The following is a 72,089-nucleotide window of genomic DNA, read 5'->3' as shown; positions in this document are numbered from 1 at the left end:
TTTTAAAACCCTTTATTAAAGTGTAAAATGGGGATGTTAGATAATTTTTGCAATTTTCATTTCTGTATCTTAAAACATGACCAGCTTTTTTTTTTTAAGATTTTGAATCTTCATTTCATAATTACATTTTATGCAAATTTTTTTTTTTTGCTTAGCATTTTTTGTCTCATTAAATATCTATAAGCATTTCTTGCATTTCTAAATTATGAATCTAAATTCAAAGTAGAAATATTAATAATTAACACTGTGAATAAAGATATAGTTTTAAGGCAAGGTACACAAATAGGATGTTTTCAGGTGTGTACAAAACCCATTAAGATTTTAAATGAGAGTAGTGAGGAGGTAGAATTACAAATTCCATCAATCTGTTCAGTTCAAGAAGAAATAGATTTAAGAAAAAAATACAAAGATCTATTAGAGCCTGCAAATTGCCCTGAGTTGGATGAAAGTTTACTTGCTTTGCTTGTGAAGCACAATAAAGCAATTGCTTTGCCAGGGAATGCCTTAGGCAAAACAACTGTTTTAAAACATCAGATTAAATTAAAACCAGGAACACAACCTATTTACATACCCGCCTACAGAGTTTCTCACTCAAAATTAGCAATAATGTTATCGCAGGATATTATTGAACATAGTAATAGTGAATGGAACTTTCCTTTGATTTTAGTGCCAAAATCAGATATTACTATGCGCCCAGTATTGATTTTAGGGAATTGAATAAGCACACCATTCGTGACAGGTTACCATTACTAGTAATCGGTGACATTTTGAGAAGTTTGAGAACTGAGAATAGGTATTCCATCACAATAGATATCAAATCTGCTCTTTTGCAAATAGAGTTGCATGAAGACTCAAGAGAGTTTACAGCATTTTCTACTCCAACGGGACATTATGAGTTCAAGCGAATGCCATTTGGGTTATGTAATAGTCCATTAACTTACATGAGATTAATGAATACAATTGTAGATGGATTGTTAGGAAACACTGCCAGTGTATTTCTAGATGATATTTTAATAGTTTCTCAGACAGCAGTTGAGCACTTTAAGAAATTAGATTTGATATTCTCAAGACTAGTTGAAGCAGGATTAAAAGTGAAACTTGAAAAATGTAAGTTCTTGCAAGACAGTGTTATTTATTTGGGACATAAGATAGATAGACATGGATAATCTGTAATTTCACTACACCTAAGATCTTAGTTTCGGATAATGGAACTGAATTCAATAACAAAATCTTGGAAAAATTATGTAGTTTATTTAAGATCAAGAAAGTCAATATCTTAGTGAATCATTCACAAAGTAATGGAGTTGTAGAAAGGTTGAATAAGAAAATAATTACATGTTTTAAAAGTATGGTAAGTCCTCATAGTATAACCTGGGATACTTGGATTCCTTGTGTTAAGTGTACTCTGAACAACCAAATTAATATAGCAACAAGGGATACACCTCATTTTATAATTTTTGGGGAAGACAAAACTCTTCCATATGAACTTTTGACTGTAGATCAGAAACCTGTGTATAATATAGATGATTATATATCAAACAGAATAAATACTTTTCAAAATATTCACCAAAAAGTTAGGGAACATATGCAGGAGTATTCACAAGAGATGAAAAAGCAACAACACAAAATAACACATAAACTAGAATTGAAAATAGGAGATTTAGTCATGGTCAAACTACATTCACCCTATAATAAACTTTCACTCAGGTACTCAGGTCCATATAGGGTAATTGATTCTGAAGGTGGAAACAAATATAAAGTCGTCGATTTAGAAACAAGGGAAGAATTGATAGGCCATTTGGATGATATGAAAAAAAGTTAGGTTGCAGATCTATTGGAGATGATTGTTGTGATACCCTATGTATCAATTTTAATGAACTAGAAGAGTTCAATAATATTCTTTGTGTTGTGAATATTAATCTTGATGCATCTTACAGATGAAGGCTGCAATATTAACTTTTCTATGCTTGGTGAGTGCCCTGGACTGGAATCCAATTCGTCCTGGAGCATTGATACATCAAGGTAACCTAATATTGGTTGACAAGCTTATAAGGGTAGTTCTTGATTACAAGAATGTAACAATAATTAAAGATAATGTTGAGTCCTTGATAGTGAAGTTGAAATTGTTAAAAGAGATCATTTCCAGTAAGAATGTTCAAAAGAAACTTGAAAATAAGATAGAGGACGTAGAACATAAACTTGATGTCATAGATTCAAATTTCAAAAGAAATTGTAGACAAAAGAGAAGTATGTTAGTAGTGGCTTTTGGAGCTCTTGCTGGATTGGGAATATTCAATTTTTCCTTCCTTGCTGATTTAAAAATTTCTATGAATAAATTGAATGAGAAGGTTGCAAAAATTGATGATTTACAAACAAGTATAAAAAACATTGAGGAAATGAGCTCTAAAATTTCAGATAACTTAGAGAATCTCAGTTTAAAACAAAGTGAACAGGAGAATACAATGCAACTTTTCTTATTACTCAATACTATGCATTTGAAATTATCTGAGATACAGAGTTAAACCCCATTAATCATGTATCTGCTTGAATTATTTTTGTGCATTTTGGAGGGCTGCTTATTTCTTTAATGTACTATGCATTTTACCAGTTTATGTAAGGGTAGATTAGCTTCTTATACTAGCAAGCCCTGTAAGAGGGTAACAGAAATCATTGGTCGGGACGACCAAAGGTAGCTGCCGAGCCCTGTAAGAGGCCGGTAGATAGAGGTAGGCATTTAAGGTAGATCGAAGTAGATCAAGGGGTAGGAGGAAAGGAAGAAAAACATTTCATTTGGTTGTTATGATACAGTGGCCGACCTCGCCGACTGCGGGTGCTGAGTTGCAGAGTGACGGAGAGTGCGTCTGGTATTGATAAACAGAGGTGACTGAGTGTAAATAACGCTGATGTAGCAAAAAATTGTAAGCTTACAAGCCATTTCCGTTGCGACATAATGCTTACGTAGTAATATCGTTTGAAACAGCATAACAGGCTCTCTGATTGGAGAAAACGGTGGAGGAGGAGAAAAATTATTGGCGCAGGGAGGTAAAGTCGCGCTCTTAAGGAGTGGCACTTGTTTGAGAAGTAAAAGGATATTGGATGAATGAAATAGTGACGTCAGAACGAAGGTGGCTTGATGTATTGTAGAGAGATCTCAACGGGACTCTCTGGGTGTAGATCACAAGACTAGCAGAATGAAAAGATAAAAAATCACCCTCATTTAATTCACCCTTCAAGCTTGAGAGAAGAATAGGCATGGGGCCTTAAGAACTATTTTACCACAAGAACAACTCCAGAGAATTACTGCAACGGGCGGTGACAGGGGTGACAGTAACGGATAGCGAGGTATGAACAGAAGAGACTGGAGATAGTGCACACTACAACCGAAGAGACTGGAGATAGTGCACACCACAACCGAAGAGACTGGAAATAGTGCGCACCACAACCACGGAGCAAGAACCGAAGAGACTGGAGATAGTGTGCACCACAACCACGGAGCAACTACAACCTTCAAGGTGATCTTCAAGACGAGAGACGACGAGGCTGATGAGCGACGAGGCTGATGAACGTCGTCGACACTGACGAGAGACAACTTCAAGATTGACGTACGCAAGGAAGATTACGTGGAGACAGTCAAGTCAAATCAACTACTGAAGGTATGAATAACAATCCCATACTTAGGCATGAGGTTCACACCTCTAATATTAATATTCCCAAATTCACAGGGGAAGTAAACACTTTAGGAGTTAATAAGTTCCTTGTGAGCAAAAATATAACAGATGAAAAAAGGAAAATAGAAATTTTAAAGGAAAATATAGATCCTGAGAAGGGTAGAGCTAGGTTTATCATCAATTTCCAGCAAATGGAAGACATCAATATACAGTATATGAAGTTTACAAAAAAGCATTTATTAAACATTTTATGTCTAAATGTGACCAGGATCCTATCAAGTCTTTGGTAAAAACGATCAAAGAAGTTATAACAAGTGAATCAGTCTCGTCAGATTCTCATCAACCGTTATGAGTTCGTTTGGGTGGAAACGACTTCGGTTACATTTTTTTTTTTTTTTTTTTTTATCTTCAAATGCCAATTTGGCTTTGCGTCTCGTATTGAGACACCGAATGGCGAAATGAAAGGAGCTAAACCTTTTTCAAATGTTAGACAGATTGTTGAAATGTTCTTAAGGAAGTCTAGAATGTTGCAAAGTCTTCTTCCAGCTACTCGAATTCACAGCATTTGACGAGAATCGGCCCTGACTCGCTCGGTGGAAACGCAACCTAAGGGTCGAAACGTCAAGTATTAAAATTCCCCTACTAACTCAATATATACATATATATATATATATATATATATGTATATATATATATATATAAATATATATACACACACACACACACACACACACATATATATATATATATATATATATATATATATATATATATATATATATATATATCACAACTTTGGGTTGTGACACAAGGCCTATTATTTCTTCTCGTTTTCTTGCGACTGCTTTCAAACCACAGTTACCAAATACTTTCGCTCAAGGGATGCTCCGACACCGGAGGCTTCACAATTTTTCGTCTCCTTTCAGCCCTTTTCGGTTATCAATTTCCTCTACTCAATGGAATCGCCGGAGCTCTCAAGTCCTCTAGCAACTATTTTTTGATATTTTCCCATTTTCCTTATCTCCATTAACTGTTGTGCCAAATTGGCAGTCAACTGCAGTGCCTTAAAGACTTTGAGAATCTTCTATTTTGCTCAGGAATTCCCCTTCCTTTTTTTCGTTCAAGGTGTCTACGTATGCCTACGAGCGAAAATATTTCTTTGTCGCGGCTCGTGCCGCTTAAATTGTTTTTATCGGCTTAAAAAACCGCACAGTGAAGCTATAGCGATAATCCCATACCACACTCCTGGTCATATGGCCACTTCCCGAAGGGTGAGTGTGGTTTGGATATTCCGCAAGAATCATGAGAAATTCAAAATTCCCGGCTCTGTGCAGGCATGCGCATTGACGACCCCCCCTCCCCCTCCCTACCCCTCACTTCTTGGCAGGCCAGCCACCCGTTACGTACGCTCACATCAATGAGAAATGAAGGCTTCGCCTGTGGTAGGAGGGAGGGACCCTAAATCTGTGCAGATTTCTTAAGTCGATAAAAACAATTCAAGCGGCACGAGCCGCGACAAAGAAATATTATCGGCTGAAAGAAACCTGCACAGTGAAGCTATGCCTGAGACGAGGACAGGTGGGAGGAGAAGGTGAAGCCTGATTTAGTCGAGGACCAGGACTCAAGCCGTTATTACGTGTGTTTCTCCTATGGGAGACTTATTCATTTTATCACTCTGTAGAGGGGAGAAAAGAAACGTCAAATATTTATACCGAAGAATGTGATATGTACAATATTGTACTGTTTACATAATGAGTAAATTATAAAAAAAATTGTATCCTGTTCAGCGGTTCCTGGGCCTTTCCTTACTTCTCGGTCGCCCTTTGCCCCCTCCACTTTTTTTTTTTTTTTTTTTTTCTTTAAGATGAGAGGGCTGGAGCCGTTTCCATGGCGACACATGGGACAGGGGTGACCGACTGGTAGAGATACCGCGTCCTTAAGGAAGTCGTCGATGTCCAGCCTCCTAGGTCCTGCACCCGCTCCACAGAGTGGGTGCGGAGAAACGCTAGCGATGCCGCGAGGCCCCTCATGCTGTGGGCGTGTGGGGCATGGCCTGGGTCGGCTTCCTCTATAATGCGGCAAAGCAGGTGCGCCCGGGCCCTCGGGGTTAGGGGGTTCTTAGATTTCGAGTTGTGGAAGAGATGATCCTCAGAAATCTCTTCCGTGCGCTCCACGTAGTCTTTGAACGCACGGATCGGGCACAGCGGGTGTGGGTGTCTTCCCTCCAGGAAGAATTGTATTCTGAGAGGGCCAATCATGTCGTCCGCCTGCTTATTCTTGGCTAGGAATGTTGGTGGTGGAGAGAGGGTTAGGGCCGAGCAGTCCTCCTCCAGTTTGGAGAAGGACGGGTGGCGGGTGATTGCCGCCAGCTGTGAAGCCCTGTAGTCCGTAGCCAAGGCGAGCAGAAAGACGGCACGTTGAAGGAAGTGTTCCTCCTCCATAATGGCCCTTTCGAACGCCACGTACTGTATAACATGATGCAAGGACCAGGCTAGGACCGGCTGACGTCTCGGCTCTCTCGAGGCGCTGACCCCCTTCATTAGGAGGGTTCGCGCCCTCTGTGGCACTCGGATGTTCATGCCAAAGCGGAGCGGATCAGCGAGGGCTGTATAGTGAGCCGAGATCGTCGCCGGTGCCCTGTTGGTGGAGTCAGCTAGCCAAGTCAGGAAGTCCAGAACTGTGCTGGCGGAGATGGTCACTATCGCGTGTCTCCGAAGGTAGTTCTGGAATCTCCGCCAGCAGGATTCATATTGCTGCACTGAGGACGGAGGGTGAGCTCTGAACATCTTGTCTGCTGCCTCTGTAGAGAAGAGTTGGCTGAGAGCTCCCCGTAGAAACTCCAAGTGAGAAGTTGAAGTGACGCTTGGAGAGGTGCGGTAAGGCTGCTGGCTAGGCAGGCTGACCCCAGTAGAAGGGGAGAAGGGCACCATCTCATTAGCTCCCCGAACCACGGCTGGGTTGGCCAGTAGGGAGCTATCAGGAGGACCCGACTCTTGAAGGACCTGAGGGTCTGCATCACCTTCAGGAAGACCGGTATCGCTGGAGGATGAAATATGTATACGTACTTCCAGCGGTTCCAGTCCTCCGTGAAGGCGTCCGGACCTCCTGCGCGTGTCCTTTGGTTGTAGGTGAGGTAGAGGGGGAGCTGGGTCGTGTTCGGGGAGGCAAACAGGTCCACCTCCGGGGTGCCGTAACGGAGGGAGAGCGACTTGAACATTTGTGGGCGTAGTTACCACTCCAAGGAGGTCTCCCGAAACCTGGATAGAGCGTCCGTCCAGTCGTTCTCCCGGCCCGGAACATATTTCGCCGAGAATGATATGGCCCTGCGTGCTGCCTCGGGGAAGATGTCTTCCGACAGGGCTAGGAGTGGACCTGATCGGGCCGTACCTTGCCTCTGCACGCACTGTACTGCCGTCACTGTCTATGTCGAAGCGGACGCTCATGCAGGAGATTTCGGGGTGCCACTCGAGTCATTCTTTCACCACTATCAGCTCCCGAAGGTTGATGTGTAGTGACCCTCTATCTTCCCCCGTAAGCTTGATGTCTCCAGCTCGACTGGAAGCCCCACCCCATGTCCGAGGCGTCCGCCGCCCCTGTCAATCGAGGTGGGGACGGGGACTATGGGACCGACCGGCGCAGGGCCCCCGACCGAAGCCAGGGACGCAACAAGCTGTGGGGTGCTGAGGGTACCGGCCCGGGTAGATCGCGCGGGAGGAGCGGTATGCTCCTTTCGACCTCCCGTGCCAGCCGTCGGCGCCCCAAGCGGTCCAGTGGAAGTGGCCGGGGTCGCGAAGTTGAGGCAACCCAACAGCCCCCCCCCCCTCACATACACACACACCGACGGCGGGAGAACGTGTGAGAGAAGCACGCTCTCTTGACGCAGTGGAGCGCCCGAGGAGCGCTGACTGTGTCCCACTCAATCCCGAGCCAACAAAGCCTCTGGGTGGGAGCAAGGGAAGAGCTGTCCTAGTCCACCCCGAACTCTACGTCCGCCAACACTCTCAGAGCCACCGAGATGTCGGCCGATGCACCCTCCCCAGTGGGCGAAAGCATCAACCAGCCGTCTAGGTACATGAGTGTGGAGACGCTCGCTTCCGCCTAGCGTGCGCCTACCACTCTCACTAGTTTTGTGAAGATCCTCGGGGTAAGTGAGAGTCCAAAAGGGAGTATGGTAAAATGATATGTCTCCCTCCTTACCTGGAACATCAGGAAACGGCGATATCGGGGGTGGATTGGGACATGCCAATCTGCGTCCTGAAGGTCCAGGGACGACCCAACTCCCTCCCGGAGTACTGACCGGACCTGAGCCACCGACACCATCTTGAATCGTAGGGATTTCAAGAATTTGTTCAGTGCGCTCAGGTTCATAAGCAGTCTCGTTTTTCCTGGGCCTTTGGTATGGTAAAGAGAATCGAATTAGTAGGGCAAGGTGGACTCCGATCCCCGGAGGCTGTAGTGAAGTCACAAAAATCGATTGTAGAACGTATAACAACATACATGTGAGGCTAAGGTCGTTTCCGAGCGACCTCGTCCGTGGGCGCTAGTCAAGAGGCTTCGTCCTGGGTGAAGACGTTCCCTGAGCGTCTCCCGCTAAGACGGGCCTGGACCCTCGGTATGTATCCAACTCACCTCAACTCTTCCCGCGGGGTGTCCTCGAAGTTCGTGGCGAGCGTCCTCATCCAATAGTGCAATTTGTGACGTCTCATCACCCACAAGCTGACTTCCATACGTTTAATACATAGTGACATCATGTGATTATACTGTGACATCACCCCATCTCATTATGACGTCACAGGATAACATTATGACGTCACAGGGCCACAAATTGACGTCATTGGACTACATCGTGACGTCATATTATCACATAATTACGTCATCTTATCACATCGTGACATCACTTTATCACATATTGACGTTACCTGATCACATTATGAACTATTACCACATCGTGACATCATGTAACTATATCGTGAAGACACAAACAAAATGACGTCACAGGACCCCATCGTGACGTCATACGTATTCATTGTAATTTCACTGGACCATACAGTAACGTTACAGAATTAGTGATGTCACGTGGTCACATCGTGATGCCACAAGGTTACATCACGACGTCACAGGATCACATTGTGATGTCACAGAATCAGGTGACGTCAAAGGATCACATCACGACATCACAGGATCACATCGTGACGTCACAGAAATACATTGTGACGTCAAAGGATCATATCGTGATTCAAAGGATCACTGACGTCACAGGATCACATTGTGACGTTAAAGGATTACATTGTGATATAGCAAGGTGCCATTTCCTGGGTGCCTGGACAGCCTAGTAGGGCGGAGTCCAGGTCGTTGCGAAGTCAAATGATGCCATTCAGGTGATGAGAGGACCCCGTACTAAAGAGCGTTCTCACCAGGCGAGACCCCATCTTTGCTGAATAAAATCCCTCGCCGCTACACAAGGGGGATGCAGGCAAGGTCATACCATGAGAAGAGGCAGAACTCGTAAGAGTCCGTTGTGGTAGGAGGATAAGGTAAAGAAGAACGGAGGTGGTCCTCCTCCCCGTCCCCCAACCCGATGGTCGTCTGATTAGGGGGGTTCATCATGAGAGGGGCCTTCCAGTCCTATACCCGCCGCCGGTGCGGAGGGGCGGAGGGAAGGGCCAGGAGGGAGTGTGGGAGAGGGGGCCAGAGCCGGAGGCTCATTAGAAGGCTGCTCTGAAGGGGGGGATGCTCTGGTCTGCGCGGCCTGAAACCTAGGCCTCTTGGGTGAGATAGACCTCTTTCTCCAGCGGGACTTCCTGCTGGGTTCACGAGAGTCGCCCCGGAAGGAAGACGAGTTCATGGACTTGCCTGAAAAGGCAAGCCGTAATGTGTTAGAGGACCACTTATGGTCGGAGGTATGGGGCTGCCGAGGGGCCTGTTGACCCCAGGGGCGCCCTCCTCCGCACCATCAGACTCGTCCCCCTGTCCTCCGAGAGGCCCGGGTTGTTCACCTACGGACGGTTCGGGGACGCAAGAGGACGTATTGGAAGAGTGGAAGAGGTCCAACTCCACGCCTAGGTCCCGACTAAGCAAGCCGTGAGGTGTTAGAGGACCATTAATGGTCGGAGATATGGGGCTGCCGAGAGGCCAGTTGACCCTCAGGGGTGCCACCCTCCGCACCATCAGACTCGTGCCCCTGTCCTCCGAGAGGCCCGGTTTGTTTACCTACGGACGGCTCGGAGACGCAGGAGGACGGATTGCGAGCGGATGAGGTCAAAGTCTACGTCTAGGACCTGATGAAGCAAGCCGTGAGACGTTAGAGGACCATTGATGGTCGGAGATATGGGGCTGCCGAGAGGCCTGTTGACCCTCATGGGCGCCACCCTCCGTGCCGTGAGACACGTCCCCCTGTCCTCCGAGAGGCCCGGGTTGTTCACCTACGGACGGCTCGGAGACGCAGGAGGACGGATTGCGAGCGGATGAGGTCCAACTCCACGCCTAAGGCCTGACGAAGCAAGCCGTGAGGTGTTAGAGAACCATTGATGGTCGGAGGTATGGGGCTGCAGAAAGGCCAGTTGACCCTCAGGGGTGTCATCCTCCGCACCATCAGACTCGTCCACCTGTCCTCCGAGAGGCCCGGGTTGTTCACCTACGGACGGCTCGGAGACGCAGGAGGATGGATTACTAGAGCGGATAAGGTCCAACTCCACGCCTAAGGCCTGATGAAGCAATGCGTGAGGTGTTAGAGGACCATTGATGGTCAGAGGTATGGGGCTGCCGAGAGGCCTGTTGACCCTCAGGGGCACCACCCTCCGTACCATCAGACACGTCCCCCTGTCCTCCGAGAGGCTCGGGTTGTTCACCTACGGACGGCTCGGAGACGCAGGAGGACGGATTGCGAGCGGATGAGGTCAAAGTCTACGCCTAGGGCCTGACGAAGCAAGCCGTGAGGCGTTAGAGGACCATTGATGGTCGGAGATATGGGGCTGCCGAGAGGCCTGTTGATCCTCAGGGATGCCACCCTCTGCACCATCAGACTCGTCCCCCTGTCCTCCGAGAGGCTCGGGTTCACCTACGGACGGCTCGGAGACGCAGGAGGACGGATTGCGAGCGGATGAGGTCAAAGTCTACGCCTAGGGCCTGACGAAGCAAGCCGTGAGGCGTTAGAGGACCATTTATGGTCGGGGGCATGGGCCTGCCGAGAGGCTTGTTGATCCTCAGGGGTACCATCCTCCGCATCATCAGACTCGTGCCCCTGTCCTCCGAGAGGCCCGGGTTGTTCATCTACGGACGGCTCGGAGACGCAGGAGGGTGTAGTGAAGTCACAAAACCTTCTGCCATGCCCCATGAAGAAGTTCAAGGGCAGTGAGCTTGCAAACAAGGTCATCATAATAATACAACTGGGCAGGACTCGCAGTAATGGGTATAATGTGGATAAGTTTAGATTTAAGAAGGAAATAGGCAAGAATTGGTTTACTAATAGGGTGGTCGATGAAAGGAATAAACTTAATAACCATGTAGAAAGCGCTGAAACTATCAGTTGCTTTAAAAAACGATTAGACAACTTTATGGAAGGTGGTGACAGGTGGTGATGGATACTGAGCCGCCTAGTGTAGGCCCCATGGTCCCCCGCAGTCTCCTTCATTCTTATGTTCTTATGTTCTACACTTCACAGACCGAGCAGGCTAGAGGGTTAAAGCCAGCTTGCGTTTAGTCTGAAAAAGGGATTGCCCCAACGATGCCTGGGCACAACACCGAAGGGAAATATCTTCAGGAGAACAGGGAGGGCTCCCTACGGGAACACAAGTAGGAAACAGACTCACCGGCATGAACATAAGGCGGGCAGTGGGGTGATCGAGCAGTCTGATTCCGGGGAAAAAAAGTGAGCGTACGTAACGGGTGGCTGGCCTGCCAAGAAGTGAGGGGTAGGGAGGGGGAGGTGGGGTCGTCAATGCTCATGCCTGAACAGAGCCGGGAATTTTGAATTTCTGATGATTCTTGCGGAATATCCAAACCACACTCATCCTTCGGGAAGTGGCCATATGGCCAGGAGTGTGGTATTGGATTATCGCTATAGCTTCACTGTGCAGGTTTCTTTCAGCCGATAACACAAATGTTTTAATATTAAGAGTGGGATACCACAACCTCTTAGTTTTGCTGTTTCTACATCCAGTTGTAACCTGCTACTTTAGGATTAGAATTGGTGTATTTCACCCATGCGTTACCGTTTGACTGGGTTCCATAACGGTTTCAGCCCCCCCCCCCTGCGCGTATGCCATTATAAGAGGCCGGTAGATGGAGGTAGACAATTAGGTAGATGCAGAGGTAGATGGAGAACACGAATGCTAATTCAATATCAGTTGTGACTGCGAAGCGCTGAGTCGCGGATTGTTTAGTCGCCGTCCTGTCTAGGTAAACAACAGCCGATAAGTGACAATAGCTGAGTCAGACTCGCGTTAGCTTGGAATTGACTGTTTATAAACAAGGGTTGGAGCGGCGATGAAATATGCTAATGTAACAAGATGTAAGCGCAAAGCTATTCTTCGTTTGACAAATGCTGAGGTAAACGATATTGCTTGTGACAATATAACAGCCTTCCGGATTGGAGAAAAAGGTGGAGGAGGAGAAAGATTATTGGTGGATGGATTTAAAGTTACGCCCTTAAGGTGTGACATTTATTTGAGAAGTCAGAGGAGATTGGATGAGAAAAATTAGTGACGTCAGACGAAGGTGGCTTGGCGTATGATATGGAGATCTCGACAGACGGAGAGAGACGGAGAGAGAGAGAGATCCTGTGTATAACCAAAGACAGTGTAAATTTAGTGAGAAGAAAAGAAAATAATTCCACCACATTCCTTAACCTAAGGACTGGTCTGAAGTATGAGAAGTACAAGGCATGGGGCCTTCTGAATAAGATGAGCTTGGAATTAGTGCAACTGACGTAACGAAGGCAAGGGGCCTCGTGAGTGAAATTACGAGACTAGAAGTGTTATCGGTCGAGGACCGACAGACATTTATTGTTTAGGCTAGTTTTAATTAGGCTAGTAAGGATCGTGATTAATGACTACCTCAAGAGACTAATAGAAATGATTCAACTCCCACATAAACGTTGCACTACATTCCCTTCGGAACTAGTGATTTTATATTAGGAACATCGGCAACAGTGTATGAGCAAGCAGTTGACCCAGAGTGAAGTGGGCCACACGTGTCCTCGGAAGAAACAAACGTGCCCCACCCTCCCAAAGGGTGGCTATCGAGGATTTTACACCTCAATACGACCCGTTTAATCACTATCAGCCATGTAAGAGGGATTCTGGTGATTAGTGTCCCTGAGAACTATTGAATTGTGATCAGTGTCATCTCGACCAGTACCACCTGGACCAGGACGTGTTTGGTCTGTCGCGACGAGTTTCGCCTTCTGTGATTATAACTCTTGATCAGTGTGTGTAGAACCGCTTCCAGTGAACACAAACCGTGTTTAGAGTGTACGTCGCACCCATCGCCGTGTGACGAGATCAGAACTTTATACAGTGTGATGAGACCTGCAAAGAAAGTCCTCGGAACGGATCCCGCCACGAACTAGGCGTCAACGAGGAGGACGGCCAGGAATTTCGGCGCCCTCAAGACCTCGTGTATCCAGAGCTAGCACCCGCATCCTACCCAAAAGAGGGACCCGTGCCTATTTGAAGACATCCCCACAACCTGAAGAAGCCACGGAGAGATGCCTAAAGGCATCGAGGCATTTGATATTGGTTAGGAATTAAAGCGCGCAGGGCTAGCCAGGTAGAATACATAAGTGAATATTGACAATTACTTAGGTGGAACTTTTAAAATTCAAGTTGCATGTCAATAATGTTTGATTGTAGAAATAATCTTGATCATTAAAACTCATTGTAGTATGTTCTGTTTGATTAGCCTACGATTGTGATTTACTTCGTGAGTTGCCCTCTGTCAGATCTTTACACCTCAGTAGGAGTTGACCAATGTTAATTGCAATACACACACAATTTAACTTCGGAAGTTTCACTGGCCTACGAGGATCTGCATGATTCTTTTTTTTTTCTTTTTTTGTGTGGCTACTTCTTTCTGGATAGCGTTGTACATAAGTTAATGTCGGAGAGCAGGGCCAATCAAACGAGTTTAAACTTCAATCTAATAGTTACCAATCAGTTATTCACACCAATAAATAATAATTACATATATTCACACACATAGCAAACCATCAATCTCTCACACCAATAATTAATAATGCAGTTTTATGTACATGTTCACACACATACACAAATAACCAATGCAATCAAGCAATGAGTTTAGATTTTGATGTCACTCGACTGCTTGGTACAGCGAAATCTCACCGGCGGGGCGATAGCAACCGGCTCTTCACAATATCCACAATGTTCAAAGTTCAAAATGTTCACAATTTTTACGAAATAAATTATCACAACTCTGACAGACACAACTGTTATAAGAGTCAATACTTCACAAGCTTCTTGTAGCCGTGAGTATCTGTAATACTCCGAATTTGCACAGGCGACACCTATCACGAACGATGAAGCGAGTTGACTGGTCCAGCCTGCAGCAGGGCTGCCACTATTCCGTTTCTGGTGTTCCGCCGTTCTCTAATATTATTAATTGAAATAGAAAACGGAGTATATACACTAATATTTAACCATGGACTATCATAGATGGATGAAGCACTGTATTGGTGGGCGTATCGATACTTTTGTGTTAGTATCGAGTATTGTAAGTTTTACCTATTTATTGGTGAAATAGGCTTAGTTACTTAGTTAAAATAGGGCTTAATGCCTATCAACCACATAAGGGGTTATTAAGGCTACATAAGCTAAAGAGAATGGTAAGAGCAAGGGGTAGACGGGTTGGATCTATAGCGGCCGCCACTTCGTCCCTCCACCTTGTCCCTGTGAAATAGGCGAAATTAGCAATATGCCAAAAACATTCACGTTATAAAATCATACAAAACTAAATAATTGAGTGCCTGGTAGCCTAATATTATTTCTTATGCGTACCTATAATAACAAACATTTATTGGTATCGTAAATTTATAGTACTCGAATCGCCCATCTTTAATTTACAGCATAATAAATAAGCATAACAATAATGTTTATCCTATGAACTTTTAAGAGAGAGAGAGAGACGTAATAATTGATATAGGCCAACTAATAAATATATAGGCGTCATCAATGTCAAGTACAAAATATTTATTTAGTCCCATAGAATTATAACAATTGAACCAACCAAACAGGAACAAAAAATACAATAACATTAATTTAGAAATAGAAATTTAAACAAATTATAGAAATTATAAGGCACTGACCTACAATTATACTGGCATGATAAATCAAACTGAGTGCTTTAATGCACGAACCATTTCCTCTTGTGGCTCAAAACTGTCAATCATACCCTCACAGCACTCACTAATACGTATTAGGGCCTTCACAGTGTCTAATTTTAAGCAATTCTTTTCCTTTCGTTTTTATAAGGTTAAGTTTTCCGTCGCTGACGATACCTTGGATCAAAAAAGCAAATCATCATAGGGTATTTCCAGCTTAATATATATACATTTATAACTGTACAATAAGGAAAATAAATAATACGAATAATTATTAATAGGTGAAGGTTTATTGTAATCTAATTTATTAAATATGAGGAAAAAAGAAGGAAACGGAATATTTTTCCGACGATGACTACATATCCGTCGAGAGTTGCTAGTTTCCGTTTAGCAGACGAATTTCCGTCGGTTGGCAGCATTGGCCTGCAGCTCCTTGCCGACCGTACTTCTTCCACTGGTCCAAGCTCACCCAGACGATTCGATGCAGAACGAAGTCTCGATGGTGATACGGAGATACGCCGGCTAGACCGTATTTTAGCCCCAACAGTCCCGACTTCCACTAGCTGTGTCGATTCTTGACTGTTCCATTCTGGTCATTCTCCCTTCCTCTACCCTTTGCGCTTCGGAGTTTGAGTTTCAAAGTTTCGGAGTTTTGAAGCTTCAGAGTTTCGAACTTCAATCACGCAAATCGGTGATACTCTTGCAAACCACTCAGTTCCTTCCAACTGTAATTGATATATTAGTTAATCAGTTGTTTATGTATATGTATAATTCAGCCAAATTTTACGAGTCACAAGTAATCTGTGACACCCTCCCCCCTCCCTTTTGAGAAATACACGCGCGCCGAGAAGGGAGCGCGCGTGGTCCTGGTCGGTGACTCAAATCTCCTGGATCTTGGTTCTCACTGCAGCTATCCCCCTTCGCCAATTCCCCAAGGTGTGAAAATTCCCACTCCCCTATGACCACCATCTCTTTCCACTGTCCAGGGATTTCGGGACAATATATATATATATACATATACATATACATATATATATATACATATATATATATCTATATATATATATATATATATAATATATAATATATAACATAACATATTTTGGTATGCGATCTACATAGCCAACATGATCTATGTATAACTTAAGTGGATACTAACACGAAATGTTAATCAATTTACTGCATATAAGTATTAAATCATACATACATATACCAAAGGCTTTTCCCCCCCTACATGGGGGGTAGCCAAAAAGAAAAAGGCATAGAAACCACTCCCACCCATTCCATTTCCTATATATTCCACTCCCCTCCACCCTCCTCCCTCCCTCTTATCTTGGCACCTCTTGGATGACGGGTCATTCCTGCATCCTGTCCACTGCCCTGGGTCAGAAGCAGTGTCGCAAGACACAGCACATCCACAGCAAGCCCGCTTCATAAATTCAGCGACCCCCCCTCTCCGTCCCTTCATGCAGAAAAAGAGAAGACGGGGGGAAATCCCTTCGGGCTGCGTCTTTTTTTTCTCATACATACTTCCTCACCCCCCACCCCCCACCCACTCCCCCTCATGCATCACAGCATCATATATACACAACCCCTCTCAAATCACCCCTATCTTCTGTCCTCTCCCATCCTTCCTCTACAGACATTCCTCTCCTTTGTAATGCCCCTTTCACCCCATCCATCCATCTCATCTTAGGACGCCCCCTCATATTCACTCCTTCCATCTCTGCCTTCCACACTTCTTTTACTAATCTTTCTTCACTCATTCTTTCCATGTGTCCAAACCATCCTAATACTCTTTCATCAACCCTATCTCCTAGTTCCCTTTCCACCCCTGTTCTCCTCCTCACCTACTCATTTCTTACTATCTAGCCTAGTAACCCCTATCATACTTCTCAGACATTTCATCTCAAACACATTCAAACTCCCCTCTTTTCTTCTCATATGTTCCATGTTTCTGTCCCGTGCAATGCTGTTGGCACAATCACTCCTTCATATAACCTCCTCTTAGAATCCATTCCCAGATGTCTATTTCTCAATATACTTTTTAATCCGCCAAGGCATTTACTCGCTTCTCTTAATCTACATTCTACCTTCACCCCCACTCCTCCCTTTCCTGCCACATTCGTACCCAAGTATCTAAAACTATCAACTTCCTCCAATCTTTCACCCTTAATGCTCACCTCCAGCCTGCTGCAACTCTCTCCCCTTGTGCATCTCATCACCTTACTTTTACCCACATTTATCTTGAGCTTCCTTCTTTCACACACCTTCTCAAACTCTGACACTAACTTCCTCAGTCCCTCCTATGATCCTGCTACAAGCGCAGTGTCGTCAGCAAACAACTGGCTCACCTCCCACTTTTCTCCATTTACTTTAATCATCTCCAGCCCCTGACCCACTACCCTTGCATTCACCTCTCGCACCACCCCATCCATGTAAAGATTGAACAGCCAGGGCGACATAACACATCCTTGACGAAGTCCCACCTTTACCTCAAACCATTCACTCTCTCCATTTCTAATCCTAACACAAGCTCTACTACTCTCGTAAAAAATCTTGACTGCTCATAACAGCTTTCCTCCTATCCCATATACAATATCTGCAGTGCCTTCCACAGTGCCTTCATGTCTACCCTGTCATAAGCCTTTTCCAGATCCATAAAAGCCCAAAAAACATCCTTATCTTTTCCTATAGCTTTCTCACATATCTGTCTTACCACAAAAATCTCATCTACACAACCCCTACCTCTTCTAAACCCACACTGTTCCTCACCAATTACTCCTTCTGTTCCTCTCCTAATCCTCTCAATCAAGATCCTCCCATAAGCCTTCCCAACTACACTCAACAAGCTGATCCCTCTGTAACTACTACACTCACACTTGTCCCCCTTTCCCTTGTAAAGCGGAACTATACAGGCACTCCTCCAGTCCTCCGGCACTCTACCCTCTCTACAAACATTAAACAACCTCACCAGCCAGTCCACCATAACTGTACCTCCTTTCTTCAGACATTCTGCATGGCATCCACCCAATCCAGGTGCCTTACCTGCTCTCATCATCTTAACAGCTGCTTTCACTTCATCCTTCCCTATTTCTCCTCCATTTTCCTCACTCATTACTCTCATTTTCTTAGCGCTTCCCACTGCAACTACCTTTCCCTCCCTATCCTCCATCACATTTAGCAACTCCCTAAAATACTCTGCCCACCTTCCTCTCACTGCCTTCTCTTCCATTATCATCTCTCCATCTGCACCTTTTACCTTTTCTTCTCTACTTAATTCGCCTCTTTTTTCTCCTTTAATTTCCTTCTAAAACATCTTTTTATGGCTTTAAAAAATTTCTGTCATACTCTTACCCCATTTCACATCTGCTCTCCTCTTTGCGTCCTTTATCTTATGCTTAGCTTCCCTTCTCTTTACTTTGTACCTCTCATACGAATCCCTCGTCCTAATTTGCAGCCAATCTATGAATACCTGCATTTCTCCTCTACACATTTCTTTGCTTCCTCATCCCACCACTCACTTCCCTTCCTTCTTTTTCCTCCCGCCCTCCTTGTTCCACACACCATCTTTGCACACCTTATGACTCCCTCCTTGAACCATCCCCATTCCTCCTCCACTCCTAGTTCTACTCTATTTTTACTCCCTCCCACTCCTCTTTCAGTTTCTTCTTAAACTCACTCTCCTTTTTTTTTCTCATTTAAGCAGTTCACTCTAAGTACCTCCCTACCTTCTGCCCTTTTCCTCTTTCTCCACTCTCATTTTACCTTCCACCAGAAAATTATCTGATATTCCCCCACTCTCTCCCCTTAGAACATGTACATCCTTAACTCTTCCTACCATACTCCTGGTCACCACTATATAGTCCATTAACGCTCTATCTGCCACCCTTCCACCCACTACCCTCTCCCATGTGTACTTATGCTTGACTTTCTTCTTAAACACTGTTTTTACTACCATCAACTCTCTTTCAAGACACATCTCCACCATCATTTCTCCACTACGATTTTTACCTGGAACTCCATACTTCCCAATCACTCCGCCTATTGGCTCATTTCCTACCCTAGCATTAAGGGCTCCCAATACAACTACATTTACATTTCTCCTTAATCCCTCTATGCACTCATATCTACCCAAAAAGCCCCCTTTTCCTCTACGCTCTTCTCACTACCAGGTCCATATGCACTTACAAAAACCCACATCTCCCTTCCCAGCTTCACCTTCATCCACATCAACCTTGATGAAACCTCCTTCCACTCCACTACCCGCTTACTTATCTCTTCACTTACTAGTATAGCCACCTCTTCTCTCCCTTGTCCCCTCTTCACTCCTGAGTACCTCCCAGCTACACTCCCAAACTCACAGTTGCCCTTTCCTTTTAGTTTCACTCAAAGCCAGCACATCCATCTTTCTTCTCACAAACATACTGCCTATTTCTTCCCTTTTACTCTCATCTGTACCACATCCACGCACATTAAGGCTTGATTCACACTATCGGTCCGGTCGCGCTACGCTCTCGGTTCTGAGGTATTCACACTATCGGTCCGCTCTCGTTCCCGTCATTCTCCCTCCCTCGACACCAGTAGAAGTCTTACCATCAGTTACGAAGGATGTGTGACTTTTCTGACGCCGAGTTGGCAATAATCGCTATTGCACTTGATGAAGAAGAAGGAAAACAAAATAGAAAAAGAAAGAAATTGTGGGTTCATCCTATGTTGCAAGATAGGAAGACTGAAGGAAAATTTCATACTCTGTATCCTCGTCTTATTGATGATGAGAGTAAATTCCACAGCTATTTCAGAATGAACAAAGGAACATTTGAGAAAATACTATCCAAAATTGAGGATGACCTGAAATGTACAAGAAGATGCTGCACTTCCTGGCACTGATGTGCTTGCACCATACGTTATAGTGGGATATGAGGCTTTCCCGCTGAAGAGAAATTTGATGAGGCCCTACCCAGGTTCACAGACTGAACATAAGGTAGAGAAGAGGATTTCTAATTATAGATTATCTAGAGCCAGGAGGATAGTTGAGTGCACATTTGGTATTCTAGTGCAAACCTTCAGAATATATTTAAGGAAAATTAAAGCTATGCCTTCTAACGCTAATGCAATCACTACAACAACATGCATACTTCACAATCTGATACACCCAAATGCTGTTGCATTACCAGATACTGTTGTCATGCCTCCATCAAACACAGTACGTCCAATGAGAGGAAGAGGGGGGAATGCTACAAAGGAAGCTTTTGGCGTGAGAGAAACACTGAAAGATTATTTCAGCTCCCCAGCTGGTTCAATGCCTTGGCAAAATGATAAAATATAAGTAGACAAACAAACTTGTGTAGAAATATTTGTTGAGTGATCTAAGGAGATGCATTTCCGCAGTGGATAATAGGTTGTTAATATACATATGGAATTTCTTTCTTCGGTTAATAATGTGTATTTTTTTTTCTCTCAGTACCTTGGCAATATGATAAGTATGCAAACATTATTGTATAGGAAAATTGTTTAGTGAGGATAGGAAATGCATTTCCACAGTGGACATTAGGCTATTGTATGGAATTTCTTACCTTCACAACCCAGTTGCCTGCTTATTTCAACACAGCTTCTTCTTTTCGTCACGTTATCACTGTAGTGCAGCGAAGTCAGGTCATACAGCTCTGGTTTACCTTTTGACTAATTCTATTAGCATTTCATCTGAATCCACAAAATTAAAGTAAGTTTTGTAGGTTATATTTTATTCAGTTGGTGCTTATGTATATCCTCGCTGTACGCATTGTCATTGTATCAGTGATAAATAAAAAGAAAACGTATTTTTATCATTTATCTTCCTCATGATCCCATTGTGGTGTTTCCTTTGGATTATACATAGTTTGGTAGGACAGAAAGTAATACTACTTGCTTATATGAAGGCTGAATCTCGACTGGAGTGGAGCAGGAGGAGCAGGACCGTGGCAACTGAGTTCACACTGACCCCCACGGTCCGGTCACGCTCCGCTCTCGCTCCAGTAAAAATATCTTTTGACGGAACCGTGACCGGAGCGAAACCGGAGCGAGAGCGCCAGTGTGAATGCTTCCATTGAAATTAATGAGACAATATTGGACCGGACCGAGAGCGGAGCGCGACCGGACCGATAGTGTGAATCAAGCCTAAAGGACCCAAACCTTAGGGTACTGGTTGGAAAACTCCCAGACCCTCTTATGCCTTTTCTTTTCGTTTTAGGAATGTCCCTTTTCGGGTCTACAGGTAGTAGGACTCCTAATCCCGTCCCCGTCCCGTTTTTTTTTTTTTTTTTTCGCCTTTTACAACTCAAGTGGAAAGACTTGGTGGTAGCATTCTCTTCCCCCACCACAGGGTCGGCGAAAACAGAAAATGAATACTCAGAGAAATGGTACAAGACAGCAACAAGGGGTTGGGGGACAGCATAACGGAGGGACAGTCGTAGTATAAAGTGTCATAATTTCTCAATGAACAGAATTTTCCTCTATCATAGACAAAATGATATGTGGCGACCCATATAGACCCTAAAGTATCAACTACATGCTACTTTGCCACAATAAAATGCAGCCAATACCCCAGACGAGTGATAAAATGCAGACTACAAACACGTATATGATTTTATTTAGGTTCACATAAATTTCTTTGATTCACTGACTCATCTGGCTCAGTGCAAACCTGTTGATAGCTTTTAGCCATTCACTACGGCTATCCCCACTTAGTGACCACATATGGAACTTCAAGATATTGTTCTTCTTTACACTGGAGGTACATCCTATTACACACCAGCTTTTAGGCATGATGTTAACAGAACCTGCAACTAGAATATAACTGAGAGCACCTCTCATGTGTGTTGTTGCTTTCCCCCAATCAAATATGGCGGCCTGGTTGCCAAGGTCAGGGACCCGGATATCCGACCGCGAGAATATACAACTATCTATTATCCTAACTGATTATAAAGCGTTTCGTTTGTGTTTTGTTTCCCTCGTTCATACTCCGAACGCGAGAATAATCTTATCCTAAATGTTTTTGTTTTGTTTCCTTCGTTTATATTCCGCCCGCCTCCATCTTTTCTCTTGCTTACCATATTTTGAGTAGTGTCTCAAATTAACATCTATTTTTGCTTTCCCGAATAAGAATTTCCCTACCGTCAATTCATCATTGTCACTATCTACTTATGTTTCACTCCATAATTCTTCAAGTTCCTGGCATTGTTTATTTACATATGACGTCATAGACTTTGAAGCCTTGAGTTGCAATCTTTCATCTATTTCAAGAGCTTGTTTTCGTGGCTGTGTTTTGTGCAGGCTAAACAAGTGTACCTTTCTTGAATTTGTAAGTGAAATCATATAGGGGTAAAGTAGCTTAGTGAATGCGTTGTGTGTTTATTTTTGGCATTTGGTACACTTCACGTACCGTTTGGTAGTGTAATTTGCATTCTGAACAGGGGTAGATATGTGGGTATTTATCAAGATGTTTGCCAGCTTAGCAACCGCAATTACCTAAATATTCGGTTAGCTCATATCATTCTGCGTGTTTTTAATCCCAGTTATAAGTACTGCAAATAACAGTAGTGTCAATAGCTATTTAAGAAAAATTGAGTGTACATCTTTATATTTACCAAGGCCAAGGGGATAGGTTAGGTCAGGTCAGGTCTCACTGCTGCAGTTCTTACCTTTATCTCTTATCTTTAAGTATTTTCAACCCTATATATAAGTATCACAAAATAAAAGTAGTGTTGGTAGCGATTTTTAGAAAATAGAGACTGGCAATTATTTTGGTATATCATAAAGATATACACTAGTCTCACAGCTGCAATCTTTAACTTTATCGTTGGCTACCTCTTATCATTAAGAGTATTGTGAGCTCCATATATAACTACCGCAAATTAGTATTAACATTGATAGTGATTGAAAGAAAAGTTAAGACTGGCAAGCATCTTTATGTTTATCAACGTGTGTATCTTATTTGCTTACATTGTTCTTATATTCTTATTAGGGGATGGGTCTTCATTCAGTCTTCTTTGGTAGGAAAATAAAAAATTCATCAAGTTCACTCAGAATTCAGTGTGCACTGATTATGATATTCTTGTGAGTAAAATTTTTCTTGATATTCACTCCACACGCCCACACCATATCAATTAGAAGTCATTGTATTATAATATGAGCAGTTATACCTTCCCTTCTGCAGTCTTACATAGATAATGGAAGTAGGAAATGTGACCTATATGTCCAGAGATCACTTTCAACTTGAGTAGATCAGGCCTCTGATTTGTGTCCTCGACCAGGTGTGTCCATTAGTATAAGACTTTCCTTAAAATTAAATTTAGTCTCCTGATTGGCCCAAAATTGATCAAGTCTCCTTTTGCATTGTATGACAGTAGAAGTCCAATTTAACCCCTTCCATACGGTGCCGCACACGTAGGCGTCATGAGGAGCAAGTGGATTCGTGACGCTGCCATATCGGCGTCTTGATTATATTTATTGTAGTCACCCCTGTGTTTTTACATTCTCCCAAAGGCGCCCTGAATCCCATTCTCTGTGGTTTTCAAAATTCGCGGGTGAAAGAGAGAACGATCGATATAAGCGGCGACTATATTTCATGATGCGAATATTATTTCGTTACGTCATACGGCTGGCATTGGCTGCTGCCCGTGAGATTTAAGTCCCGTACTGAAGTGGTTAAGGTCTTCTCGTTTTCCACATGAAGGGGATGGAGAGGGGTTGTCACCAATTAAGTGAAGCGGCCTTGCCATGGATATACCATGTCTTGCTGCATTGCCTCTGATCAAGAGCAGTGGGAGGATACATGGATGGCCCATCATCCATAATGAGCTAAGATGAGAGGGAGGAAAGCATGGTGGATGGGAGTGAAATGGCTGGTAGTGGGTGTGAGACTTTTGACTTAGCTACCTCCTATATAAGGGGGAAAAGCCCTTGGTATGTATATATATATATATACATATATATATGTATATATATACATATATATATATATAGATATAGATATAGATATAGATATATGTGTGTGTGTGTGTGTGTGTGTGTATTCACCTTGGTCTTTGGATCACATGCTGGATTCGTGATCAACAGCTATCTCCCTCCCATAAGAGAGCTCAGAGGTCGTATGACCGATCTATGGATAATGCTGTGACCTTACACGCACACACCGCTAACTCCCTGCCCACGAGAGTTGGAGTAACAACATGAAGCGTAGCGATACTAAAATTATTTCAGACCTGGGCAGGATTCGAACCTGGACCACCATAGTGACAGTCAGGGACTCTATCGACCATGCCACTGAGTCGTGTAATGTGTGTGTGTGTGTGTGTGTATGTATATTCACCTAGTTGTATTTTATGGGATGAGAGCTATGTTCATAGTGACACATTTTTGTATCTCTCTGCATCCAATTTATCCTTAAAATAGTGTATAGTTTTGGCACCCACTGTTTTTCCATTTAGTTTGTTACAGACATCAATCACTCAATGTGGGAAGCTATTCTTTTTCAGGTCTCTTCTGTAACTGTCCTTCTTTACCTTCTTTTTGTGTCCTCTTGTTTCTCTTCTATCCCATTTTAATAAGTCATCTCTATCAAGAATTTCCATCCCTTTCATAATTCTGTAAATAGTCTCAATTCCAGTGTTGATAGATGTAATTTCTCCAATATTTGTTCATATGTCAAATTTTATAATTTAGGTGCCAATTTTGTCACTGCTCTTTGGATTCTTTCTAATTTTCTTATGTTCTTTTTTGTGCTAGGTGCCCATAGTGTTGCAGCATACTCTAATTTAGGTCTTACTAGTGTAACCACCATTTTCTTTACCATTACTTCATCCATGTAGTCAAAGGGTACTTTCATTGATGTTAATAAGCTAAAAGTCTCTTCAAATAATTTATTGACATGTTTATCAGGTGTCACTTGAGATGATCACTCCCAGGTCCCTTTCAGATTTTTTTTTTTTTTTTTTTTTTTTTACTTCCTATTTTTCAATTTATATTGACCCAATATTTTATTTATTTATTTATTTATTTATTTATTGCTTTTTTCCAAATTCCATTATGCTACATTTCTTAATTTTGAAGTTCATCTCACATCTCTGACTCCATTCCCATATTTTGTCCAGGTCCTCTTGTAGCAACCTGCAATCTTCTGTTCTTACTCTCTTGAGTAATTTGGCATCATCAGCAAAGAAGTTCATGTGACAATTCACTCCCTCATCCATATCATTTATATGTATGGCAAACATTAAAGGAGCCTTGGGGGACACCACTTTTCACATCTTCCCAGTTCAAATCTTTGTCTCTAAGTACCACTCTCATTTTTCTCCCATTTAAGAAATCCTTCATCCATTCTAGTAGCTTACCTTGTATTTCTCCTATTATTTCAATTTTTCTTATTAATTTTTTATGTGGTACTTTGTCAAATGCCTTCTGCAAGTCCAAGAAGGTGCAATCTGCCCAGGCATCACCTTGTATTATCTCAATATATCTTGAGTAAAAGCATATTAAGTGTGTGGTACATGTTCTTCCACTTCTAAAGCCAAATTGTTTAGTGATTACTATTTGATTTTCTTCCAAGTGTTTGGTCCATTTGTTTCTGATAACTTTTTCACATATTTTTGCTACTGTGTTTGTAAGGGATACTGGTCTGAAGTTTGTAGGATCGTCTTTGTTTCCTCCTTTATATATTGGTACTATGTTTGCATCTTTCCAATCTTGTGGTACTTTTCTTTCTTTGAGTGAAAAGTCTATGATCTTGAATAATATCTGTCAGTTCGTCTATACACTCTTTCAGTATCCAATTTGCAATTCCATCCAGTCCATGCAATTTCCTAACATCTAGGTTCTTTATTTGGTCTCTTATTTCTTTCTGTGTTACCTTTATTTCTTTCATTTTAGGGGATCTTTCTTGTTTTCCATCTTCCCAAAATTGTGATCTCTCAATTATAAAAACAGACCTAAATTGTCTGATCATAACTTCATCTATATCTTCTTTATCTCCTTCACACAGTTGTACTATTTCATCTACATCCTTTAATTTGTCATTTATATATCTGTAAAAGAGTTTCGGTTGATCCTTTCATTTATCTATAATATATTTTTCATAATTTCTTTTTTCTTTCATGCGTATATTCACATATTCATTCCAAAGTTTTATATATGTTTGCCATTTGGATTTGGAAAATTTTTCTTAGTTTTACAAAATCCATTTTGTTGTACATTAATCTTCCTTCTCTATGTTTATCATTCCTACCTACGGTACATTGTTTCGTTCTTTTAATTCAAACTCTATTTGTATATGGTCACTCTTTCCAATTTGTTCACTATATCTGGTTCAGAAGTTAATATTAAGTCTAGTTTTGGCAGTTCCTCATTGTTTCTATATCCAGTATTTTCCTTTACCCATTGTGCTGGGGTGTATTTGATGGTCATATTCAGTAGAATGTTGTTCCAAAGTTCTTCTTCCCCTTTTACTATCATTTCTTCCCAGATTATATCCTTTGCATTAAAATCGCCCATGATTACTATGTTACCACCCTCTTTCAGTAACTCATTTAGCATATTCATTGTGTCTTCCAGTAGTTTAGAATAATCGCTATCTGACCAAGCCTGTGTTTTTGGTGGTACATACACTGCTACAAATTTTCTGCTTTTCATCTTTCAGTTTACAATTTTGATCATAATTAATTCTACATTACCTTTGCCTTCATTAATCTTTCTCACATTTAGACCCTTTTTGGTCAATATCATGACGTCTCCTCCCTGCTTGTCTATTCTATTTTTCACCCAGTGGTTGTATAGACCTTGTCCCACTGTACTTGTTGATAAAGGTCCTATCAGTTTTGTCTCCCCAATTCCCATAATGTCAGGTTTCTCTGTTTCTAGATAGTCATTTAGTTCAACTCCAGAGATCATGCCATCGATATTTGTGTATGCCACTTTTAGTTTCATATTTTCTTTTCTTTATTGGTTAAAGTTTAAATGTTTTTGATGTACCATTTTTCAGTCTCAAGTCCAGTACTCTCCTTTTTTTTTTTGTCTTTTTTTTTTTGTCTGTTCTTTTCTCATTTCTATCATTGGCTTAAATTCTGAGAGCTTTGTCTTTCTCTTATTCCTCATCACGCATTTCCTTTTTTATCCATATATGTTTGAATTTCTTACTGTCTACCAATTTAACTGGTTTCAATAATACCTCCTCAGCCATCATTTGAGTTTTTAATTTTATTTTCAGAGGTCTATGTTGTGTATCTTTTGAATATTTGCCTACCCTGTGGATCTCGCCGATTTCCTTATGAAAAGTTTGCCCTTCATCTTGTATTTCTTTCAAAATTTCCTCAGCTATTTACTTCTCCTTTTCTCTCTGGTATTTATACATATCATGTTTTTCCTGGATACCATGGACCACAATGCACTTACCTTTGTCATCTGTATCTCTCACCCCATTTTCCTTTTCTTTAATTACTTTCATAACTGTTTCTTTTGTATTTTCCTCCATCTGCTTTTGTACAATTTCTCTAAAAGATATTTTTTTATTTTACTGTTCTTGTTTCCATTGATTTTTTATTTCAATGAGGTCTGTTTCTATAATTGACTCTTTGACCTTTTTCAGTTCTTCATTTTTATTTTTGTCCTCATTTTTCATTCTTTTGTTTTCTCTTTTGAGGATATCAATTTCACTATTTAGGTCACTTAATTCTTTAATCGTTTGCTCATTACTCTTATGCAAAGTAATCAATTCCCTAAGTACAGCTCGGTAGTCCAATTTTAAATCTATGATTTCTTCCAATAATTTGTTTACTTCACGATTTCTTAATGCATTACTATATCTAACTTCTCTATCTATATCTAAGCTTTTACCTGTTTCTCCTGGATTTCTTTGAAACCCAGAAAAACTGTTGTTCTCCCACCTTTGGTTTATCCTTGGAGTATCTATCTAACATGTTTTTTTGGGGATGACACCTCTTGGACTTTCCACTTTACTTTCCAGGCCTCTCTTCATTGGTTCGTTTACTATTCTTTCTTCCTTTTCTTTCACCATTGTGCCAAACTATACTTATTTCAACAACTGGATTTTACTTTATTGGTCACACAAGAAACATAGCCTACACATCCCGCACAATAACAACTAGTTTCCTTCGTGTCGGTGACAAAACTGCTAGGTAGGCACTCAATCGCTGCACTTCCTTTTGCTTCGGTGTCCAGTGTGTGTATGTGTATTTACCTATTTTACCTAGTTGCATTTTACGGGAAGGGGAGCTATGCTCGTGGTGTCCCGTCTTCATATCTCATTTTATCTAGACTGTTCTTAAATTCGTGTATCGTTTTTGCACACACCACATTTTCATCTAACTTGTTCCAAACATCTATTATCCTGTGGGGAAAGCTGTTATTTTTCAGGTCTCTTCTGTAACTGTCTTTCTTGATTTTTTTTCCATGTCCTCTTGTTTCTCTACTAACCCATATTATTAGATCCTCTCTATCAATAGTTTCTATGCCCCTCATGATTCTATAAATAGTTATCAAGTCTCCTCTCTCTCTTCTTTGCTCTAATGTCTGTAGCTCAAGTTTTGCTAGTCTCTCTTCATATGATAGTTCTGAGAGTGTTGGTGCCAATTTCGTAATTGCTCTTTGTATTCTTTGAAATTTTGTTATAATTTTTTTTGTACTAGGTGACCGCTTTGTCGCTACATACTGCAATCTTGGTCTTATCAAAGTGACTAGTATTTTCTTCACCATTTCTTCATCCAGGTATGTAAATGCCACTTTGATTGTTCTTATCAAATTATAAGTTTCTCCAAAAATTTTGTTTATATGTTTCTCAGGTGACATATTATTCATAATAATGACTCCCAGGTCCTTCTCATTTTCTACTTTTTTAATTTCTTCCTCTCCCAATTTATATGATCCCACTATTCTTTTTTGCTTCTTTCAAATTCCATTATACTACACTTCTCAATATTGAATTCTATCTCCCACTTCCTACTCCATTCCCATACTTTATAGAGATCACTCTGCAGCGACTCACAATCTTCTATAGTGTTCAGTTTTTTCAACAATTTGCATCATCTGCAAAGAAGCTCATACAACTTTCAGAGTCCAATCTTCATTGTCATTTGTTATTTACCTTGACTTGCAAAGTGTTCGACAAGGTGCCATACCAGAGACTACTAAATGAAATCAAACCCCATGGCATAGGAGGAAAAGTTTCAGAATGGATTAGAACTTGGATTAGTAACAGAAAACAGCAGGTCACCATAAATGGAGTAAAATCTAGGTGGGGCAATGTTACTAGTGGGGTCCCCCTGGGCTCGGTTTTGGGCCCCTTGTTGTTCATTATGTACATAAATGACTTAGACAATGGGATAAATAGTAATGTTAGTAAGTTTGCAGACGACACTAAAATAGGACGCCTAATTAGGTCAGGAGACGACGCAGAGATTCTGCAGGATGATCTTAACAAATTGTTCACATGGTTGGTGAAATGGCAAATGAACTTCAATATATCTAAGTGTAGCGTGTTAAACGTAGGGCTACACAACCTCGAAAATAGATACTGCTTAGATAACATGCTTTTAGAGAAAACTGAGTACGAGAGAGACTTGGGAGTTCTAGTGAGTCCAGACCTTAAAACCAGGAAACAGTGTATTAGCGCTGGGAATAAAGCTAACAGAGCATTAGGTTTCATTACTAGGACGGTAACAAATAGATGTGCAGAGGTAATTATTAAACTCTGTCTAGCAATATTTAGACCCATCTTTGACTATGCTGTACAGTTTTGGTCTCCGTCCTACAGAATGGACATCAATTCACTAGAATCAGTACAGAGAAGAATGACCAATATGATACATGGAGTCAGAAATTTGCCTTACGAAGAGATGCTTAGGCACCTTGACTTACACTCTCTGGAAAGGTGCAGAGTGTGGGGTGATCTAATAGAGGTGTTCAAGTGGATCAGAGGCTTTAACAATGGTGATGCGAACAAGGTCATCATATTAAAATAACAGGGCAGGACTCGCAGTAATGGTTTTAAACTGGACAGATTTAGATTTAAGAAGGAAATAGGCAAGAATTGGTTTACTATTAGGGTGGTTGATGAATGGAATAGACTTAGCCATGTAGTAAGCGCTGAAACTATCAGTTGTTTTAAGAAACAATTAGACAACTTTATGGATGGGGATGACAGATGGCGATGGATACGGAGCTGCCTAATGTAGGCCTTATGGTCTCTTGCAGTCTCCATCATTCTTATGTACTTATATGTTCTTATGTCACTTTGACTGTCATGTGTGTATTTACCTAGTTGTATTTACCTAATTGTATTTTACAGGAAGAGAGCTATGCTTGTAGTGACCTTTGTATCTTTTGGCATTAAGTTTAATTTTAAATTCATGTGTGTGTATTTATTTACCTAGTTGTATTTACCTAGTTGTATTATATGGGAAGGGATCTATGCTCATGGTGACCCATCTTTGTATCCTTCAGCATCAATTTTTTTCTTAAAATTTTGAATAGTGTTTGCACACTCTTTATCTAAATTATTCCAGGTATCCAGCACTCTGAATGGGAAGATTTTTTTTTCAGCTCTCTTCTATAGTTATCCTTTTTGAGTTTCTTTTCATGCCCTCTTGTTTTTCCATTGTCTCATTTTAGTCAATCATTCCTATCAATGATTTCCATTCCTTGCATGCTTCTATAGTCAGTAGATCTGCTCTTTCTCTTCTCTGCTCCAGTGTTGGTAATTCGAATTTGGATAATCTTTGTATGTTAATTTAGAAAGAGCTGGTGCCAACTTTGTCATTGCTCTCTGTATTCTTTCTAAATTCTTTATATTCTTTTTAGTACTGGGTGTCCATAGTGCTGGTGTGTATTCCAGTTTTGGTCTTATTAATGTAATTAGTATTTTTTTAATAATTTCTTCATCCAAATAGTCAAATATCACTTTCATTGACCTTAACCCATTCAACTGCGATGACAAGATTCTTGTCATTTGGTCAAATAAAACAAAAAATCATAAAACACCAAAATGTTTGATCAAACACCAGAAAAATATGACGTCAGTCCTCGCTTCGCTCGCGAGCGAAGCGAGGACTGACGTCATATTTTTCTGGTGTTTGATCAAACATTTTGGTGTTTTATGATTTTTTGTTTTATTTGACCAAATGACAAGACATCTTGTCATCGGAGTTTAATGGGTTAATAGGTTGAAGGTTTTTCTGACTATTTTATTGATATGTTAGTCCAGTGTCATGTCTTGGCTGATTATTACTCTAAGGTCTCTTTCCGAGTTCACTTTTTTGACTTCTTCACCAATTTGATAATTTTTTATATTCTATTTTTGCTTTTTCCAAACTCCATTATAGTACATTTCTTGATATTGAAGTTCACTTCCTACTTTTGAGTCCATTTCCAGATTTTGTCCAGGTTTGACTGAAATGATTCTTAATCCTCCTCTGTTGCTACTTTCTTTGGTATTTTTCCGTCATCTGCAAAGAAATTTATTAATCGCTCTACTCCCTCATCCATATCGTTTATATATATGGCAAAAATGATTGAAGCTAGTACCAAACCTCGTGGGACACCACTTATCATTTCTTCCCAATTCAAGTATTCATCTCTAATTACTACCCTCATTTTTCTCCCAGTCAGGAAGTCTTCCATCCACTCCAATAATTTTCCTTTGATGCCACCTATTGATTATATTTTTCTTATTAATTTATTGTGTGGTACCTTATCAAATGCTTTTTGTAGGTCTAGATAGGCACAGTCTGCCCATCCATCCCTCTCTTTTATTATTTCTATTAGTGTGCATGTATGTGTGTGTGTGTGTGTGTATTTACATAGTTGTATTTTGTGGGAAGGGGAGCTTCGCTCGTGGTGTCCTGGCTTTGTATCTCGCAGTGTCTAGTTTGCTCTTAAACTCATGAATGGTTTTTGTACACACTATTTCATTGTCCAGTTTGTTCCAAGTGTCCACCACTCTATGTGGAAAACTGTTTTTCTTCAGATCTCTTTTGTAGCTATGTTTTTTTTATTTTCTTTCCGTGTCCTCTTGTGCTTCTGTTGTCCCAGTTTAACAAGTCCTCTCTATCAAGTATTTCTGTGCCCTTCATGATTCTGTAGATGGTCATTAGGTCACCTCTCTCTCTTCTTTGCTCCTTAGTCGGTAACTCCAGTTTAGCCAATCTCTCCTCCAATGATAAGTTTGCAAGTGCAGGTGCCATTTTTGTGGCTGCTCTCTGGATTCTTTCTTTTTTCTTTATATTCTTTTTGGTACTGGGTGACCATAATGTCACCACATATTCCAGTCTAGGCCTTATCAGTGTGACCAATATTTTTTTAAGCATTTCTTCGTCCAAATATGTAAATGCCACTTTTATTGATCTTAGCAAGTTGTAGGATTCTCCAACAATTTTGTTTATCTGTTTATCATAGGACAAGTCATTTGAGATAATTACACCCAAATCTTTTTCGGATTTCTCCTTCTTTACCTTCTTTGTTCTAATTTTATATTGTCCTGATATTCTATTTTTGCTTTTTCCAAACTCCATTATGCTACGCTTGTTAATATTGAAGTCCACTTCCCATTTCTGACTCCAGTTCCATACCTTATTCAGGTCTTCCTGCAGTGATTCATAATCCTTTTCAGTTTTTACTTTCCTTAACAGTTTGGCTTCATCTGCGAAGAACCTCATGTAACATTTCACATCATCATTCATGTCATTCACATAAATAACAATCATTAGTGGAGCCAATACAGATCCTTGCAGTACTCCACTGATCACCTCTTTCCAACCTGAATATTTTTCTCTGAGCACTACTCTCATCTTTCTACCAATCAGGTAGTCCTCCATCCATTTTACTAGGTTCCCTTGTATCCCTCCTATATGTTCCCTTTTTTTTTTTTTTTTTTTTCGTGTGTGGTACTTTGTCAAAGGCTTTTTATAAGTCCAGGAAGGCACAATCAGTCCATCCATTCCTTTCTTTCACTATGTCTATTAATCTTGAGTAGAAACATATCAAGTTTGTGGTACATGATCTTCCTTGTCTGAACCCAAATTGTCTTGGGTTTATTATAGTGTTGTCTTCCAGGTGTTTTACCCATCTATTCTTGATGATTTTCTCACAACTTTTGGCTATAATTCTTGTTAGTGAGACTGGCCTGTATTTAGTTGGTTCTTCCTTATTTCCTCCTTTATATATTGGAACAATGTTAGCATTTTTCCAGTCTTTTGTTATTTTTCCTTCTTTAAGTGAGCAACTTATTATGTTATGTATTTTGTCCATTAGTTCTTCTTTGCATTCGTTTAGAATCCAATTTGCAATTTCATCCGGGACATGTGATTTCCTGACGTCAAAGTTTGATAGATGTTCCAATATTTCTTTTTGTGTTATTGTTATCTCGCTCATAGGGGGAGATCGCCTTTCATTACCTTCGTCCCAATATTGTGCTTTCTCTCTAGTGAAGACAGATTTGAAGTGATTATTCATGACTTCGGCCATTTCAAATTCTTCTGTGTATTCTATATTCCCTTGGTGTAGTTTTACCATTTCTTGTTTGTTTTTAAGTTTACCATTCACATATCGATAGAATAGCTTGGGTTGCTCTTTGCATTTATCTATAATATCCTTTTCATGGTTCCTTTGTTCCTCTCTTCTCACTTTAACATACTCATTTCTATAGTTGCTATTTTCCAGGCTTTTTATCTTTTCTCCATCTTTTCCAAGCTCTGTCCCTTCTATCTTTTGCCTCACTGCATCTTCTGTTGAACCAGCATTTAATGTACACTATCTCTAGCTTCTGTCTTGGTACGTGCCTATTCACTCCTTCATTGTAATTATCCATCAAGGTATCCCATTTCTCATCCACTTTTGTCTCTTCCATGTAAAATTTTTCCCAGTTTGCATTCTGGAAGAATTTCTTTAGTTTTGCAAAGTCCGTTTTGTTGTACATCAATCTTCCTTTCCTATGCTTTTCATTTCTCTCCGTGTATATTTCTTCCTTTAGTTCAGTCTCAATAAGTATACGGTCACTTTCCAATTGGTGTCTTGTATTGGATTTTATCCACAATTTCAGGTTCTGTTGTAAATATTAAAGCTAGTCCTGATGGTTCCTCATTATTTCTGTATCTGGTGTTTTCAGTGACCCACTGTGTCATTGTATATTCCATGGTCATGTCCAGTAATACATTACCCCACAAGTCTTCTCTGCCTTTCACTGTCATGTTCTCCCAACAAATTTCTCTGCAGTTAAAGTCCCCCATAATTACCAGGCTACCTCCTCCCATTAGTATTTCATTTAATGAATGCCTTGTATCTTCTAGCATCTTTATATGCTCGTTCTCTTTCCAAGCATTCATTTTTGGGGGCACATAAGTCTCCACAAATTTTCTACTTTTCATGTCCTTGTCTTCAACTTTTATCACAATCAGTTCTACATTACCTTTGCCCTCCGCAATTTTTGTCACATTCAAGTTTTTCTTGGCCAAGAACATGATTCCTCCTTCCTGTTTCTCGTCTCTGTTTTTAATCTAGTAATTGTATAGCCCTTGTCCAAAACTGATGGGTGGTATTGCATCCCTTAATTTAGTCTCCACAATTCCCATTATGTATGGTTTTTCTTCTAACAGGTAGTCATTAAGTTCATTCAGTCCTGAAATTAATCCATCGATGTTAGTATAGGCTACTTTTAATTTTTTCCTTTCTCCATCTTTTTTTCTGTTTTTGGCTCACCCATTCCGATGTACCATTTTCTCAGTCAAATGTTGATTACTCTCCAACCGAATTCCTTGCTTTCGTTCCCCCTTCTCTTCGCATTTTTTTCCTTAGCTTCATCTCTTAGTGTCTTCTCTTTTGCTAATTCCTCAATACTCATTTCTCTTTTTATCAATATATTATTGTAATGTTCACTCCTTGCCAACTTACCTACTTGGTCAAATATGTCTTCTACTACCATTTGTGATCTTAGTTTTATCTTTAGGGGTCGATTTCTTTCCCTAGAATAATGACCAATTCTATACACATCGTCGATGTCTTTCTCTTCATCCTGGGCTCCATCCTGAATTTCTTTTAGGATTGCTATTGCTGTTTCTATTTCTTCTTTTTCTCTCATGTACCTTGCCAGACCATGTTTTTCTACCACAATACATTTTTTCCTATCCACGGTGTCTCTGACCCAATTTGCTCTTCGTTAATTACTTGGATAATTGTGTCTTTTGCATTTTCCTGCCATTGTTGTTGGACTATTTCTTTAAAGTCAGTTTTTTATTTTCTATGTTTTTCTTCCATTTCTTAACATTTTGGATACTTTCCTCACTTAAATTTTCTTCAATTCTTTCAGTCATTTCTTATATTTTGTTATTTACCTAATTTTTTAGGTTTTCACTATTGGTAGTATCATTAATTTTCTTTTCATTTTCATGCTTCACCTTTCTTATATCATTTTAATTTTCTTAAGTTTGGTTCATAGTTCAGAGTTAGTTTTCCTTAGGTTGGAAATTTCATTGTTAGCTTGCGCTAAGCAATCCATTAGTTCAACAATTTCTTAAGTCTATGATTTCATTCTCCCACCATTTTCTATTTTTACTCATTTCCCTTTCTATATCTAAGATTTGACTTAAACTCCTTCTTCTGTACATATATAAATATATATATATATACATATGTATATATATATATATATATATATATATATATATATAAATGTATCTATATATATATATAAATATATATATACATATATATATATATATATATATATATATATATTTATATATATATATATATTTATGTAACACAGGAAACCCACAGTTGGAGAAAATAAACTTCTACTAAAGAAGAATCCTATATTTCGGCTATCAACTGTAGCCCTCTTCAGTTGATAGCTGAAATATAGGATTCTTCTTTATTCAGAGTTTATTTTCTCCGACTGTGGGTTTCCTGTGTGTCATTTACAAATGTGCTAGTACATTTCTGTTTAGCAATATATGTATATATATATATATATATATATATATATATATTTATATATATATATATATATATATATATTTATATATATATATGTATGTATGTGTATATATATATATATATATATATAATGTATATTTACATATATATATATATATATATATATATATATATATATATATATATATACATATGTGTATTTACCTAGTTGTACCTAGTTGCATTTTACGGGAAGGGGAGCTATGCTCGTGGTGTCCCGTTTTCGTATCTCATTTTATCTAAACTATTTTTAAATTCATGTATTGTTTTTGCACACACCACTTTCTCATCTAACTTGTTCCAACTGTCTATTACTCTGTGAGGAAAGCTGTTCTTTTTCAGGTCTCTTCTATAGCTATCCTTTTTGATTTTCTTTCCATGTCCTCTTGTATTTCTGTCATCCCATTTTATCAGATTCAATTGTGTGTGTGTATTTACCTAGTTGTATTTTACGGGAAGGGGAGCTATGCTCGTGGGGTCCCGTCTTCATATCTCATTTTATCTAAACTATTTTTAAATTCATGTATTGTTTTTGCACACACCACTTTCTCATCTAACTTGTTCCAACTGTTTATTACTCTGTGAGGAAAGCTGTTCTTTTTCAAGTCTCTTCTATAGCTGTCTTTTTTTTATTTTCTTTCCGTGTCCTCTTGTATTTCTGTCATCCCATTTTATCAGATTCTCTCTGTCAGTAATTTCTATGCCTTTCATGATTCTGTAAATAGCTATCAAATCTCCTCTCTCTCTTTTTTGCTTTAGTGTCTGTAGTTCAAGTTTTTCTAGTCTCTCTTCATATGATAGTTTTGAGAGTGTTGGTGCCAGTTTTGTAATTGCTCTTTGTATTCTTTCAAGTTTTTTTATACATTTTTTTGTACTTGGTGAACATATCGTTGCTGCATATTCCAATCTTGGTCTTATCAGGGTGATTAGGATTTTCTTCACCATTTCTTCATCCAGGTATGTAAATGCAACTTTGATTGTTCTTATTAAATTATAAGTTTCTCCAAAAATCTTATTTATATGTTTCTCAGGTGACATATTATTCATAACAATGACTCCCAGGTCCTTCTCATTTTCTACTTTTTTTATTCCTTCTCCCAATTTATATGCTCCTGTTATTCTGTTTTTGCTTTTTCCAAATTCCATTATACTACACTTTTTTGTATTGAACTCCATCTCCCACTTCCTACTCCATTCCTGTACTATATTTAGATCTCTCTGTAGTGATTCACAATCTTCTTCAGTTTTCACTCTTTTCAGTAGTTTTGCATCATCTGCAAAGAAGCTCATATAGCTTTCTATTCCTTCATCCATATCATTAATATATATAGCAAACATTATTGGGGCCAGAACTGTTCCCTACGGAACACCGCTTATTACTTCATCCCATTTTGAGTGCTCGTTTCTTATCACTACTCTCATTTTTCTTTCTTGCAAAAAGTCTTCCATCCAATTTAGTAGTTTTCCCTGTATTCCTCCTTCAGTTTCTAATTTCTTAAGCAACTTCTTATGTGGAACTTTGTCAAAAGCTTTCTTTAGGTCTAGAAATGCACAGTCCGCCCATCCATCTCTTTCTTGTATTATATCTATTAGCCTTGAATAGAAACATATTAAATTGGTGACGCATGATCGTCCTTGTCTGAATCCAAATTGCCTTGGATTTAACACTTTGTTTTTTTCTAAATACAGTATTTTACCCATCTACTTTTGATAATTCTTTCACAAATTTTTGCTATTGTACTTGTTAGAGAGACTGGTCTATAGTTTGTGGGTTCTTTATTTCCTCCTTTATATATAGGTACTATATTTGCTTTTTTCCAATCTTCTGGAACTTTTCCTTCTTTCAAGGAACTGTTTAGTATGCTATGTATTTTGTCTGCCAGTTCATTCCTGCATTCTTTCAGAATCCAGTTTGCTATATCATCTGGTCCATGCGATTTTCTAACATCAAGATTACTCAAGTGTGTCAATATTTCATTCTTTGTTACTTCTATTTCTTCCATAGGGGGGACTTTCTCTTTCCATTCAATCTCTTCAGGTTGTATGTTCTCCCTTGTAAACACTGATTTACAATGTTTGTTCATAATTTCCGCCATTTCTATTTCCTCAGTGTATTCAACTCCCTCTTGTCTTAATTTCTCCAAGTCTTGTTTGTTTTTCAGTTTATTGTTTACATATCTGTAGAATAGTTTTGGTTGCTCTTCACACTTTTCTATGACATCTTTTTCATATTTTCTCTTTTCCTCTCTGCACGTTTGTACATATTCATTTCTATAACTGGTATATATTTTCCATTTTTCAGGTCTGTCTTTTTTCCATCTGGTCCAGGCTTTGTCTCTTTTGTCTTTTAACTCCCTACAACTTATGTTGTACTAGCATTTTACATATTCTTTTTCTTGTTTTTGTCTTGGGACATACTTTTTCACTCCTTTTTTGTAAATTTTTGTCAAAATATTCCATTTCTCTTCCACTGCTGTTTCTTCTTTGTATATTTCTTCCCAGTTTTCTTGTTGAAAGAATTCCCTTATTTTATCAAAGTTTGTTTTTTCATACATCATTCTTCCTTTTCTATATTGCTCATTTCTTTTCATATATTTTTCTTCATTAAGTTCCAGTTCAATCAATATGTGGTCACTTTTACTTATTGGTGTTTTATATTCAATTTTGTCCACTATTCTAGGTTCAGATGTAATTATTAAGTCTAGTCTCGATGGTTCTTCTTCATTTCTATACCTGGTGTTCTCCTGTATCCATTGTGTGATTGTATGGTCAGTAATCATCTCAAGTAGAGCGTTTCCCCATGAGTCGTCTCCACCCATTACTGTCATTTCTTCCCAGCAGATTTCTTTGCAATTAAAGTCGCCCATTATAACTATTCTTCCTCCATCTTCCATTATTTTATTTAATGTTATCTTTGTGTCCTCTAACATACTTTTATGTTTACTCTCCTCCCATGAGGCTGTTTTCGGAGGCACATAATTTATCACAAATTTTCTGCTCTTCTTATCTCTGTCTTCCACTTCTATCATAATCATCTCTACTGTATTCTTTCCATATATGACACCCTTCACGTTTTTATCCTTCTTAGTCAGGAACATAACTCCACCCCCTTGCTTTTTCTCTCTGTTTTTAATCCAATAATTATATGCATCATGTCCTACACTGTTGGGTGGTAGTGGGCCTTTTAATTTTGTTTCTACAATTCCCATTATGTCTGGTTCTTTTTCTTTCAAATAATCATTCAGCTCATTCAATCCTGTTATTAATCCATCTATATATGTGTAAGACACTCTTAGTTTTCTGTCACTTCCATTGTGTTCTCTGTTTCCCTTTTGTTTTTCTCTTGTATGTCGAACTGCCTTAGTTTCATATTCACTACTCTCCAATAGAATCTCTCTTTCTCTGACTCCGTTCTGCTCTCGTTTTTTTTCGTAGCTTCAAGTCTTTTCTGCTTTTCTTCCTCTCTTTCCTCTTTATTCAATTCCCTTTTTATCCATACCTTTTTATATTGTTCACTTGTTGCTAGTTTCCCTGTTTTGGATAAGATATTCTCTGCCGTCGTTTGTGACCTGAATTTAATCTTAATTGGTCTGGTCTTATCTGTACTATACTTTCCGAGCCTGAATTTTTCCTCAATTTCTTTCATAATTTCTGGTTCATCTTCCTGAACTAGTTTTAGTAAAATGTTTACTTTTTCATTTTCCTCATTGGTTCTTGAGGTTCTATCTGGGTTATGTTTCTCTTCCATTCCTAATATAATTATACATTTGTTTTCGTCAGCTAAGTCTCTTACTATATTCTCCTTCTGTCTCATCACTTTAATAACTGAGTCTTCAGTTTGTTCTCTCATTTGCTGTTTAATTATATCAGTAAATGCAACTTTACTGTTTTCTTTTATCGACTTCCATCCCTCTCTGTTTTCTTTACTATTCCTCTTCAATTCCTCATTCTCCACCTTTACTTCTTTTAACTGTCTTTTCAGGTTTTCTATTTCATCAGTTAAGTTTTTGTTCGCCTTCTCTAGTTCTTCCAATTTTTCAACCCTTTGTAGAATATTGTTAACATGACCGAACCTACGCTCCAAGTCCTCGATCATCTTATCGACCTTCTCTTCTAGTCTTGTCAGTCGGGGGGGGTTTGTGTCCCCCCACCCTCTTTAAATCCCTGGAAAATATTCTCATCACTTTCTACTGTATTGCTCTTATCTATACTTCTAATCTTTACATTTTTATTAGACATTTCATCGTCGTCGGTGGGCCGTTTGTTTACCTTTCGCCTGTCTGCCTGGGCCAAGTCTACTCCTTCCTCATTTCCTTCCATTTCCCTCAGTAATCCCTCTCCTTCTCCTCTTTCCCTACTTTCCTACTACCCCACGAGCAATTTCCCCCCACCCTGTAAATACAATAGGCACTTCTCTTTGCGTTGGGATCCACAAAACTTCAATTTTCTTCAGAACGTCTTCTAAGCCGTCCGTTCGTTGAAGTGTGTGTGTGTGTGTGTATGTGTGTGTGTGTGTGTGTGTGTGTGTGTGTGTGTGTGTGTGTGTATATATATATATATATATATATATATATATATACACACATAATAAAATGGAGGTATAATGTAAAAAGTCTACATACATAACATGTAATGGAACCAGAAAGATATGTAACATGATTAATGCTGATGAAGATTAATTATCTGAGCAGTACAATGAATCAGGTGATGATGATGTAATTACTGCACAGCAAAGCAGAGCATTTACAGCTCTTTTGAAGGCCCCCTTCAGCAGGTGCTTCTTCAGGAGACCTATCTTTGCTGAGTACAGCTTATTTACATTATGATAGGCAGTAGTTGTTCCCTAGACTGTCAAGCCAAACAGTCCCATCTCCCTGAGGAACACTACAGCTGGAACACCACAAATCCTTTATAGAGTGTATTTTGTTTTGTTGGTGTTCATGATTGTGTACAGTGTAGTCTTCCATAATGTGTTGTCAAGTATGGGGTGAAGTGTTACATCTTGGGCAATTATTTGCAATGCTGTCATCCAAATCTTGTGTTAAGTTAGAAGCACTGGATGGTGTCAGCACTGCAGTCTGGCCTGGTGGACTCTATCCTCTTGTGGGGAGAAAGGATTTGGAGGGATGGATATCAGAGGGTCCAGTAAAAATTCTGGTAACGCATTGCTGCATACTAGATTTTGTTGTTGAAAATGTGTCTGTATTGGTTTACTATCCTTAGTATGGGTTCTTGATTGTGAATCTATGTGAGCATGGACTTCTGCAATGCAATGTGGGCTTCTGTTTTAGGAGTCTGTGATGTTGCTGAGAGTTTTGCTGATGATGTAGAAGAGGGTTTTGTTGAAGATGCAATGGAATGCAGTGCTAAAGATGAGGTGGAGGGATTTGTTGATGATACAATATAGTTTTACAAAATAGAGAGCTTGTTCTGGACTGTAACAGCAGAAGCTGGATTCTTACAGAGTGAGGGAGGGGGGGACAATTGATGGTTAAGAAAGGTGGGAAGATGCCCGAAATGTATTTGATGGAGTGGGGGGAAAAGGAACATGTCTTTGCCCCACCAACCATCTATCTAAAATGGAAGTACTTGCTTGGCACTACCAAGACTAGCCAGTGGAAGAACATCTTGTTCAAGACAGTACTCTTTGCATTGTTGAGAATGTATTAAGTGAGCCTCTCTGCTATGGAAACAATGAAGTTCTGATTCACAATTAAGAGTAGGGTGTGAATCAAGTACAGAGCAGTGACCACATCGGGGACCATTTGCACAGTTCTTCCTTCCATGGTGAAACTCATAACACTGATAGCACTGTAAAAGACATTTGACGAAAGCTTCTATTGGGAGAGAAAGAGGACCAATATTGACTATCTCAGGGAGATATGAGCATGCTGCTATTTTCTCTTGTTTCTGTCACTCTGTGAACATTGTCAGGGCATAATTGATATTTCTGAGAATTTGTGTAGGTCTTGGTTGTAGATATGTGCTTTACAGTAATTGAATGTTCAGTGTGGTTTGATGGATTCGAAAATTCCATTGGAAGGGCAAGGTAGATGGAGGAGTATGATGGCTGGTATTAAGTCCTTACCTCAGATCATCTTTACCATATTTTGTTTTAGGTTATTTGTAGGGAACACTCCAGTCTCTAGATAATTAGCAACATGGATAAAGTAACCTCTGTAAGATGTAGGGGTGTGGTCTTTGGTAGTATGTTCTTCAGCATCATGGAAAAGGATGGGACAGTGATCATTCTTGCTGTCAACTACATTGCTTGATCAAATGATCTCAGCAATTAGGCTGTCATCTTCAAGGTGGGAAATGCTCCAATGGGAAACTCATATAATATCCAACTTTACATTGATTAATGTTAATAGGCAGGGACACCTTCTAAACTAAGATGATACTAATATCAAATAAAGGTTCCACAAAGGGTACATTCCTAAAAGAAAAAGTAAAGGCATAAGAGGGTCTGGGAGTTTTCCATCCAGTACCCTAAGGTTTGGGTCTTTTAATATGCATGGTTGTGGTACAGATGAGATTAAAAGGGAAGAGATAGGTAGCATGTTTGTGAGAAGAAAGATGAATGTGTTGGCATTGAGTGAAACTAAGTTAAGTGTGTGGAGGAGTGAAAGGATTTTTTTTTTTTTTTTTTTTTTTTTTTCCCCAAGTTCAATGTGGATGAAGGTGAAACTGGGAAGGGAGATGTGGGTTTTTGTAAGTACATATGGGCTTGGTAGTGAGAAGAATGTAGAGGAAAGGGAGGCTTTTTGGATGAATTTAAATGAGTGCATAGAGGGTTTAGGGAGAAATGTCAATGTAGTGGTATTGGCAGACCTTAATACTAGGGTAGGAAATGAACCAATAGACGGAGCAGTTAGAAAGTGTGGAGTTCCAGGAAAAAGTTGTAGTGGAGAATTGATGGTGGAGATGTCTAGAGAGTTGATGATAGCAAATACAGTGTTTAGGAAGAAAGTCAAGCATAAGTACACATGGGAGAGGGTGGTGGATGGAAGGGTGGTAGATAGAGCATTAATGGACTATACTGTTTAGTGGTAACCAGGAGAATAGTAGGAAGAGTGAAGGATGTACATGTTCTAAGGGGAGAGAGTGGGGGAATATCAGATCATTCTTTGGTGAAAGGTAAGTTGAGAGTAGAGGATAGATGGAGAAAGAGGAAAAGGACAGAAGGTAGGAAAGTGCTCAAAGTGAACTGCTTAATTGAGAAAGAAAAGGAAAAGGAGTACAAGAAGAAGCTGGGAAGGAGTGAAGGATAGAGTAGAACTAGGAGTGGAGGAGGAATGGAGATGGTTCAAGGAGGGAGTCACCAAGTGTGCAATGATGGTGTGTGGAACAAAGAAGACGGGAGAAAATAGAAGGAAAGGTAGTGAGTGGTGGGATTAGAAAGCAAAGAAGGTTGTAGAAGAGAAGAAGCGAGCATTCACAGATTGGTTACAAAATAGGACGAGAGAATCATATGAAAGGTACAAAGAAAAGAGAAGTAAAGCATAAAGGACGGAAGAGGAGAGCAGATGTGAAATGGGGTAAGAGTATGACAGAAAGTTTTGAAAGTAATAAAAAGATATTTTGGAAAGAAAAAAAAAAGAGAAGGCAAATCAAGTAGAGAAGAAAAGTTAAAAGGTGCAGATGGAGAGATGATAAGTGAAGACATGGTAGTAAGAGGAAAATGGGCAAAATATTTTAGGGAGTTGCTAAATGTGAAGGAGGATAGGGAGGGAAAGGTAGTTGTAGTGGGAAATGCTAAGAAAATGACAGTGACGAGTGAGGAAAATAGAGGAGAATTAAGGAAAGATGAAGTGAAATCAGTTGTTAAGATGAAGAGAGCATGTAAGGCATCAGGGTTGGATGGGTGTCATGAAGAATGTCTAAAAAAGGAGGTACAGCAATGGTGAACTAGTTGGTGAGGTTATTTAATGTTTGTTTAAGAGAGGGTAGAGTGCCAAAGGACTGTAGGAGTGCCTGTATAGTTCCACTTTACAAGGGGAGGGGGGACAAGTGTGAGTGTAGTATTTTAGAGGGATCAGTTAAGTGTAGTTGAGAAGGCTTATGGGAGGATGTAAGAGGCTGGTAGATTGAGGTAGACAGGTAGATAGAGGGGTAGGCGGCGAGAATTTCGTTTTTATGAACTCGTTTTCAAAACATCAAGCTGTGAAGGAGTTGCATAATCTTGCTCTTCATCTAAAGTTTATAAGCAACCACTAGGGACCAGATTTTAATGCTGATGTGACAATATGTAAACTAAGCCATTCCTGCATTGATATCGAGATTGCTTGTGTAAGCAGTATTGCTTAAGACATTGTAACAGTCTGATTGGAGAAGGGTGGAGGAGAACAATTGATTGGTACATGGGAGTAAAGTCACGCCCTCGGGGGAGGCACTTATTTGTAACAGTAAAAATCATTGGATAAATAATGTCGTGACGTCGGTTCAGAGATGGCTTAGTGAGTGGATTGAGGATCCCAGTAGGGAGTCCCTTGCTGTAAATTGACAAGCCAAGTGTAACATTATTTGGGAAAAAAAGAAGAAAATTTACCTCAGAGGGATAGGCAGCAAGAATTACTTAATACAGAAAGATATTGTGAAAGACATTCTTAGTTAAGAAAAGTGATAGAAAGAAATTTAAAAGTAATAAAGAAATACAAAACCATAGCAGGGAATAGTAGTCAGTAACAACAACAGAGGTAACAGGAGAAGCAGGGGGTGAAAGAGGGTCTTGAGAGGATTAGGAGAGGAACAGAGGGAAAAATTGATTAACAGTGTGGGTTTAGCGCAGGTAGGAGTTGTGTGGATCAGTTTTTTGTGGTAAGACAGATATGTGAAAAGTTTTAAGAAAAGGTAAGGATGCTTTTTGGGGCTTTATGGATTTGAAATAGGTTTATTACAGGGTAGACAGGAAAGCACTTCAGTTGTTGAAGATATATAGGATAGGAAGAAAGCTTTTAAGAGAAGCCAAGAGTTTTTACAAGAGTAGTAGAGCGGCTTTGCTGTGGATGTGCTGTGTCTTGCGACACGGCTTCTGACCCAGGGCAGTGGACAGGATGCAGGGATGACCTGTTATCCAGGAGGTGCCAAGATGAGAGGGAGGTGGGTGAAGGGGAGTGGAATATGTATGGGATGGAATGGGTGGGAGTGGTTCTATGCCTTTTTCTTTTTGGCTACCCCCCATGTAAGGGGGAAAAACCCTTTGGTATATGTATGTATGTATTAGAGCTTGTGTTAAAATCAGAAATGGAGAGAGTGAGTAGTTTGAGGTAAAGGTGGGACTTCACCAGGGATGTGGTATGTCGCCTTGGCTGTTCAATTGAAACATGAATGGGCTGGTGTAAGAGGTAAATGCAAAGGTAATGGTTCGGGGATCGGAGATGATTAAAGAAAATGGGGAAAAGTGGGAGATAAGCCAGTTGTTGTTTGCTGACACCGCTGCACTTGTAGCAGGATCAGAGGATGGATTGAGGAAGTTAGTGACTGAGTTTGGGAAGGATTGCAAAAGAGGTAAGTTGAAGATAAATGTGGGTAAAAGTAAGATGATGAGATGTATAAGAGGAGAAGGTGGCAGCAGATTGGAAGTGAGTACTAAGGGAGAGAGACTGGAGGAAGTGGATAGTTTTAGATACATGGGTGCGAATGTGGGAGGAAAGGGAGTGGAGGTGGAGGTAGAATGTAGATTGAGAGAACCAATTAAATGCCTTGGAGGATTAAAAAGTGTAATGAGAAATAGACATTTGGGAATGCATGGTATGAGGAGGTTGTATAGAGGAGTGATTGTGCCGACAGCACTGTATGGGGCAGAAACATGGAACATAAGAGAGAAGTAGTTTGAATGTGTTTGAGATGAGGTGCCTGAGAAGTATGATAGGGTTAACAAGGCTAGATAGAGTGAGAAATGAGGAGGTGAGGAGGAGAATGGGTGTGGAAAGGGAGTTGGGAGATAGGATTGGTGAAAAAGTATTGGGATGGATTGGACACATGGAAAGAATGAAGAAAGATTAGTAAAAGAGGTGTGGAAGGCAGAGGTGGAAGGAGTGAACATGAAGGGGTGACCAAGGATGAGATGGATGGTGTAAAACGGGCATTGGGTTTCACTCGCGTCGGTCACCTCCATAACTACGGCTTTACCTCTGTTTACTGTTCCCTTCTATGGTTATGTATTTCTTCTTTCACTTTCAACTTTCTTTTCATTACTGTCTTAAGTATGTCTTTCACCATATCTTTCTGTAGGAAGTAGGTAATATTTCTTTATGGGGTGTATTAAACGGAAGTAAAAAATTTCTCTTCCCAAATAATATTGCACTTGACTTGTCAATTTACACCAAGGGACTCCCTACTGGGATCCTCAATATACTTCCTACACCACCTCTGCACCGACGTCACGACTTTCTTAATCCAATGATCTTTACTGTTAAAACTAAGTGCCTCCCCCTAAGGGTGTGACTTTACTCCCATGAACCAAAACTTTTTTCTCCTCCATCCATTCTCCAATCAGAAAGACTGTTACATCTTATCCAGTACTGCTTACTCAATCACATTATCGATGCATGAATGGCTTAGTTTACATATTGTTACATCAGCATTTAATGAAGCAGCCTTGCTGTGGATGTGCTGTGTTTTGCAACACTGCTTCTGACCCAGGGCAGTGGGCAAGATGCAGAGATGACCTGTTATCCAGGAGGAGCCAAGATAAGAGGGAAGGAGGGTGGTGGATGGGAGTTGAGTATGTGGGGATAGAATGGGTGGGAGTGGAATTTATGCCTTTGTTTTTTTGTATTATCACACAGGTGTCACAACCATTAGGGAGTCACAGGCTTCCTGGAAGATGACTAGGTTTATGTATATAATGCCTCTGTGTTTAGATGACCTGTAGGTTGAAAATGTTAAGAGGACCCCCACCCCCAGATTTAAGAAAAATTTGAAAAAAAATTGTTTTATTGGATAAATACATATTATGGATCTTGCTCTAGATGCTGGTAAAGTGTTTTTATTGTACTGCCATTTTTAAAGGGTTTAAAGGGCCTACCCTCCCTCGCCCTGGCAGCCACATGCTGAGCACGACCATTGTTTACATACGTTTTGACCATATTTTACTCTATTTATTTATTTATTATTTATTTATTTTTTTTTTTTAATGCACTTGCAGAAGACAAGAACATCTACATTAGCAACTCAAGGGGAGAAAGAACCCCAGCATCAACTTTGTTATCACCACCTCTGCCACCACCACCAGTACTCCCTCCAGCAGCTCCATGCCATCTACATCCACATCTTCAGCACCTGATCCTCTGTCCTCTACACCTATATCAGACACATTGTCTCTATGCAAACAACTGTTTGCTAACAAGTTCCCTGCACCTCCCACGTATGATGACCACACTATCATCATTCCACTGAACAAGCTACAGGAACTTATGTCGCATCAAATCTGCCGTGAGTGCGGAGGTAATATCAAGGTCACTGCCTCGCCAAGCTGTTTTGACTCGAAACTGCAGGTCATCTGTGAAGAATGCAGTGAATGAACTGATCTGTGACGTCTACAGTGACCTGACGCAGACGGATCTGCTAAGCTGATGCTTGAGAGGACGAACTCAGAACCCAAATGAGAGTTTGCATTCCAAGTTGTGGATCAAGTGCAACAAAAGCAAGTTTGTTGGACTCAAAGGAGTTCGATTCGTCTCTCAGGTCACTGTACTTGACCACAATTTTGGCCACAAGGATGCCTCGTTGTTGCAACAACTTGGGTTTATAGAGTCTCAAACCTCACAGTGATGTCCCTGATACAGCAGGAGCCTGTTCCAACACCAGAAAGGAAACCCAAGAAAAGAAAGAGAGCTGAATCCCAGCAATCAGACTACCTTACTGGGTCATTCTAGACCAAGAACTCAAACTTTGCGACAAAGAGTAAGGTGGCGCCTTATGAGACGCTCACTTTTAGTGAATAATATCCTACACTGAAGGAGGGTACAAAGTGCCTGAGTTACTTGAAAAATGCAAAATCATCATGAAAATACAATGGAACCTGTTTTCAATGGCTCTTAGGTCCAATGTAAAATTTAGTCAAACTAAGAAAGAAAAAAAACAAAAAAAAAACTAACACTCATTTCTGAAAAAATGTAAGTTTTTGATACACAAAGTCTATCTCCTCCCTCAATTTTCAACCGATCTTTGCATATGAGGTCTCTATTGATAGCTAGATAAATAACAAAAAATGAAATAGAGTTGTTGTTTTTTTTTGCATATGTTCAATAGAAACTTTTTAATAACATGTCAAAGTCAAAATTGTGCTTTTTTTCGATATTTTTTTTATTTATTTTGTCCTTGGTGTTAAACAAAGATATTAAAAAAACTTTCTATTTTGTTTTTCTATATGTGTAGAAGATTCTTTTGCTATAAAATGAAAGACATCGAATAAAAATTGTAAGAGGAGATAGGATTTGAAAGAGGCCCAAAAATATGGTATTTTTTACGTTTTTTTTTTTTTTTTTTAATACTTGTCAGATCTGAATAAAACTCAAGCTGTGAAGGTTTCCTTAGACCTAGATATCACACAGAAAAAATCAGCAAGATCCTTCAGAAAAAGATTTTTTGGGTGGGGGGCCCCCCCTTAAAGCACAAATTCTCACATTATACATTGTCTTCTTGCTATTTCCGCATTTACTGGGATTGCGCCTTTGATAGTGGTTACTTCCTGATTACTTCATGATTGTTGAAAATGTTTTTAGTAGGTATAACCTTTTTTTTTCAATTAGAGAAAAAGGGATCTTACGTAATGTGACAAGAAAAAATATGGAAATTTTCTCTACAACTTCATTTATTATGTTCAGAAATTATAACACAGGTACACCACTTACCAGTGTATCTGAAAGGATGTGACTTGCATCACTTATTTGGGTCAAATGAGATGAACTTACTAGAGTTTGTCATATTTAAATTCTGGTCATATGTGCCCAAACGTGGAATGTTGTGGAATTATGTTAAAATATGACTGTTGCAGCCATCTGGCATGTTCCCCACTTCCGAATCTCATGACATGATGAAAAAACCAGAGCAGAATTTTAGTTTTTCCGGTTGTGGTGAGGTAGGTATACATGTCTATTGGATGGTTTTCAGCATATTTCTACTGTAAAAGTAGAATACAATTTATAATAGCACCATAACTGTTATTATTTCTCTTTTATGTTACAATATGGTAAGTACAAAGGGTCTGTTTAGGTATAAAGGAACTTGAATATTAATGGTTTGTGTACACAATATTCACAATCCTATTACAGTATATTACACAATTTCAAAGAGTTAGATGTCAATCTTATGATTATATTTTTTCCAGGAAGAAGTTAACCATCACCATTCTTTTGGAAGAGCTATCCATAGAAGCCATATGTGTCACATGATGAAGAGGATCTGGTGTGACATCTATGGCATAGCTACATCATGAATCATCTAAAACATCACATGATGACCCACAGAGGAGAGAAGCCTTTCCAGTGTGACCTGTGTGATTCTGCTTTTTCACAAAAGGGTTACCTTAAAAAGCATATGAGAACCCACACAGGAGAGAAGCCTTTCCAGTGTGACCTGTGCGATTCTGCTTTCTCACACAAGTGTCATCTTACAAAGCATATGAGGACCCACACAGGAGAGAAGCCTTTCCAATGTGACCTGTGCAATGCAGCTTTCTCAAGAAAGGATTATCTTACAAAGCATGTGATGAACCACACAGGAGAAAAGCCTTTCCAATGTGACTTGTGCAATTCATTTTTCTTAGAAAAGGGTAATCTCACAAGGCATATGAGGATCCATACAGGAGAGAAGCCTTTTCGGTGTGAACTGTGCAATTCTGCTTTCTTAGAAAAGAGTAGTTTCATAAGACATATGAGGACCCATACAGGAGAGAAGCCTTTCCAGTGTGATCTGTGCAATTCTGCATTCTCAATAAAGGGTAATCTCGCAAAGCATATGAGGACCCACACAGGAGAGAAGCCTTTCCAATGTGACCTGTGTGATTCTGTTTTCTCAGAAAAGGGTTCTCTCACAAAGCATTTGAGGACCCACACAGGAGAGAAGCCTTTCCAGTGTGACCTGTGTGATTCTGCTTTTTCACGAAATGAACATCTCATACGGCATATGAGGACCCACACAGGAGAGAAGCCTTTTCAATGCAAACTGTGCAATTCTGCTTACTCACAAAAGAAGTCTCTCAAAAGGCATATGAGGACCCACACAGTAGAGAAGCCTTTCCAGTGTGACCTGTGTGATTCTGCTTTCTCAGAAAAGGATCATCTCACAAAGCATATGAGGAACCACACAGGAGAGAAGCCTTTCCAGTGTGACCTATGTGATTCTGCTTTTTCACGAAAGGGTCATCTTAATAAGCATATGAGGACCCACACAGGAGAGAAGCCTTTCCAATGTGACCTGTGCAATTCTGCTTTCTCACAAAAGTGTACTCTCACAAAGCATATGAGGACCCACACAGGAGAGAAGCCTTTCCAATGTGACCTGTGCAATTCTGCTCTCTCACAAAAGGTTTCTCTCACAAACCATATTAGGACTCACACAGGAGAAAAGCCTTTCCAATGTGACCTGTGCAATTCATTTTTCTCAGAAAAGGGTTCTCTCACAAAGCATATGAGGACCCACACAGGAGAAAAGCCTTTCCAGTGTGACCTGTGCAATTCTGCTTTCTCACTAAAGTGTAATCTCACAAAGCATATGAGGACCCACACAGGAGAGAAGCCTTTCCAGTGTGACCTGTGCAATTCTGCTTTTTCGCAAAAGAGTTCTCTCACAAGTCATATGAGGACCCACACAGGAGAGAAGCCTTTCTGGTGTGACTTGTGTGATTCTGCTTTCTCACAAAAGGGTCATCTCACAAACCATATGAGGACCCACACAGGAGAAAAGCCTTACCTGTGTGACCTGTGTGATTCTGCTTTCTCAGAAAAGGGTCATCTCACAAACCATATGAGGACCCACACAGGAGAGAAGCCTTTCCATTGTGACCTGTGCAATGCAGTTTTCTCAAGAAAAGATTCTCTCACAAAGCATATGAGGACCCACACAGGAGAAAAGCCTTTCCAATGTGACCTTTGTAATGCAGCTTTCTCAATAAAGGATTCTCTCACAAAGCATATGAGGACCCACACAGGAGAGAGGCCTTACCAGTGTGACCTGTGCAATTCTGCTTTCTCACAAAAGGGTAATTTCGCAAACCATATGAGGACCCACACAGGAGAGAAGCCTTTCCATTGTGACCTGTGTAATGCAGCTTTCTCAAGAAAGGATTCTCTCACAAAGCATATGAGGACCCACAAAGGAGAGAAGTCTTTCCGATGTGACCTATGCAATGCAGCTTTCTCAAAAAAGTATTCTCTCACAAAGCATATAAGGAGCCACACAGGAGAGGTTTTCTAGTGTAACCTGTGCAACTCTGCTTTTTCATAAAAGAGATATCCCACACAGCATATGAATACTCCCACAGGAGAGAAGCCTTTCCAGTGTGATCTCTTTGATTCTGGTTTTTAACATAAGACTTCTCTCACAAAGCATATGAGGATGGACATTGGATAGAAGCCATTCCTGTAGGACCTCTATGATGAAAAGGTCCTGTGTGGCATTCCTTTTGTTTTAGCTGTAAGGTCATTCAAGAGTGAACAAAATTAATTCATATAGTAAAATATATAAGGAATTTGTCCTCTATGTACAAAAAATATTAATTGTTCTCCTGGTAAAGACCCATGAAGTATGAGTATTTACCTAAATTAGTTTGCAGTCTATGCATATGAATGACTAGTTGTTGATGATGGTATTCACATCATCTATTTAAAGGTCAACAGAGGATTTGGATACCTTTATTTTGTGTTATATCATGTTTGAAAATAACTTAGAAGTTAGAACACTAAAATGTACATATTTAGCATTTTATAGTTTTGATTTTATCCAAGTAGCATAATCTTAAATGTGCCTGATAGCAGATGAACTTTTCAATGTCATAGTTACATTTTCCACCGGTGGGGCAACTGATGACATTAGGATTGTTGTTTACATCCATGGACTTGGTCAGTAAGCAACACGATGGAGATTTCACACTGAGTGAAGAAGATTTATTGGACTTGGAAGCTCCATCATGTTCCAATGTGGGTATGGTACAAGGGCACATGTATGAACCAATTCAGATATCCAAATGACTCAGCTGATGAAAAACATGTTGAGAGTGAGGAAACTTCAGAGGATGAATGCCCAAAACAAGCAGGAAATAAGGACTGGTGAGTTTGTCGGAATGCATTACTGCATGCATGCTTTATATACATAAATGTACACCACACACCACACCAGACCAGACCAGACACATGATTTCGTTGATTTGTCATCAGACATGCAGTTGAAGGTTTGAAGGCATGAAATGGTAGGCCTAATACCTAGCAGACATTGATGGGCCTGGCCCAATCTGCCAGGCCCCAGCATGCCCAGCAGGGCTGGTTTTAATTTTATTTTCTTGGAAAAACACCCACACAACCACCAAGATGACCACATCCATAGTGTATGGATAGTTCATCTGTTCATGCAAGGATAGCTTGGTTAGGCCTGTGGTATTCATGCCATAGACCTATGAACAAGCAAAATAAATTTTTATTAAATTTTCTGACATTTGCTGAGCTTGTTACTTTATTCCAGGTAGCCTGTAGCTTGCAGAAATAGCTAACCCCCTGGACTCCCCATTTCCCATTGCATGGCCTTGCTAAAATTCATGAATTTGACTATTTCAGGTGCAGCTGTGGACATTGTGTCACAGTGAAAGGGCAGTGAGAGCTTGTGTTGCTCTGATTCCAGTGCATCACCCAGCACCCAGGATTTTCATTGTCTACCTGAATCCATATGCTCTTGAATTGACAATGTATAGAATCAATGACAATGTGCTGATTGGGAATGACCGACTTCTGCACAAGTGAGTAGTCCTATACATGTGCATGTAGCATTACAGTATTTCAGTTACATCCATACTGTCTTTTGTTGAATCATTTACATATAAGTCCAGGCCTTTTAATTTGAATAATGTTGCTGAAATTTTGGTAGCAGCTGTGTTTTGAAGTAAATACTACAAATCTTATACAAAATTATATTTATTCTTTAACTATGTATGAAAAATTATATATATATATATATATATATATATATATATTTATGTATATGCAATAAAAACACTAGGAACGTGTGTTCACAAATGTGTAAGTAACCACTAGGAAAAGTAAACTAATGAAGCAAAGTGCTTTCGTATAATTACATCTTCAGTGCAGATACAATTAAGGAATTCCTTCTTTGTATCTGCACTGAAGATGTAATTATACGAAAGCGTTCTGCTTCGTTAGTTTACTTTTCCTAGTGGTTACTTACACGTACATATATATATATATATATATATATATATATATATATATATATATATATATATATATATATATATATATATATATATATATATATAATAGACTATGTAGAAATGCATATTTTTTTAATTTATAGCAAAATGAATGATCATAAATTGGTACTTTTATTTCTTTGAAGCTGTACAGGTATCTTGCCTATCGTAATTTAGTGGAGTGATGTTGGCAAGGACTGAGCAAATGAAATCACCTGCCCCTTCCAGTGTGTGCTAGACCAAATAAGGAAAAAATGACCTGCACCAGATGGACATTACACAGGATTTAAATACCCTTCAACAATGACTTTGGTTCAGATTCTTGGAATTATATTCGGAGTACTATGTGTCCTTGGTATATGAAAAAATTCATTGTGCTGGACATTAAACTTGGACCTTTTTCTCTGGATGATGTCAGACTTCTCTTGATTTTCATACTTGAAACAGACTGGTTCAGGAACTTTCTTAGCAGACTGAAGTTTGGCATCTCTTGCAAGTTTGTATGATGGGAGTTGAGAAAGTAACCTCAGTAATTCACCAAGTAAAATTTGTACATATTCTGTAAATAAAAATGGAGATTTATATTTTGTACATTTTATTTAGTTCTGTCATATTATCAGAATAATACCAAATTTTTAGGTATTTTGAATTTAGCACATTGCTCTAGTAGAAAGTCTTATGCAGTTTCACAGTTTGGATGTGATATATAGCACAGTAATGCTTTATACACTCACCATATGTTAGATCAACCTTCTCCTTTGCCATTCCAACACCTGTTTTGGCTTTGGGAAAAGATGTAGCCCATTGTGTGTCTCCATTTTTTTTGTTTTTTTCTATATGAATTTTCATTGAAGGTCAGCAAGTAGTAGTCTGAAAATAGAAAATTAATAATGATAATTTTCAATCACCATGCATACATTTTACCATTCTCAATATGAATTCAGCCCCCTTGTGCCTGAATTACCATAGTGAAATTACATCAGATGTTTGAAGGTACATATGTACTTGCCTTCCATTCATTGCTTCATAATGAAAAAAAGTGCTAGGACTTGGGAGCAAAGAAGCACACAACTTTGGGATATTCCAGTGCTGATGTTTGCTTCATGGAATCACTGTTGCAATTTGCAGCAACACAATAAACCATATTCTAAGTACTTGATAAAGCCTTGCTAACACACACAATGTATCACTGATCAAGTTGGCAGCACAGCATGGTGTTTTATAATGCACACACATGGCATGCATCAGAATGTAAAAAGCAAGCTTGACGTCACAACCTTACGAGAAGAACAGCCGAAGGTCGGCGAAGGAAAAGTTCATCTGCTACAGATATTTTGATGGGCCTTTTTATCATTACATCATAATTAGGATTTATTTTTGCATTATTTTATTAAAAAGTGACTAAGCCATACATCTAGCAAATATTCACCAACTTTTTGGAAACCTCTGTTGACTTTAAAGCCATTCACTTGCCTGGTTGCTGTTTAGATTTAGTTGTAGCATATTGGGTTTGACTCATAGTACAGTTTGGCCAGTTTACTTCTAGTTGCACCCCAGTTTGTAGTTGCCCCAGTTGCAGTCTAATTTGTAGATGTCCCAGTTGTTCATTTCCATTTGTACTTGTTTTATAAAGGTAGTAGCTGTTGAGGATGTAGCAATAATGTTATCTTTGACAAACCTTGTAAAATGTGTAGCAACCATACAGTGAATGAAATCCACATAATTGTGACTGCCATTCCAGCACTTGCAGTGTACCAGTTCCAGCTGTGGACTGCATAGTCCTGGCAGTAGTCATTCCAGCAGTTGTGGTGGATCAGTGGACTGACTTTGTCCAGCGATAATTTTGTAGCTATTTTGGTTCTGTAGTATCCTAATCAAACATCCTTAGAGGATTGTTAGCATTATTTCTTCCTAAACCACCCCTCTTTTTTCCCTTCCTTATTCAAGAGCTTGGGTCTATCCTTCTAGTTATTAATAATGTTTAATGTTGATATTAGACTAGTTAAGAATTTTACCTGGTAGTTTCCCATGACCTCTGGGATGTCCATCTTCCCCCCCCCCTCCCATTTACAAGGGTCCCAGCCATTGGAAAAGGACTGGAGCCCCTGTACCTGTGGACCATATGTGGTGGAGAACACTCTACTTTCGCCACAACCTGTGTGATGCAGCTTTCTCACAAAAGGAGTCTCTCACAAAGCATATGAGAACCCACACAGGTCTCTCAAATGTGACATAGTGACTCGCACTGGAGAGAATCCATTCCAGTGTGATTTGTGCTGCGAACAGTGTTCCTTCTAAGCTGTGTGCCTGCATGCGTGCACACATATTTCACAGCTAGCACATGAAGGAAAAATGGACACCCTTGTTTTTGTGAAGAAATAGAATTTGTGAAATAAATTGTATAATTTCGTAACAATGGATTACAACAAATATGTTATTTTGAGAGTATGTCAATGTGAAATTATGAATTTGTACACTTCCATTCTACAGGTCATTGACATATTCTCAAAATAACATATTTGTTGCAATCCATTGTTATGAAATCATACAATTTATTTCACAAAGACAATTTCTTCTCAAATACTTTGTGTAATTAAGAATCATGTGATTTTATGTAAATTGTGTGGTATGAGAGCGGAGGATATGTACATCCTGAAAATATGTTTCTGATGTCTGAGCCATTTACATAATGCGCATTATTGATGTCATCAGCAAAGGTTATATAAGAGAACATATAATAAGAACATAAGAATGAAGGAGACTACAAGAGACCATAAGTCTCTTCCATTCGTTGACCACCCTACTAATAAACCAGTTCTTGCCTATTTCCTTCTTAAATCTAAATTTGTCCCATTTAAATCCAATACTGTGAGACCCGTTCTGTTGTCTTAATAATATGAACTTGTTTGCATCACCCTTGTTAAAGCCTTTGACCCACGTCAACACCTCTATTAGATCACCCTCCCCCCCTCACTCTGCGTCTTTACAGAGAATGTAACTTAAGGTGCTTAAGAATCTCACAAGGTAAATTTCTGAGCCCATATATAATTTTGGTCATTCTCCTCTGTACTGATTCTAGTGAATTGATGTCCATTCTATAGGACGGAGACTGAAACTGTACCGCATAGTCAAGGATGGGTCGCCAGAGATTGATAATCATCCCTGCACTTCTGTTCATAACCATCCTAGCAATGAAACCTAATGCTCTGTTAGCTTTATTCCTAGCGCTAATAAACTGTTTCCTGGATTTAAGGTTTGGACTCACTAGAAATCCCAAGTCTCGCACTCAGTTTTCTCTAGAAACGTGTTATCTAAACTATGCTTTCGGGGTTGTGTAGCCCTACGTTTAACATGCTGCACTTTGAGATATTGAAGTCCATTTGCTATTTCACCGACCATGCGAACAATTTGTTAAGATTATCCTGCAGAATCTCGATGTCGTCTCACGACCTAATTAGGCGTCCTATTTTAGTGTTGCACACAAAGTTATCAACATCACTATCAATCCCATTGTCCAAGTGGATTTAACACCTTTTATGGTGACCCGCTGTTTTCTGTCATTGATCCAAGCTCTACTCCATTCTAAAAAAAATTCTCCTATGCCATGGACTTTGATTTTATTTAGTAGTCTCTCGTGAGGATGAAATTGGGGTGGCCAGATGTCCTACTTTAGGCAGGACAGTCCTGTTTTATTGAGCACTGACCTCCGTACAGCGCCACCTCAAGCAGAACATTGAATTATTCTTTACGGGACCTGTCTAAAAGCAATCATATAAATTACCTTGCATATGATAATGCAGTGTGAACTGAAAACTACAATAACTATTACTTTATTTCATTATACTTATATGTAATTGCTGTTGGGAACACAACACGAGGGGCCACAGTGTACGACGAAAGCCTATCAAGGTTTGATACCAACTTACCATTATCCACGAGTTGAGTTCAGAGACTGTGAAAATTAGGTAATAACAGCAGATAGCAGTCAACCTATATTCTTCGGGAGTTAGGTTAACTCCAAGTTCGAGTTATTTTGTAGATCCTATGGCTCAATTGGTAAGGTGGTGGCTTGGCAACAAGCTAGATCTCGGTTCGTTTCCCAGGCGACTGTTGGAAATTGTTTGTAATATCTCGCTGTTACTAGCTATTCACTTCAGGTATTTGCAACGGTTAAAGCCCATCAAGGTTTTGTGCCAATTTATCATTGTCCATGATATGAGTTTGGCAACTCGGTGAAAATTAAGTAATGACTACAGTTAGCAGTCAACCTAAATTTTGTAATATTAATGCCAAGTTCAAGTCCTTCTGTAGCTCTTATGGCTCAATTGGTAGGCTGACGGCTTGGCATCAAGGTAAGTCTCGATTCGAATCCCGGGGAGACTGTCAGAAATTATTTGTATGATCTCGCTGCTACTAGCGATTCTTTTCAAGTGGTTCGAGGTAAAGGTGGGACTTCGTCAGGGATGCGTTATGTCACCCTGGCTGTTCAACTTATACATGGATGGGGTGGTGCGAGAGGTAAATGCAAGGGTAGTGGGCAAGGGATTGGAGATGGTTAAAGAAAATGGAGAAAAGTGGGAGGTGAACCAGCTGTTGTTTGTGGACGACACTGCACTTATGGCAGGATTGGAGGAGGGACTGAGGAAGTTGGTGACAGAGTTTGGGAGAGTATGTGATAGAAGAAAGCTAAAGATAAATGTGGGTAAAAATAAGGTGATGAGATGTACAAGGGGTGAAAGTGGCAGTAGACTGGAAGTGAGCATTAAGGGAGAGCGACTGGAGGAAGTGGATAGTTTTAGATACTTGGGTGCAAATGTGGCAGGGAAAGGTGGAGTGAAAGTGGAGGTAGAATGTAGATTGAGAGAAGCGAGTAAATGCCTTGGTGGATTAAAGAGTGTAATGAGGAATAGACATTTGGGAATGGATGCTAAGAGGAGACTGTATGAAGTAGTGATTGTGCCAACAGCACTGTATGGGGCAGAACATGGAACATAAGAAAAGAAGAGAGAAGGAGTTTCAATGTGTTTGAGATGAGGTTTCTGAGAAGTATGATGGGGGTTACTAGGCTAGATAGAGTGAGAAATGAGGAGGTGAGGAGGAGAACAGGGGTGGAAAGGGAGCTGGGAGATAGGGTTGATGAAAGAATATTAGGATGGTTTGGACACATGGAAAGAATGAGTGAAGAAAGACTAGTAAAAGAGGTGTGGAAGGCAGATGTGGAGGGAGTGAACATGAGGGGACGTCCTAGGATGAGGTGGATGGATGGGGTGAAGGGGGCTTTGGGGAAGAGGGGAATGTCTGTTGAGGAAGGACGGGAGAGGACAGAAGACAAGGGTGAATGGAGAATGGTTGTATATGGATGATGTTGTGATAGCATGAGGTGGAATGTGCGGGTGGATGGAGGGTGAGGTAGTATGTGTGAGCAAAATTTGACGCAGCCCGAAGGGATTTCTCCCCGTCCTCTCATTTTATGCAATGGGGGGACGGAGAGGGGGGTCGCCGATTTAATGAAGCGGCCTTGCTGTGGATGTGCTGTGTCTTGCGACACTGCTTCTGACCCAGGGCAGTGGACAAGGTGCAGCGATGACCCGTCATTCAGAAGGTGCTAAGAGGGAGGGTGGAGGGGTGTGGAGTGTATTCAGGGATGGAATGGGTGGGAATGATTTTATGCCTTTTTTCTTTTTGGCTACCCCCCTTGTAAGGGGGAAAAAGCCTTGGTATATGTATGTATGTATGTACAACGGTGTAAACCCATCAAGGTTTCGTGCCAGTTTGTCCTTGTCCATGAGATGAGTTCGGGGACACGGTGAAAATTATGTATGTGTGTATATATATATATATATATATATATATATATATATATATATTTGTGTGTGTGTGTGTATTCACCTTGGTTTTTGAATCACGTGTTGAACTCGTGATCGACAGCTATTTCCCTCCCGGAAGAGAGATCAGAGCTCGTATGACCGATCTATGGGTAATGCTATGACCTTACACACACACACACACACACACACAACTCTCCGCCCACGAGAGTCAGAGTAACGACCCGAAGCGCAGCGATACCGAAATAAATCCGGCTCTGGGCAGAATTCGAACCAGGTACTGCGAGCACCACCGGAAGGGGAGCTATGCTCGTGGTGTCCCGTCTTCATATCTCGTTTTATCTTGACTTTTTGAATTCGTGTATCGTTTTTGCATACACCACATTCTCATTTAACTTGTTCCAAACATCTATTATCCTGTGGGGAAAGCTGTTCTTTTTCAGGTTTCCTCTATAACTATCTTGATTTTATTTCCGTGTCCTTTTGTGTCTTTACTATTCCATTTTATTAGATCCTCTCAATAATTTTCATGCCTTTCATGATTCTATAAATAGTTATCGTCTCCTCTCTTATTTGCTCTATTGCTCTTTGTATTCTTTCAAGTTTTGTCATACTTTTTTTTTTTTTTTTTTTTTTTTACTTGGTGACCACGTCGTCACTGCATTCTCCAATTTTGGTCTTATCAAAGTGACTAGTATTTTCTTCACCATTTCTTCATCCAGGTATGTATATGCCACTTTGATTGTTCTTATTAAATTGTAAGTTTCTCCAATTTTTTTTTTTATATGTTTCTCAGGGGACATATTATTCATAATAATGACTCCTAGCTCCTTCTCTTTTTCTACTTTTTAAATTTCTTTCTGTCCCAATTCATATGATCCCACTATTCTTTTTTTTTTCCTTCTTCCAAATTCCATTATACTACACTTCTTAATTTTGAATTCCATCTCCCACTTCCTACTCCATTCCCATACTTTATTGGGATCACTGTAGCAACTCACAATCTTCTACAGTGTTCACTTTTTTCAACAATTTCGTATCGTCCGCAAAGACGCTCATATAACTTTCAATTAATTTATTCATATCATTAATATATATAGCAAACATTATTGAGGCCAGAACTGTTCCTTGTGGAATTCCACTAATCACTTCATCCCAATTAGAGTGTTTGTCTCTTATCACCACTCATTTTCCTTTCATGCAAGAAGTCTTCCATCCACTTCAGCAGTTTGCCCTGTATTCCTCCTGCAATTTCTAATTTCTTTAGCAATTTCTTATGTGGTACCTTATCAAAAGTTTTTTTTTTCAGGTCTAGAAATGCACAATCAGCCCATCCATCTCTTTCTTGCATTACATCTATTAGCCTTGAATAGAAACACATTAAGTTTGTGACGCATGATCGTCCTTGTCTAAATTCAAATTGCCTTGGATTTAGTACTTTTTTTTTTCCCAAATGCCTTACCCATCTAATTTTGATCATTCTTTCACAAATTTTTGCTATCGTACTGTAAGAGAGATCAGTCTATAGTAAGTAGGGTCTTCCTTGTTTCCCCCTTTATATATTGGTTCTATATTTGCTCTTTTCCAATCTTCTGGAACTTTTCCTTCTTTCAATGAACTGCCTATTAGACTATGTATTTTGTTTATTAGTTCATTCCTGCATTCTCTCAAAATCCAGTTTCCCATTTCATCTGGTCCATGCAATTTTCTGACATCGAGATTACTCAAGTGATTCATTATTTCATTCCTTGTTCTATCTCATTCATGGGGGGGGGGGGGGACTTTCTCCTCCCACTCGATATCTCTAGGTTGTATGTTTTCCCTCGTAAACACCGATTTTAAATGCTTGTTCATAATTTTTGCCATTTCTATTTCCTCTGTGTATTCAACTCCTCCTTGTCGTAGTTTCTCTAATTCTTGTTTGTTTTTCAGTTTGTTGTTTACAAATCTATAAAATAGTTTTGGTTGATCTTTACATTTTTCTATAACATCTTTTTCGTATTTTCTCTTTTCCTCTCTGCACACTTGTACATATTCATTTCTATAATATACATTTTCCAGGACTTTTGTATTTTTTTCCATTTTATCCAAGCTCTATCCTTTTTGTATTTTAACTCCCTACATCTTTTGTTGTACCAACACTTTACATATTCTTTTTCTTGTTTTTGTCTTGGAACATACTTTTCCACTCCTTTATAAATTGTTGTCAAAATCGTCCATTTCTCTTCTACTGTTGTCTCCTCCTTGTGTATCCTTTCCCAGTCTGCCTTTTGAAAGAATTCTCTTATTTTATAAAAATTTGTTTTCCCATACATCAATCTTATCTTTCTATATTGGTCGTTTTTTCATGTAATTTTCCTCATTTAGTTCCAGTTCAACCAATATGTGGTCACTTTTACTTATTGGTGTCTTATATTCAATCTTGTCCACTATTTCGGGTTCTGATGTGATTATTAGGTCCAGTCTCGATGGTTCTTCCTCATTTCTATACCTAGTATTCTCTTGTATCCATTGCGTCATTGTATATGCTATAATCATATCACGTAGTACATTTCCCCACAGGTCGTCTCCACCCTTCATTGCCATCTCTTCTCAGCAGATCTCTTTACAGTTAAAGTCACCCATTATAATTACTCTTCCTCCATCTTCCATTATCTTATTTGATGTTATCCTTGTGTCTTCTAACACATTTTTTTTGTGTTCTCTCTCTTCCCATGAAGCCGTTTTAGGAGGCACATAATTTACTACAAACATCCCATCCCTGTCCTCCACTTCCATCGTAATCATCTCTACTCTATTCTTTCCATATGTGACATTCCTCTCATTTATATCCTTCTTAGTCAGGAACATAACTCCACCCCCTTGTCTTCTGTTTCTAATCCAGTCATTATATGCACCATGTCCTACACGGTTGGGTGGTAGTGGACCTTTCAATTTTGTCTCTACAAATCCCATTATGTCCGGTTCCTTTTCCTTCAGGTAATCGTTCAGTTCATTCAAGCCTGTTATTAAGCCATCTATATTTGTATAAGACACTTAATTTTCAGCGACTTCCATCGTGTTTTCTATTTCCCTTCCGTTTTTCTCTGCTATGAACCATTTCCTCACTTTCATATCCACTACTCTCCAATAGAATTTTTCTTTGTCTGACTCTGTTATTTTCTCGTTTTTTCCCCCTTAGCTTCTTGTCTTTTTGTTTTCTCATCCTCTCCTTCCTCTTTATTCATTTCTCTGTTTATCCATACCTGTTTATATTGATAACTGTTTGCTACTTTCCCTGTTTTAGCTAAGATAGTCTCTGCTGTCGTCTATGATCTGAATTTAACCTTAATTGGTCTGGTCTTATCTGTATTGTATTTCCCTATTCTATATATTTCTTCGGTTTCTTTCCCTGTTTCTTGTTCATCCTCTTGAACTACTACTATTATCTTGTTTGCCTTTTCCTTCTCCTCTTTTACTCTTGTAGTCCTATTTGGATTATGCTTCTCCTGCATCCTTAATATAATTATACATTTCTTTTTGTCCGCTAAGTCTCTTTCTATATTCTCCTTCTCCCTCATCACTTTGATAACTGTGTCCTTGGTTTGTTCTTTCATCTGCTATATGTACTTGTGTGTATTTACCTAGTTGAATTTTACGGGAAGGGGAGCTATGCTCGTGGTGTCCCGTCTTCATATCTCATTTTATCTAAAATATTTTTAAATTCATGTATTGTTTTTGCACACACCACTTTCTCATCTAACTTATTCCAACTGTCTATTACTCTGTGAGGAAAGCTGTTCTTTTTCAGATCTCTTCTGTAGCTGTCTTTCTTGATTTTCTTTCCGTGTCCTCTTGTATTTCTATCATCCCATTTTATCAGATTCTCTCTATCAATAATTTCTATGCCTTTCATGATTCTGTAAATAGCTATCAAATCTCTCTCTCTTCTTTGCTCTAGTGTCTGTAGTTCAAGTTTTGCTAGTCTCTCTTCATATGATAGTTTTGAGAGTGTTGGTGCCAATTTTGTAATTGCTCTTTGTATTGTTTCAAGTTTTTTTTTTTAATATATATACTTAGTGACCACATCGTTGCTGCATATTCCAATCTTGGTCTTATCAAAGTGACTAGAATTTTCTTCACCATTTCTTCATCCAGGTATGTAAATGCCACTTTGATTCTTTTTATTAAATTATAAGTTTCTTCAAAAATCTTATTAATATGTTTCTGAGGTGATATATTATTCATAACAATGACTCCCAGGTCCTTCTAATTTTCTACTTGTTTTATTCCTTCTCCCAATTTATATGATCCTGTTATTCTGTTTTTGCTTTTTCCAAATTCCATTATACTACACTTTTTAGTGTTGAACTCCATCTCCCACTTCCTATTCCATTCCCATACTTTATTTAGATCACTCTGTAGTGACTCACAATCTTCTTACGTGTTCACTTTTTTTTAATAGTTTTGCATCATCAGCAAAGAAGCTTATATAACTTTAAATTTCTTCATCCATATAATTGATATATATAGCAAACATTATTGGGGCCAGAACTGTTCCTTGTGGAACACCGCTTATTACTTCATCCCATTTTGAGTGTCTCTTATCACTACTCTCATTTTTCTTTCATGCAAAAGGTCTTCCATCCATTTAAGTAGTTTCCCTGTATTCCTCCTACAGTTTCTAATTTCTTAAGCAACTTCTTTTGTGGTACTTTGTCAAAGGCTTTTTTTAGGTCAAGAAATGCACAATCAACCCATCCATCTCTTTCTTGTATTATATCTATTAGCCTTGAATAGAAACATATTAAATTGGTGACGCATGATCGCCCATGTCTGAATCCAAATTGCCTTGGATTTAGCACATTGTTTTTTTTTTCTTTTTTTTTTATAATATTTTACCCATGTACTTTTGATAATTCTTTCACAAATTTTTGCTATTGTACTTGTTAGAGAGACTGGTCTATAGTTGGTAGGGTCTTCTTTATTTCCTCCTTTATATATAGGTACTATATTTGCTTTTTTTCCAATCTTCTGGAACTTTTCCTTCTTTCAAGGAACTATTTATTATGCTATGTATTTTGTCTGCCAGTTCATTTCTGCATTCTTTCAAAATCCAGTTTGGTATTTCATCTGGTCCATGCAATTTTCTGACATCAAGATTACTCAAGTGTTTCATTATTTCATTTTTTGTTACTTCTATTTCTTTCATAGGGGGGACTTTCTCTTTCCATTCGTTCTCCTCCGGTTGTATGTTCTCCCTTGTAAACACTGATTTAAAATGCTTGTTCATAATTTCCGCCATTTCTATTTCCTCTGTGTATTCAACTCCTCCTTGTCTTAATTTCTCCAAATATTGTTTGTTTTTCAGTTTGTTGTTTACAAATCTGTAGAATAGTTTTGGTTGATCTTTACATTTTTCTATGACATCTTTTTCATATTTTCTCTTTTCCTCTGCACGCTTGTACATATTCATTTCTATAAGAGGTATATATTTTCCATTTTTCATGTCTTTTGTATTTCTTCCATTTGGTCCAAGCTTTGTCTCTTTCGTCTTTTAACTCCCTACAACTTTTGTTGTACCAGCACTTTACATATTCTTTTTCTTATTTTTTGTCTTGGGACATACTTTTCCACTCCTTTTTCATAAATTTTTTCAAAATATTTCATTTCTCTTCTACTGTTGTATCTTCTTTGTGCATTCTTTCCCAGTTTTCATTTGAAAGAATTCTCTTATATTATCAAAATTTGTTTTTTCATTCATCAATCTTCCTTTTCTATATTGTTCATTTCTTTTCATGTATTTTTTCTCATTAGTTCTAGTTCTATCAATATGTGGTCACTTTTACTTATTAGTGCCTGGTATTCTATCTTTTCCACTATTTCAGGTTCTGATTAGATTATTAGGTCTAGTCTCGATGGTTCTTCATTTTTATACCTAGTGTTCTCTTGAATCCATTGTGTCATTGTGTGGTCAATAATCATCTCAAGTAGAACATTTTTCCATGAGTTTTCTCGACCCTTTACGGTCATCTCTTCCCGGCAGATATCTTTGCAATTAAAGTCGCCCATCATAACTATTCTTCCTCTACCAATATCTTGTTTAATGTTATTTTTGTGCCTTCTAACATACTTTTATGTTCACTCTCTTCCCACGAGGCTGTTTTTGGGGGGCACGTAGTTTATTACAAACTTTCTGCTCTTCTTATCTCTGTCTTCTACTTCTATCATAATAATCTCTACTCTATTCTTTCTATATGTGACACTCTCCACGTTTATATCCTTCTTAGTCAGGAACATAACTCCATCCCCTTGTTTTATCTCTCTGTTTCCAATCCAATAATTATATGCATTGTGTCCTATGCTGTTGGATGGTAGTGGACTTTTTAATTTTGTCTCTACAATTCCCATTATGTCCGGTTCTTTTTCCTTCGGATACTCGTTCAGTTCATTCAGTCCTTTTATTAATCCATCTATATTTGTGGAGGACACTCTTAACTTTCTGTTATTTCCATTGTATTTTCTGTTTCTTTTTTGTTTCTCTCTGTTATGGTCCATTTCCTCACTTTCATATTCATTACTCTCCAGTAGAATTCTTCTTTTTCTGACTCCGTTCTGTTCTCGTTTTTTTTTTCTTTAGCTTCTTTCCTTTTCCTTTTTTCTTCCTCTTTCCTCTTTATTCATTTCTCTTTTTATCCATACCTTTTTATATTGTTCACTTGCTGCTAGCTTCCCTGTTTTTGCTAAGATATTCTCTGCTGTTGTTTGTGACCTGAATTTAATCTTAATTGGTCTGGTCTTATCTGTACTATATTTTCCGAGCCTAAACATCTCTTCAATCTGTTTCATGATTTCAGGTTCATCTTCCTGAACTAATTCTAGTAAACTGTTTACTTTTTCTTTCTCCTCTTTAATTCTTGTGGTTCCATTTTGGTAAAATTTCTCTTCCATTCCTAATATCATTATACATTTCTTTTTGTCTGCTAAGTCTCTTACTATATTCTCCTTCTGTCTCATCACTTTGATAACTGAGTCTTCAGTTTGTTCTTTTATTTGTTGTTTAATTATGTCAGTAAATGCAACTTTACTGTTTTTCTTGTTGTTTTTTTCCAGCCCTGTGCTTCCTTTGCTATGGCCTCTTTATTGTCTTTATTATTCCTCTTCAATTCCTCATTCTCTTCTTTATCTTCTTTTAACTGTCTATTTAATTCTTCTATTTCTAAAATTAAGTTTTTGTTCGCCTTCTCCAGTTCTTCCAATCTATCAACTCTTTGTGCAATTTTGGCTACATTACCGAACCTGTTCTCCCAATGTTCGGTCATCTTATCAAATTTCTCCTCTAGTCTTGCCAATCGGGGGAGGTTGGTATCCCCCCCCCCCCTGCCCTCTTTAAATCCCTGGAAACAATTATCATCACCTTCCACAGTGCTGCTCTTATCTATACTTCTAATCTTTAATTTTTTTTTTATCCCGTCCTCACCAAAGTCATTGTCTTCAGTCCGCCTTTTGTTTACAAGACGCCTGGCCTCCTGGACCATGTCCCCCTTTTCCTCATTTCCCTCCATTTCCCTAAATGTCCCTTCCCTTCTCCTTCCCTATCACTCCCCCACTACACCACGAGCACTCCCCTTCGCTTCCCTATAAATACAATAAGGCACTTCCTGGACGTTGAGATCCACGTAGATTTTCTTTTTTCTTCGGTACACCAATTCTCGCCGTCCATTCGACGAAAGTGTGTGTGTGTGTGTGTGTGTGTGTGTGTGTGTGTGTGTGTGTGTGTGTGTGTGTGTGTGTGTGTGTGTGAGTGTGCGCGCGTGTGTGTGTGTGTGTGTATTTACCTAGTTGTATTTACCTAGTTGTATTTACCTAGTTGTATTTTACGGGAAGGGGAGCTATGCTCGTAGTGTCCCGTCTTCATATCTCATTTTATCTAAACTATTTTTAAATTCATGTATTGTTTTTGCACACACCACTTTCTCATCTAACTTGTTCCAACTGTCTATTACTCTGTGAGGAAAGCAGTTCTTTTTCAAATCTCTTCTATAGCTGTCTTTTTTTATTTTCTTTCCGTGTCCTCTTGTATTTCTATCATCCCATTTTATCAGATTCTCTCTATCAGTAATTTCTATGCCTTTCATGATTCTGCAAATAGCTATCAAATCTCCTCTCTCTCTTCTTTGCTCTAGTGTCTGTAGTTCAAGTTTTGCTAGTCTCTCTTCATATGATAGTTTTGAGAGTGTTGGTGCCAATTTTGTAATTGCTCTTTGTATTCTTTCAATTTTTTTTTTATATATTTTTTTTGTACTTGGTGACCATATCGTTGCTGCATATTCCAATCTTGGTCTTATTAGGGTGATTAGGATTTTCTTCACCATTTCTTCATCCAGGTATGTAAATGCAACTTTGATTGTTCTTATTAAATTATAAGTTTCTCCAAAAATCTTATTTATATGTTTCTCAGGTGACATATTCATAACAATGACTCCCAGGTCCTTCTCATTTTCTATTTTTTTTTTATTCCTTCTCCCAATTTATATGCTCCTGTTATTCTGTTTTTGCTTTTTCCAAATTCCATTATACTACACTTTTTTGTATTGAACTCCATCTCCCACTTCCTACTCCATTCCTGTACTTTATTTAGATCTCTCTGTAGTGATTCACAGTCTTCTTCAGTTTTCACTCTTTTCAGTAGTTTTGCATCATCTGCAAAGAAGCTCATATAGCTTTCAATTCCTTCATCCATATCATTAATATATATAGCAAACATTATTGGGGCCAGAACTGTTCCCTGCGGAACACCGCTTATTACTTCATCCCATTTTGAGTGCTGGTTTCTTATCACTACTCTCATTTTTCTTTCCTGCAAAAAGTCTTCCATCCAATTTAGTAGTTTGCCCTGTATTCCTCCTTCAGTTTATAATTTCTTAAGCAACTTCTTATGTGGTACTTTGTCAAAAGCTTTCTTTAGGTCTAGAAATGTACAGTCCGTCCATCCATCTCTTTCTTGTATTATATCTATTAGTCTTGAATAGAAACATATTAAATTGGTGACGCATGATCGTCCTTGTCTGAATCCAAATTGCCTTGGATTTAACACTTTGTTTTTTTCTAAATATTTTACCCATCTACTTTTGATGATAATTTCACAAATTTTTGCTATTGTACTTGTTAGAGAGACTGGTCTATAGTTTGTAGGTTCTTTATTTCCTCCTTTATATATAGGTACTCTATTTGCTTTTTTCCAATCTTCTGGAACTTTTCCTTCTTTCAAGGAACTGTTTAATATGCTATGTATTTTGTCTGCCAGTTCATTCCTGCATTCTTTCAGTATCCAGTTTGCTATTTCATCTGGTCCATGCGATTTTCTGACATCAAGATTACTCAAGTGTGTTAATATTTCATTCTTTGTTACTTCTATTTCTTCCATAGGGGGGACTTTCTCGTTCCATTCGTTCTCTTCCGGTTGTATGTTCTCCCTTGTAAACACTGATTTAAAATGTTTGTTCATAATTTCCGCCATTTCCATTTCCTCAGTGTATTCAACTCCCTCTTGTCTTAATATCTCCAAGTCTTGTTTGTTTTTCAGTTTATTGTTTACAAATCTGTAGAATAGTTTTGGTTGCTCTTTACACTTTTCTATGATATCTTTTTCATATTTTCTCTTTTCCTCTCTGCACGCTTGTACATATTCATTTCTATAAGAGGTATATATTTTCCATTTTTCAGGTCTTCTGTCTTTTTTCCATCTGGTCCAGGCTTTGTCTCATTTGTCTTTTAACTCCCTACAACTTTTGTTGTACCAGCATTTTACATATTCTTTTTCTTGTTTTTGTCTTGGGACATACTTTTCCACTCCTTTTTTTTTTTTGTAAACTTTTGTCAAAATATTCCATTTCTCTTCTACTGTTGTTTCTTCTTTGTATATTTCTTCCCAGTTTTCCTTTTGAAAGAATTCTCTTATTTGATCAAAGTTTGTTTTTTCATACATCATTCTTCCTTTTCTGTATTGTTCATTTCTTTTCATATATTTTTCTTCATTAAGTTCCAGTTCAATCAATATGTGGTCACTTTTACTTATTGGTGTTTTATATTCAATTTTGTCCACTATTCTAGGTTCAGATGTAATCATTAGGTCTAGTCTCGATGGCTCTTCTTCATTTCTATACCTAGTGTTCTCCTGTATCCATTGTGTCATTGTATGGTCAGTAACCATCTCAAGTAGAGCGTTTCCCCATGAGCCGTCTCCACCCTTTACTGTCATTTCTTCCCAGCAGATTTCTTTGCAATTAAAGTCGCCCATCATAACTATTCTTCCTCCCTCTTCCATTATCTTGTTTAATGCTATCTTTGTTTCTTCTAACATACTTTTATGTTCACTCTCTTCCCATGAGGCTGTTTTTGGGGGCACATAATTTATCACAAACTTTCTGTTCTTCTTATCTCTGTCTTCTACTTCCATCATTATCATCTTTACTGTGTTCTTTCCATATGTGACACACTTCACGTTTATATCCTTCTTAGTCAGGAACATAACTCCACCCCCTTGCTTTTTCTCTCTGTTTTTAATCCAATAATTATATGCATCATGTCCTACACTGTTGGCTGGTAGTGGACCTTTTAATTTTGTTTCTATAATTCCCATTATGTCCGGGTCTTTTTCTTTCAAATAATCATTCAGCTCATTCAATCCTGTTATTAATCCATCTATATTTGTGTAAGACACTCTTAGTTTTCTGCCACTTCCATTGTGTTCTCTGTTTCCCTTTTCTTTTTCTCTTGTATGTCGACTTTCTTTAGTTTCATATTCACTACCCTCCAATAGAATCTCTCTTTTTCTGACTCCGTTCTGTTCTCGTTTTTTTCCTTAGCTTCAAGTCTTTTCTGTTTTTCTTCCTCTCTTTCCTCTTTATTCATTTCCCTTTTTATCCATACCTTTTTATATTGTTCACTTGTTGCTAGTTTCCCTGTTTTGGATAAGATATTCTCAGCCGTAGTTTGTGACCTGAATTTAATCTTAACTGGTCTGGTCTTGTCTGTACTATATTTCCCGAGCCTGAATTTCTCTTCGATTTGTTTCATTATTTCTGGTTCATCTTCCTGAACTAATTCTAGTAAATTTCTTACTTTTTCATTTTCCTCTTTGATTCTTGTGGTTCTATCTGGGTTATGTTTCTCTTCCATTCCTAATATGATTATACATTTCTTTCTGTCTGCTAAGTCTCTTACTATATTCTCCTTCTGTCTCATCACTTTAATAACTGAGTTTTCAGTTTGTTCATTCATTTGCTGTCTGATTATGTCAGTGAATGCAACTTTGCTATTTTTTTTCCAACCCTCCTTGTTCTCCTTATTATTCTCCTTTAAGACTTTATTCTCATCTTTTACTTCTTTTAACTGTTTTTTTAATTCTTCGATTTCCTTAGTTAAGTTTTTGTTCGCCTTCTTTAGTTCTTCCAATTTTTCAACCCTCCGTACAATGTTGTTAACATGACCGAACCTACGCTCCAAGTCTTCGATCCTCTTATCGACCTTCTCTTCTAGTCTTGTCAGTCGGGGGGGGGGGGTTGTGTCCCCCCACCCTCTTTAAATCCCTGGAAAATATTCTCATCACTTTCTACTGTGTTGCTCTTATCTCTACTTCTAATCTTTACATTTTTATTAGACATTTCATCGTCGCTCAGCTGGTCGGGGGGCCGTTTGTTTACCTTTCGCCTGTCTGCCTGGGCCAAGTCCTCTAATTCCTCATTTCCTTCCATTTCCCTCAGCAATCCCTCCCCTTCTCCTCTTTCCCTACTTTCCCACTACCCCACGAGCAATTTCCCCCACCCTGTAAATACAATAGGCACTTCTCTTTGCGTTGGGATCCACGAAACTTCAATTTTCTTCAGAACGTCTTCTAAGCCGTCCGTTCGTTGAAGTGTGTGTGTGTGTGTGTGTGTGTGTGTGTGTGTGTGTGTGTGTGTGTGTGTGTGTGTGTGTGTGTGTGTGTGTGTGTGTGTAATTGTTGTTAGACTTTAAACACATTTTTCTCGAAATTTGTTTTTTGGCGCATACGGCCCTTGAGCAAGGGGTCCCATATGCAACAATTTCCCATCCCAACTGACTATAATATCTTTCGTTTGTTTCCTTCGTTTATACTCCGAACGCGAGAATATATATATATATTTTTTGTTATGCTCCGCCCGCCTCCTTCATTTTTTTTTCTCTTGCTTTCCATATTTTGAGTCGTGTCTCTTTTTTAACATCTATTTTTGCTTTTCCAAATAAGAATTCCTCTTCCGTCAATTCATTATTGTCACTGTCTTCTTATGTTTCACTCCATTATTCTTCAAGTTCCTGGTATTGTTTATTTACATATGACGTCATAGACAGCGAAGCCCAGTAATGACGTCATGCGGAAACTTGTCATCGAAACGAATAGATACGTCATCCAGTGGACATGGTGTCATCAGCGGAATTATGTCCGTAATGTCTCTTTTTCCTCTTAAATTCAGAAGTATATGACAGAAAAAATAAAATTACAATTCGATATGTCTTGTTATTGTATTCCCTAAATTAAAATCGGTTTAATCCTGTACGAATATTACTATGAATGGTGGTACGAGGTGAATACCTGCACTGGACTACGGAAATGGCCAGCTCAGCATTTATTGCTAGACTTCCTCGTTGCGTTTACCTCCGTGGTATATCACAAAACTGCCATCCTCCCTCACCAACACTTATCCAGAGTGCAATATAACCTAGGTTGGCCAGATACAAATCCATATGTCGCATCATTACATTGCAATTATGTGACTGGGCAAATCGACAGCTATCTCAGATACAGTAGTCACCCCTGTAATTTT

At 39.2% G+C, this 72,089-nt stretch overlaps 2 protein-coding genes across 4 annotated transcripts in view; both read left to right on the top strand.

Moving 5' to 3' along the window:
* Nucleotides 1–22,069: 22,069 nt before the first annotated feature.
* Nucleotides 22,070–54,024, top strand: LOC143030973 (uncharacterized). Its single transcript, XM_076194279.1, has 4 exons — nucleotides 22,070–22,342; nucleotides 49,352–52,289; nucleotides 52,791–52,969; nucleotides 53,587–54,024. Exon 2 carries the CDS (start codon nucleotides 49,456–49,458, stop codon nucleotides 51,436–51,438), a length of 1,983 nt encoding a protein of 660 aa, XP_076050394.1. The 5' UTR covers nucleotides 22,070–22,342; nucleotides 49,352–49,455; the 3' UTR covers nucleotides 51,439–52,289; nucleotides 52,791–52,969; nucleotides 53,587–54,024.
* A 17,846-nt stretch (nucleotides 54,025–71,870) lies between these two features.
* LOC143030552 (uncharacterized) overlaps nucleotides 71,871–72,089 on the top strand; it is a 5,259-nt gene continuing 5,040 nt past the window's right edge. For all 3 annotated transcript variants that reach the window (XM_076193700.1, XM_076193699.1, XM_076193698.1), the window contains exon 1: nucleotides 71,871–72,089. This exon is cut by the window's right edge and continues 174 nt beyond it. The gene's annotated coding sequence lies outside the window, so the exon portion shown is untranslated.

Source organism: Oratosquilla oratoria, chromosome 12, assembly GCF_046742065.1.
Source record: "Oratosquilla oratoria isolate Oo_2021 chromosome 12, ASM4674206v1, whole genome shotgun sequence".
Taxonomy (NCBI): domain Eukaryota; kingdom Metazoa; phylum Arthropoda; class Malacostraca; order Stomatopoda; family Squillidae; genus Oratosquilla; species Oratosquilla oratoria.
The sequence above is the reverse complement of the archived record's forward strand: the minus strand, read 5'-3'. Positions and strand labels throughout refer to the sequence as shown.

What these genes read in the sequence shown, in the direction of transcription:
- LOC143030973 (XM_076194279.1), top strand. Translation starts at nt 49,456, where the DNA reads ATGAATCATCTAAAACATCACATGATGACCCACAGAGGAGAGAAGCCT.